Source organism: Pinus tabuliformis, chromosome 1_1, assembly GCF_031772625.1.
Source record: "Pinus tabuliformis cultivar Carrire ecotype Pingquan chromosome 1_1, CPIR1, whole genome shotgun sequence".
Taxonomy (NCBI): Eukaryota; Viridiplantae; Streptophyta; class Pinopsida; order Pinales; family Pinaceae; genus Pinus; species Pinus tabuliformis.
In genome coordinates, this window is record NC_142297.1 from 115,788,845 (window position 1) to 115,860,933 (window position 72,089).

Genomic DNA, 72,089 nt, shown 5'->3' on the forward strand with positions numbered 1-72,089 from the left:
GGAATCAAAAATGAACTTAGAGCCCATCAACTTGAAAATGAGTTGCTTACATTGGACCCCAATAATTTTTCTTGCATTGAAGATTTTTTGTCCAAGTTCAAGACCCTTAGATTTCTCTTGGAAGGTGTTAAGGTTAAGAAACAAGATAGTAACCTTATCTATTCCATCCTTACTAAGTTGGGACCAGCCTACTCTGTGTTTGTTTCCACCTTCCATTCTACAAGAGAAGCCTTCATTTCTCAAGGACAAGACTACAAGTCCCCTTCCTTTGATTCTTTTTGTGATTCTTTAATAAGAGAACAAGAAAAACTCTTACACCTTGGTCTTCTTAATCTTGGAAACTCTTCTAAGAAAGCGTTAACCGCCCAACAGCAACCAAATTCAAAGAATCCTAAGAAGTCGTATCCTAAAAGGAATGGTCCTAAACCAAACAAGGGTCCTAAGCAATTTCAGCCTCAAAATGAAAAATCATTTCAACAAAATGATAAGACAAATAAAAACAAAGGGAAGAAGACTGATAGACATTGCAACTTTTGTAATCGAGATGGCCACTTAGAATCCAAATGCTTTAAGAAGATGGAAGCCTTGGAAGCAGCAATGAAGAAGCATAACATCCATTTGGAGCACTCTTCAACTTCAACTTCATCTTCGGGAATGGCACTTTCTGCATGTGGTTGTCAATCATCTCGGTCTGGCTATGCACTAAATGTATCTTCTTCTTCTCATTCTCATGAGTGGCTCATTGATTCTGGAGCTTCTTATCACATGGCCAAAAACAAAGCCATGTTTTCTTCTTTAAATGATTGTAACACCAAAAACATATATGTTGGTGATGATAGATCTCTTAGTGTTGTACGGACTGGAACTGTTCATATAGACAATGGTCAATTTAATGATGTATTATGTGTTACAACCTTATCCTGCAACCTTCTATCTGTATATCAAATAACTCATTCAAGTGAAGGTAAAATCGTTGAATTTTCACCTCATGATGTTGTAATTAAGGACCTAAGAGATCCTAGACAGATTTTAGCTACTGGCATTGCTGATGATTCTACAAGGTTGTATAAGTTTCACAACTTTGGGTCATCAAATCTTCCCTCGGTATTTGTTGCTCATAACGATGAAGTGAGAAAACTTTGGCATGAGCGATTTGGTCACTTAAACTATCGCTCCCTTCAGAATCTATGTAAAGAAAATATGGTGGCAGGTCTTCCAATGGTATCTTGCAGAGATGGTGTTTGTTCCGGATGTGTACTCGGAAAACATCATCGGGATAGTTTTGAAAAACGTGCCTCTTGGCACGCCTCAGCCCCTTTACAGCTTGTGCATAGTGATTTATTTGGTCCACTTCCAGTTGTTTCATTCTCTGGCTACAAGTATTTCTTAACTTTCATTGATGATTTCTCCAGACGCATTTGGGTATACTTCTTAAAACTCAAGAGTGAAGTATTTAACATGTTCTTGGCCTTCAAGGCCTTTGTTGAAAAACAATCTGGACATCAAATTCTTAAGCTAAGATCTGATAATGGCGGAGAATATGTTAACAACAAATTCATCAACTTTTGCACTGAGAATGGAATTCAAATGCAACATACTGTTCCATATACTCCACAACAAAATGGTGTAGCTGAAAGGAAGAATCGCACCTTAAAGGAAATGGCTAATTGTATGCTTCAATCCAAAGGACTTGGTCTTAATTTTTGGGCAGAAGCAATTAACTGTGCAAATTACATAATAAATCGCACTCCTACTAAGGTTTTAAAGAATATCACTCCAGAAGAAGCATGGAGCTCAATTAAACCAAATGTAAGTCACTTTCGTGTTTTTGGAAGTGAAGCATGGGCCCATATTCCAGATGAGAAACATAAAGCTTTAGAAGCTAAGAGTGAAAAATGTATTTTTGTTGGATATTCTGAAGATGTCAAAGGATATAGACTTATTCCACATAAGCCCAAAAATGTTATCATTAGAAGAGATGTAAAGTTTGCTGAAAATATATCGGCCTACGAGCCTAGTTCGGCGGATGTGCCACCTCTCCCTATCTCTTCTACTTTTGAAAATATTTCTTCTTCAGATGATGAAAGTGAGGATGACAATCCTCCCCCACCTTCTCAGGATCCTCCTTCAGCTCCTTAGCTTCCAAAATGGGTCTGTGCTACTCGGGATGCAGCAGGTGATCTTGCCGGTGATCCTACAGATCAGCGACATACACATTCTCAGTTTGATAGAGCCTCTTCTTTACTGGCTCAAGCTCCAGTGAATTATGATCCTGACACCTTTGCAAAAGCTTTAGGCCATCCAGATTGGGAAGCAGCTATGAATGAAGAATATCATTCATTATTGGCAAATGATACATGGGATCTTGTTCCTCTACCAAAGGGACGAAAACTTGTTAGATGCAAATGGGTTTACAGAACCAGGTATGGACCAGATGGGAAAGTTGATAAACATAAAGCTCGTCTTGTTGCTAATGGTTTTTCACAAGTTGAAGGAATTGACTACACTGAAACCTTCTCCCCTGTTGCCAAAATGAACTCTATCCGCCTTGTTCTTTCCCTTGCTGCCTCTTTCAAATGGGAAGTCCATCAGATGGATGTTAAATCTGCCTTCTTGCATGGGGACTTGCATGAAGAAATCTATATGGAACAACCCATTGGCTTTATAAAAATAGACTCCAGCCTTGTATGTCAGCTTAAGAAATCCCTTTATGGTCTCAAGCAAGCTCCTTGGGCTTGGTATGCCAAAATGGATAGCTTTCTTTTAGAATCTGGCTTTTCTAGGTGTCATTCTAACAATACTGTCTACACCAAGAAAGTGGGCAAGTCTGTTATCATTCTTGTTCTTTATGTTGATGATCTTATCCTCACTGGCAGTGATCCCAACCTTATAAACCATGTGAAGTCCAGCCTTAAAAGGAAATTTGAAATGACAGACTTAGGACACTTACATTATTTTCTTGGTCTTCAAGTCTTGCAACCCAAGGAAGGTATTTCCCTTTCCCAGTCCAAGTATGCCTGTGATATTCTACGCCATTTTCACATGGAAGACTGTAAGCCAGCCCCTTCTCCCTTTCAGTCACTTGTACTTCTCCTGAAGTTGATGCTACCTTATACCGTCAACTTGTAGGAAAACGTTTGTATCTAACCCATACTCGTCCTGACCTTTCCTTTGTTGTTGGCCTTGTTGCTCAGTTTATGCAAAACCCACATGAAAGTCATTGGAAAGCAGCTAAAAGAACACTTCGTTATGTTCGAGGTACAGTTCAGTTTGGTGTTCATTACAGTGTCGAAGTAGCTCCTCTATTGGTTGGTTTCACTGATTCTAATTGGGCTGGTGACCCTGATGATCGAAAGTCTATTGCCGATTATGTGTTCACTCTTGGCTCAGGACCTATTACATGGGCTTGCAAGAAACAAGGTGCCATTTCTCTTTCTTCAGCAGAAGCAGAGTATCGTGGTGTCGTAGAAGCTAGTAAGGAAGCCTTGTGGCTTCATCAGATCCTGTCAGAGTTTGGCTTTCAGCAGCAGCATCCGACTACACTTTGGTGTGATAATCAAAGTTCCATTCAACTATGCAAAGATCCAGTCCAACATCAGTGCAACAAACACATTGAACTGCACATGCACTTCATCAGAAATCTCATTCACGACCATGTTCTTGAAGTGCAATATTGTTCAACAGATGATCAAGTTGTAGACATCTTTACAAAGGCTCTCACAGAGGCGAAGTTCACTAACCTTCGATTTATGGTTGGAGTTCAGGAAGTTGTCACTAAGGGGGGATAGGCTCTAGTGCCCCTTCCTTCTCCTATTGTGTCATATTTGTAAATCCTGCAATCCTATCCCAAGTTGTTCTTAAGGGGGGATGTTAGGATATTCCGACACATAGGAAATAGTTAAGTATAACTTGGTCTAGTATAGAGTTAGGTAAAGTGTGCTTCTTTACTATGTACATTTTGTAACTTACAATCCGACGGTCACGATATGTAGTGATCCAACGGTTCATTCTCTCCTCGGTATTACCGACACTTGATCGTGGCTTAACACCTGATTGGTCCATGATCTCTATTTAAAGAGCATGGAGGGTCATTTGTAGGTTAACCGTTCATGAGAGAAGCTTATGTAAATTTTCATTCTTTTTTAATATATTGCCTGAAGTGGTCGTGTTGGCTAAGGCCGTGGACTGTTTCCCTCTTTGAGGGTTTTAACCACGTCAAAATACTGGTGTATTGATTTGTGATCTATCTGTGAGTGGTGTCCTTTGGTGTTCTGTCTGAGGAACTTACCCTATAAATTCCTACAGGAAACAGTCAAATAGGATATCCTTGAGGTTATGGAAGACTCAAGAAAATACAAAAAGGTTCTAAAGGCTCTTAATGCTTCCTTCACAGATTTGATCCCAAAAAAGGAAAACTCCATGACTCCGGATGGTTTCAGACCCATAGCCTTATGTAATGTGGTGTACAAAAATATTTCAAAAGTGATATCCAATAGACTCATGCCCCTTCTACCATCTCTCATTTTGGAGGAGCAAACGGGCTATGTGGAAGGAAGACAAATCCTCAACAACATCATCCAAGCTCATGAGGTGGTACACTCTCTCAAAAGAAACAAACAAGTTGGTATGATCATTCAGTTGGACCTATCGAAAGCCTATGACAAGCTAAGTTGGTCTTATATAAGAGTAGTTCTAAAAGCCTATGGCTTCAATCAAAATTGGATAAGATGGGTTATGCAGTTGTTACCATGACTAGTTTTTCCATACTGCTTAATGGAGCTCCATCAAGAACCTTGACACCCTCCAGAGGTCTTACACAGGGACATCCACTCTCACCTTTCCTCTTCGTTCTCATGATGGAAGGGCTTGGCAGAGCGATCAAGATGGAAAATGTTGAAGGACGGGTCCCGGGTATCAAACTCACCTTGGATGGAGCGGCAAACACTCATCAACAATTTGTGGATGACACTATGCTGCAGGGCATGCCCACATTCAGGGAAGCCAAAGAGATCAAACACATATTAAATGACTTTTCTATGGCAGCAGGCATAGAGGTAAGCCTCAACAAATCAATTTTTTTTTTCTTTAACACTAACATTGATATTCATAGAAATATTACCAAAATTCTTGGGTTTCAAAGGGAATAGCTACCTTCCAAGTATCTAGGCATAAGCCTTACTGATAAACCTCTAAGCAAGAAATTGTGGGAGCCAATAATAAACAAACTTCAGGACAAGGTCAGAAAATGGACATGCAGGTCACTTAATTTGGCAGGGTGCCTTGTGCTCACACAGGCGGTCTTGTAGGCAATTCCCATTTTCATGTTCTCAGCTCTTCCTTCTCCTAAAGGAATTAAGCAACAGATCAGGAGCATACAAAGGGATTTTCTATGGGACAGAGGAGAAGAGAAAAAGAAATGGGATTTAGTTGCCTGGGATAAGATATGCAAGCCCAAAAGCCACGGTGGCTTGGGGCTGCATGACCCTGAAACCCTTAATAAAGTTTCTAGTATACATAATATAATGATAAGTAAGATTCTATTTAATTTATATTAATTAATACATAATTTTATCATATAGATATCCCCCCTTTTTAGACTAATAAGTGATATAAGATATAACTAATATTAGTTTAATCCTTACCTACGGGTATTACATAGATCTTTTAAATTTATTGGTTACACAAAGCATTAATAATAAGATTATACTATAACACTATTATAACAATATTATAATATTAAATATTATTTCTAGAAAATTGGAATATAAATATTAACTCAAACTTTGTTAAGTTTTCACTTAAATAACTTATGATAAGTAATAAAATAATAATTTAAAAAAAATTGAATAGTCAAATCTAGCCATTTTTTGGTCAATCTTAGCTGTTTATCTAGTCTGACCCAATATAGCCATTTTTTTTCAATATAGTCGTTTTTAGTCAATCTTAGCCATTGGACGATCTACTCTCCCTATTTAAATATGCAGCCATGATCTGGATCTTCAACTTGTTGTGATGATGAACCACACTCATTGGTTCAAAACGTGTCGACAAATGCTCTATCATGCGATTTACGCTGAAATACTTTTCTCATAAACTTCATATGGATCATAGAAGCCTAAATTCAAAAGTTGCAAGAGCCAAACTTTGGTGGAGATGGATTAAGGAGTCGACAACTCCCTGGGCTAAGATTTGGAAACAAAAATATGCCAAGTATTAGTAGGAGAAGGATCACATTAGAATGTCAGGGCAAATCAGGGGCTCCCATATTTGGAACCTTCCTTGGGAAAATAAAAGTATTGTTCAACAACATAGCTTTTAGGAAATTCGAGCAGGGAACCTTGCACGATTTTGGGAGGATAGCTGGCAATAAGAACCCAACCTTTATAAGGATGACTTAGCAGCTCTCAAGAGTGACATAGATAACAAAGGTCTTCTTATGGTGAAAGACTTCTGGGACCAGGAAAGGAATAATGGAAAATGGAGGAATTGGAAGGATCTAGGCCACAGTGATGAGAGTCCCCTGAAGGCCCAGGAAAGAGCTCTTACCTAGGCTCTAGACCACATAAGGATTCTAGTATCCTCCTTACCTGACCAATTAAGATGGGGAAGGAACACCGAAGGTAACTTTAACCTCAAAGAAGCTAAACAGGAAGTTACAAGATTTAATTATCTGAATCCTGATCAAGTCTGGAAGAAACTATGGTAGCTACCCCACTAGATGAAAATAAAGTTATTCAGCTGGCTTGTGCATCAAAGGAAAATCTTAACTTGGGAGAATCTCCTAAAAAAAGGCTTTATTGGCCCTTCCAAATTTTATCTCTGTGGCTCACAAGAGGAGACGATGAATCATCTTCTCAACCTCTGTCCTTTAACATCCAACTTGTGGGACTGGGTAGCCTCAATCTTTAAATAATCAGATAGGGATCGTCTCAACATATCCAATACTTTGAAGAATTGGAGGAACAACTTCTTAGGGAACGAAATTATTAATAAAGCCTGGATTTTGGTTCCAGGCTTTATTATCTGGAATTTTTGGAAAGAATGCAACAGTCGGATCTTCAAAAACAAGGCAAGCAAGCCACAACACATAATTGACCAAATTTTAAGGCAGCTCAAAGACACAGTAAGAAGCCTATTGAGGATACTTCCTAAGGATCCTCGCCTACCCCAAGAGGAAAGTATTATACTTTATTTGGGTCTCTAGTCCATAAGCCCACAGGGTATAATCAAGGAAATTAGCCAAATAAATGTGGATAGTGACATTTGGCAGCCTCCTCCTTCTGGTTTCCTAAAGGTTAATATAGATGGAGCATCTAAGGGAAATCCAGGTTTAGTTGGCTTTGGGGGTGCTATAAGAGATGAACAGGGTCAACTTAAGAAGATATTCCATGGCCACTTAGGTAAGGCCACTAATAACATAGTGGAGCTCATGGTACTGGAGCAATGCTTGGAAATCCTGTTGGACTCAAATTCACATAATGTTATCATTGAAGAAGATTCAGAATTGATTATTAGAGTGGCCAAGAAAATATGTAATGGCACTTCTCCAGATAAAGTATCGAAGCATTGGAGGCTTTTGCAGGTCTTTTACCGTATCCACTCCCACCTCCAAACCTTAAAAACTGTTAGCTTTGTCCATGTGAAAAGGAAAGGTAACATAATAATGGACTGTTTGGTGAACAAAGGAGTCACCAACATGGATAGGGATTCTCAGTATCCTTGGGATTTGTTACCACTAAGCAAACTGTTGGAGGATTGTCTCTATCAGGCGGACAAAGATATGGAGCTATGGTTTCACAGGAAGGATCGAAGTGGTTCAAGAGACAAGCGGGAGGACAGGGAACCCTAAACTATCTGCCCTTTTTGGGTATGGGCCGCAATCCAAAGCTCAGTATTCCATTGGATGTGTGGCGAGGGGATCGAATCTGGAAGTACCACAGGTCTGGTCGTCCATTGACCAAAACTTTATGTGGTAATTTTGATGGTGTTTGGGGTTTGGCAGAGAACTTGGGAGGAAGGAACAAGAACTAGCCGATGTTCTTGTTTAAAGGTTGCCGCTTGCCGAAAGAGCGTGCATTCTATTCCTCGAGGTGATCGATTCTAAAACCACAAGTAGTTTATTGGGCAGGGTCCAAGCGGTATTTGGTTTTTCTGAGGAAGGCCCCGATTCCACTCTTTGTGTGACACGTAGCAGCAAGAGGTGAGAGAATACCGCCTTCATCGGGTGGTTATCCCTTGTGCTACTTGTCCACCCAATATTCGTGTAGACCGTTGGATCCTCGTTGGGTAATCAATGGTGTTGGTTTGTTCGTGCATGTTGGTTTGGCGGTTCAGACCTGAAAGAGTTTAGAGAGCTGGCCTATAGCTTTCGTCGGGTCCATAAGATAGGTTTATGTGTGGGTTTGTAGTGGGCCCATTTTCAAAGCGCATACATTGATCCTAGTAGGTCAGATCGTACGGTCTGCAACTCTTCAAGCTTACTGTTGTTTCAAGCTGGTCTTTGGTGGCAGTCTTGTGGACCCTCGGCGGGTCACTTGTGGCATTTTTGTGGGCCCCAGTTCTGTGGACCCATCTTCCTAGGTGTTCAGGGTTTCTTTTGATGCTCGACAGTATGACCAGAGGGTCTACTGCATGCTTTTGTACAGAGTGTCTGGAGGTAATTCCTTGGTTTTCTTATTCAGACTTCTCATGGTTTTGAGTTCGTGGTTCAGAACTTTGCTTGCCCAGCTGCCTATTGAACTCTCACAGAGCTGGTGTGGCTCTTTGTAAATTATGTATTATTGGCTAGATTAATAGAAAGTCCTACTCTTACTTGATAAAAAAAAAACAATTATGTTATGTTATCAGGATGACATGAAAGAGCGGGCATATGGATTATTTTATTTGATACTATAATTATAAATAATGTATTGGTTGCATGTTGAGGTGTGATGACTCACAGGAACTCCACAAATGGGCCGAGAGGGCTGGTTTAATTGATGATCTCATGGAAGACCATACCTACAAGGGAGAATATGTAACACCATATGGGTTGGGGACAAACTCAATCAACACTACATATGCCAATGGTTCCTTTGTCTTTGATAACTCTTGGTGGATAGCTCTCAAGGGGCTATGGGACCATCTTGAGGAGGCCAATTGCTTGATATTGTAGGCCAAGTGCCTGATATTGGATTGGGATGTTGAAGTCTAGTGGGGGTGTCAGGACTTTGATTCCTGGGGCTATGCACCTTACTGAGTGTGAAGGAAACGGACCAGCGTTGCAAGATGCCCGAATTTATTGAGTATTGGGACCAGATTCTTGCCTTGGGGCAGATGAGGTCTGAGTTAGGCGCAAGTTGTGGGACCAATATTTGGCTACAATACATACCGATGACACTTATGCCTGGTTTCGAAAGTGCGAAAAAGGACAGAGGTTCCTTGGGATTTCCCAGGTGTTGTGGAAACTTTTGGTGCCTGCTGGTTATACTAGTTCAATGGAGGGTGTAGGGAAAATGTGGAGTAAAAAATAACTAAATAAATAAATTGTTAAATTATTCAACTTAACTTTGGGATGAAGCTCCTTAAAGAGGGGGAGTATGTAATGTCCCCTAATAATAATAAATAATATAATATAGTATTAAAATATAAATAAATAAATAATAAAGAAAATATAATAATAGTAAATAACTAATAAATAATGAAGAGAATATAATAAATAAAATGATAAATAATAAATTGGACTTCTAAATAAATACATATAAAAGTAAACTATAAAAATAGTAAAAATAATTAAAGTTAACAAAAAGTAAAAATGAATAAAATGAGAAAGAGTTAAATTAAGAGAAATATTAAATTAAGTAAACATTAAAATAAAGAAAAAAAGTTTCATGTTGACACATGTAATGTGTGCATGCAAATACCTTTCCAATTTTTGGTATATCTAATAGATGACGAGGAAGATGCGATTCATCATTCTTTAATTCATTCTCTTGGGAGAAAAGTGTTGTGAGACAAAGGAATCCCTAGCAATAGTACGTTGATTGAGGGCTTGGGGGTGGCCAACCATAGAAATATTATGTGCAGCTGAGCCTAAAATTGGGTGGACAGTTCTTCCCAAAATATTTGTTACATTTAGTCGAATTCAAAAAGCATTCAACTTCGAAAACACAAGTAAGGAATATCATCGCTACATGTAAGTTATCTCTACTCATATTTTTCGAAAATCTTATGTTACTTAGTTGGGTGTTGATTATTAATCATATAAATTGGTGTAATTATTTGTATGTCTTAAATCAGGGTTGTTACATGAGATCGTACTAGCAAACGAAAAAATGGTGCCCTTTTCCTATAAAAGGGTTTCTCCCTCCAACTCAAATGCATTTGTGCGTTGGACTGTTGGAGAATTCGGAGAGGAGGAGGCTGAAAAAGTTGATGAGCTCATAGTAGGAAAATCGACCCAATAAATTCAAATATGTGACTATCAAGTTGGTGGTTGTACCTTACTTATAAATTCTAGTGGATTATATTTCAATATTAGGGCATATTTTGGCCTTAGGGAAACCCTACCCAATCTTTTGATCGTAACAAAACTCTTTCTCATTTATCTTCATTGGAAAACAAATGTGGATCCAATAAGTATGTTAGGTAACTCAGGTGTAGGTGAAACATTTGCATTAGACACCTAATACTAAGGGTCTAGGAATTGGGGGGTTTTGTGGTGGCATAATGTAGCCATGTGTCTATAAATGATTATTACAAACATATGATACTAGAGTTCTGATAAAATGATGGTTTTGTGTAGATATTGTCGATTTTATAGCATTATGGTGAGAACAAGACTTTGAGGATCTATGGTCTTAGGTTCAAGCAAACTTGCAGTGAAAGGGGTTCTTGCTTGTTATGGGTTATTAAAGTTCTTTGAGAACCCTTTGATGAGGGCTAATGAGTTTTTATTGACTTTCATAGTGGGCTTCTAGGACCCAAATCTTGAATTCTTTGTGATAAAGAACTAGGAGATCATGATCACCATATAAGAAATATATGTTCAAACATGATTACCACCCTTGAGGGTGTTAGGAGATATACATCTAATGCTTCCTCCGGAGAGACATTTAGATGAGTTTGTAGATCAACACTGTGTGTTGGGTGCCCAAGGGAAGGACTCAGAAATCTAGCTACCTGATATAGATAGACTAGAGACACAAGTGATTGTAATAAATGTGATCCGCATTGTGGGTTGCCATGCTTTACAAAAGGTTTCTGGATTGTAGTTGATCTTCGTAAAGAGTGTACTCACAAGGAACTACTATGGGTGGGCCCAGATGTTACTGAAAAAAATAAAGTGCCAATCAAGATCATGCCAGAGGGCCATTGGAGGGTCTTTCTCATCGACAATGTAATCTAGATATTAGACATTTTCCATTCCAAAATACCATTTTTACTTGTTAAAACATAGCTTGTGCTACTACAAAGTGTTAAGTACCTGTCAAATATGTTGCAAGTGGTCTTCCCAATTCTTTCTAAAGATGAGGATATCATCCATATATACAAACATAAAATAATTGTCTAAAGTTTGCAAGATGTCATCCATCATCCTCATGAAAGTTGTTAGGGAATTCATCAAACCAAAGGGCATGACCAACCATTCAAAAGGACCCTAGCTTTGTCCTTTGTTGGTCGACCCTAGCTTTGTCCTTTGTTCTGCGATTTTGGGATGCCCTTACTGTGCTTCAGATTTACATATCCAACGTATTACTTTTTCTATTAAAAATTTCACTTTATTTTGATAGGATATTAGTATGTTGCACCAAATGAGGAGATATCCATGAAATAATTTTCTTCCATGATGTGTCTGTGAAAATAACCATTGTACTTGAGCACCATATTTTGCTTAGAGTCCTTGAAACCCAGCCTGGTGCACAAGGTATGGAAGATATTTGTGAACTTTAGCACTTCTTGCTCCCTTTAATATTGTAGTGTGATCCATATCATGTACTTTTCTTTGTAGCTTCCAACAGGGCGATATTGTTCCTTAACAACATCCCTAAAAGAGTTCTAAGTGGGTGCAAATAAAAATAGTTCAGATTCCCCTACAACCCTTTTCACACAATAATTTTCCTACCAATCCTTGATATAGGGAGGGTGGTGTTAAGGAGTGAAAAATTTGTCTTTTATTGGATTGAAAACTTCTTTGTAATAATCAAATATCATTATTTGGTGTCAATGTTTCAAACCCACTACTAGAGTTCATTGTCAGGACAAATATGTAGGAATTAATATAATAAGGAAAATAAATAATGTTGATATTCTCAAGAGAGTTCCAAAGTAATACGTTAGAGAGTTAATTGAATAAAAAACTCAAAAAAAATAGCTACCATAATGGTAAAAAATTGATCTAGACATTAAAAACAGAAAAATGAAAATAAAAAGAATAATGTTAGAAACTACTATAAAAGTAATTGACATTTTTAGAAAAATAAATGTAAAATTAATAAAAAAATACCCATTACTAAAAATACTAAACTATAGATAATCAACAAGTCAATAAAACAACAAATTCTTAATTCATATTAAAAGAATCAACAATAATAAAATTTATAAAATAGAAAAAGATATAATAAATATGTTTTTCTCTTTCATTCATTCTCTATCATGAAGATGTCTCCCCGTTGGGATTTGAATTGTCGACAAAATTCAAGCTACAATGTGGAGAATCCTAATCATCTTTTTATAAAAAAATACAACAAAAAATGGAAATATAACATTATTTCCTTGTACGAAGGGGATACATGGAATGAGATATGTTCTCTCAAAAAATAAAGGATCAAGATTCAAAGAAGAGCCTCTGACCTGCAATTTCTAAAGAATTGGTGATCATTTTTCCTTTTGGTCGTTGGACTCTTCTTTCATTCATTCTCTGTCTTGAAGATGGATCCATATTAGGATTTGAAACGTCGACAAAATTCAAACTACACTGTGTAGAATCTAAATCATATTTTTATAAACAAAGACCACAGAAATTTGAAATATAACATTCTCCCTCTATAGAGGGGATACATGGAATGGTATTTGTTCTCTCGAAAATTCAAGGATCAAGATTGAGATAAGAGTCTTTGACCTGCATTTTTTGAAAAACTGGTGATCATTTTTCCTTTTGGCCATTTGACTCTTCTTTCATTCATTCTCTGTCCTAAAGATGGACCCCCGTTGGGATTTGGAACGTTGACAAAATTCAAACTACACTATGAAGAATCTAAATCATCTATTTATAAACAAAGACCATAGAAATTTGAAATCTAACATATAATAAATAAATAAATAACCATTCCAACAAACTAACCTAAAACTATATATATATATGTGTGTGTGTGTGTGTGTGTGTGTGTGTGTGTGTGTGTATAGATAATAAAAATAAATTCAAAATAATAAATTTAAAATTAAATTATGTATAAGTTCTAAAAAATTGAATAATTGAGAAATACCAAAAACTTATAATAATAAAACAAACAAAATAATGTTATTATAATATAATTTCCAAAAAAGTATATATAACAAACAAAAAAGATAGAAACAAAAATTAAAAAATTAAAATTGCACAAAAGATCTAAGAATAAATAAATTAACCAAAGATTAAAAAGATCACAAGAATCAATTAAATCAATAAACTAATAATTAATCCAAAGTATATGAGAAAAAAATTATGGACCAAAAATATCTTTCTATTAGATTTATCCATTTGTCTAGAGTATTTCCATTTGTTCAGCCTTAAAATAACTTGCACCTTAAAGGGGGTAGCACCTCGGAAATGGCCATTTTATGATATGTCACTTATTGGTGTCTGGCAAAATATTTGGCATATCCACCTGTTATCACAAAACCAGTACTAGGGACTGCAACCGAGCAAGGTCTCATGTAACTGTTTCAGACCATACTTTAGATTAGGAATTAGCCTTCCTAATCAGAGAGGGCTCTCTCACGACTCTTGACAAAATCCTTCAAACACTAGAGGGCTAACTCTTCACACATTTATAAAAATATAGCTGGTTGGACATACATCAAATTGGTCTTCATTGGGCTATGGAGTCTCTCACAGTTAATAAACCAAATCACAGTCATCTCATGGAAGCCAAGGCTCTTTGCATCATCAGATGTTCAAACATAATTTACCTAAATCAAAGCCTACTGAACATACAGGAAGTCAGAGCATTAAAAAATGAATTCTGAGTGATGTTCTAACATGCTTCACCAAAACCCACAGCTTGTCAAGCACACAGGAAGTCAGAGCATATAATATGAATTCTGAGGGATTGTGCCATAACAAGGCTGTAAAAAGAACATTAAGAAACTAAACCACCATCACATTTGAACAAAAAGATGCATTGAGAATCTTGGGAAGAAAAAACCCTGTTTGCCATTACTGTAACAGTCTTTTCATAAGCTCTAAAAAACTCTGTTTTTGTATATAGAGTCCAACCCTTTCTACATCTAACCTTGGCCCATATATAGGCAAGCAAACTAAAACAACTCGAGCATCCTCCTCCAGCATGAGGGGAGCCTCGAAGGTGGCTATTAATTATTCCTACATGCTACTCACTAATGCATTAATTACAAATATGCTGAACTATAATTACACACTATCCTAATCAAAATAAAATACTAATTTCATTCTCCTCGTATGCTTGATGCTTTCTTGAATGCTTTAAAAGCTGTCCTCCTTCAATTAATCTGATATAGCTGAGCTACAGGTGCAATGGATGGTGATTTAGGATGTTTAAGAGCGCTGATAGCTCATTAAATGACCGGAAGGTGTGCTCCTATTATAATGGTTTCTGTCTCCCAACATTCTCCTAACATATAGCAGTTTGCTCCCAAATCCTTTAATAACCCCAAGTATGGAGTGATGCCAGGTTTCTGATGTGCTGTAGGTGGTCTTTGATAGACATCTGTTCCTTTTCCTCAAACCCCCGCTCACCGTGTCACACTAGCTGCTCTGCGCTTTTAAAATCATCACCTACAGCAGTTTCGTAGCGTGCTACGAAACTGCTGTAGATAACCTCTATTTGTTCCGTAGCAAATAAATCTTGAGTTGGTAAATGATCTGCTTGAGAATCTGTGTTTTCTCTGGTTACCTTGACTATGATTTGAGTCACTATGAGCTCCTTTATTGTTTTGATGCTGTGGTGCAACTTCAAATCGGATCTCTGCAACCTGAGAAGTTGACTGAACCAATAACACTGTATTAACATTATTGCAACCAGGGGCCATCTTCAAAATGTCAAATACTCCAGCTAATGCTGTTGGAATGATCACAAATAAATTAAGCATTCACAAGAAAATTATGAAGCATTCTGTTCTAAGCTATCAACCCTGGTGATCTTATAAGAACCATCCAATATCTAGTCAAATTATTTTAGCATAAATCTTTGGAGTCCGAGTGCACAAAATGATATTGAATGCTGCTCACAACCGTGCATCAAACATCCAAGTTGCATCTAGTTAGAAACTAGAGTGTTAAAACTGGAAGGGTGGTTCTGAAAAATCTCAGTTTCGTTTCACAGATATGAAACATGTATGAAGTTCAGCTACCCAATTTTACACTTTTTATCTAGCAGACTATCCCCTCTCTGGCTGGCAATTGGGATTCTGTTGAAACTAAAACCCATTGAGCTTCGATCCCTCCTATCCTTCAAAATGTTGTATCGTTCAGCAAATTTTCATCTTCCTCACAAACAATTCTTCTATCTCTGCCATAGTATAACGATACAGAAGACACTGCTGACCTGGGTTGCATTTCACAAAGTCATTCTTGTATGTTGTAGACAGACAAAAGCACCTGGTGTTAACTGCACACAACCACAGAAAGATGTAAAAATATCAACATATAATACATTCTGGATCCTCCTCAGTACCGCCAACATGTTCAGGATACTTTTAAATTCACATCTTCTGCGCAATTCAATCTACAATTGAAACCCTTGCTGTTGTAATTTGAACTCTGAGATATACTCTGAACCTTCTCCTTCCGGGCACTATTATGCAAATCTGACATTGATGCTCTCTGCGCGCCTCAGGCAACCCAAAAACACAATAACAGAAACCGAAACATGATAATGGAAACAGAAATCTTCATATCCCCCGTTGTTTTCGAATCACGCATAAATACTAGCCCTTGAATGTCTCCTTTCATTCCATCAGCTATTAAAATCTACTTTATAATCTCCCTTTCCAGTTGTCGTTGTGATTCTGGTGATTTTGCTAATGTATATGGCCATCTGAAGCGCCACATCTCAATCCGGGTGTCAATAATAGTGGCGACCTTGTGGCAATCAAACCCTCATAAAAGCCACTTGACATTTGGCGGTTAATCACTACATTTCGATAAAGAAAATTCTAAGACTGAAATTGTCAAACAGTTAATGCGCATTCCCCATGGTAATATAGAGCATCCAACAGCACCTCATGATCAAATGCGCCGCCTTCTAAGAGACCACGAATTCTATATTTCTGAATATCGACAATAATGCCAAACTGGATTTGATTCGGGCTCCAACTTCAATAACCTTCTTATGGTGCTCTCGACCTCCCTCATTCACCGGTACCATGATATGCTCCATTCCATCACCAGTGAAAAATAATCCACCAGGTCCAATCTGAAGTGCTCGCACTTCATTTCTTGAGAATACTCTACCTCGTTCATGAAACGATGGCAAGTCATAAAGGCGCACACTCTTATCATTGCATGAACAAAGAAAAATAGGTTTGGCTTGTTCATCATTCATCATGCACAGCGCAAGAACACCATGTTCTTCAATACGAGTGTAAATCTCTTCAAGAGCTATAGTTGATGTAGCAGCCCAAACCTTCACTGTGCCATCCAAAGAACACGACAAGAGAAATTGGTCCCAACAAAGAAGAGACATTACAACTGATGTGTGATTTCTCAAGGTTTGGATACATTGAAAAGTTTCCAGGTCCCAAACTTTTATTGTGTGGTCCATAGAGGCAGAGTAAAGTTTGTCTTTCTGTGAGACTAATGAGACAACAGGCAACATATGCCCTGTGAGGGAAGTTGCAGGGTCAAATGTATTGGTTGTAGGATTAAACTTCCATGCTAAAATGGTGCCATCATGTGTTCTAGCCAAAATCATTTGATCAGCGATCGCCAGAGCATGCACTTGTCCATTAGGGCTGTCTAATAATAGCTCTGTCAAGTTGACGGTATTCAAAGCCTTGACAGCATTACGAAGGCCGACAAAAAGCCACGGACCTTCACTTAGAAGGCATCCAACTCCACTGTCGTCGCCTAAGGGGATATTTGTTCCCTGTCCTGTATGGCAGTCCTAGGCTATAAGCTTATTATGTCGGCCAACAGAATAGAGTTTGGCAGAGCCTAAATGCGAAAGAAAAGCAATTCCTCGAATAGGCTTGTTATCGTGGCCAACCAGCTTAGTCATGAAAGTGACATCGGAACCTCCAATAAAATGGGAGTGCAGATATCTGCAGTCGTCTTTTGCATACTTGCAATTGCCTGCAAGCCAATAACGTCATGCTTTATCCTTTTTGTTACAGGTGCACAAAGAAATCAATAGTCCACTTCAAATATCAGTTCGAGCCACATAAAGACAAGACTATCATATAAAGAAAAACAGATTCACATTGCATCCTTGGAGTGTCTGGCATAGCATCAACCTGTGTGTGAATTGTGTCCTCCTCAGCTAACACACTTTAAAAGTTTGAACTAGTGTCATCCAGAAATATGTCTAACCATTCCTCAAATGGCGCACTATCTCCAGTTGTATCAATTAAAATCTTAGATGAAATTTTGATAGTAAATGTAAATTTGCATCAATCCCCTCCACTGGCTTTGACTGATCTTCTGATTGCACTTCAATGTCACCAGAGTAACCAGGGGAGGGATTCTTCTTTGTAGGAGATAAATCACCCATGAGCCAGAATTCAGAGATAACTCCATTAATGTACTTGATGCCAATCCCACAATAGCTGCATCATCATAGGGTGCCTCCTTGGACACACTGTCACTGCTCTCATCAACATTCCTGGAGGGAAACAAAACTCTATACAATAGGCATGCTAGGATTTGGACCTTCACTTAGAACTCGAACCAATTCCCAATTTCGTAGCACGCTACGAAACCACGCAAACAGGCAGCGCTGCGAAACTGCTAAAGTAATTCAGGCGCTGCGAAAACACCCAATCTTTAAGCTAATCTAGAAAAATTGTGACAACATCATTTTCAGTGATAACAGTGGCTCCACTAGGGATAGTGTGCCCTTGTGGTGCGCTAAGAACACGCAGCTCCAGTGCCTTACCCATTTGTGACAAACAGAAATTTGCTTGACAAGCATGACTGTAGGAGAAAGAAACTAATGCTACATCTACTGAAAAATAAATGCTCAGCCAACCTTGAGCTTATTTTCAATTTACCTACCTACCTACCCTAACCATTTAAACTTTCCTCAGCTCAATCAATATGAAACTTCCAATGCAGCCAGTCATTTGCTTTATCTGACATTTGACTTCTTTGCCTGTCCCGAAGTTCAGCACCAATGTGATAGTGAGATGACAGCTGCCACTGAAAATGTCTTTGACTGCATCGGATTTCAGAGCCAATGTGATAATGTAATGACCGCTGCCACTGAAACTGTCTCTGATCTTCATAGGTAAGCTGAAACACTGGAGAATAAAACTCTTCCATGTAATCAGCTACAGGATCCCAGAACACATGATCAGCTTGTCCTTCCACGACACTTTCCAACTGTGCAAACTGATCTTCAACCACAGTGTTCAGTTCCTCAAACGTAAAAGAGAGGGGAACTAGCATAGTCTCCTTGCGCTCAGCGATAAAATATTTCTGAGAATAATGATCATGATCATGAAAATTATATTCCTGAATTTGTCCTTCTAAACCTTCAATTTCTTTCTCAATGTCTTTGGAAAATTCATCAAAAAATTTCATCTTATCCTCTGACTTGCAGTCAAAATATTCTAGATATGAGGACAGGGACAAAGAAAAAGATTCATTTGTTTCTTCTTTATTATGATCATCATTCCACTGTTTAAAACCTTCAACTGAAGGAGATTTTACTTCCACCTCTGGCCTATCTATCCATTCCTCCAAGAACAAAAGCCAAAAGTCTGGCAATGACTTAATGGACTTGGCAGGCAAGCATTCAACCCACTGTTTGCATTTCCCTTGGAAAGAATCATAAAATAACCTTATGCAAATATCTTCATGTTTAATTCTAAGAACCTCAGCAAAATGACAAAAATCTGAGATATGATCCAAGGTTAAACTCAAATCTTCTCCGTTGTATTTTGGACCATTCTTTAGAAAATAAACATCCTTGGGAAAATGGTTTGGGAAACCATGAAGTCCTGAGAAATCTATGCATGCATACCTTGAACAAATAATGGCAGCTTCTGGGTCTTTCATAGCTCCAGTGGAATCACCATGAATGTATAAACCTTGAATTCTTCAACAATGGAGTCGCCAAGGTAGTTTTGCAGCCTTGAAAATCATTTGAACTCCTGCTACCTTCAGAAATTCAATCTTAAGCTCCCGGCAGACGCACCAAAATGTTATCACAAAACCAGTACTAGGGACTGCCACCGAGCAAGGTCTCATGTAACTGTTTCAGACCATACTTTAGATTAGGAATTAGCCTTCCTAATCAGAGAGGGCTCTCTCACGACTCTTGACAAAATCCTTCAAACACTAGAGGGCTAACTCTTCACACATTTATAAAAATATAGCTGGTTGGACATACATCAAATTGGTCTTCATTGGGCTATGGAGTCTCTCACAGTTAATAAACCAAATCACAGTCATCTCATGGAAGCCAAGGCTCTTTGCATCATCAGATGTTCAAACATAATTTACCTAAATCAAAGCCTGCTGAACATACAGGAAGTCAGAGCATTAAAAAATGAATTCTGAGTGATGTTCTAACATGCTTCACCAAAACCCACAGCTTGTCAAGCACACAGGAAGTCAGAGCATATAATATGAATTCTGAGGGATTGTGCCATAACAAGGCTGTAAAAAGAACATTAAGAAACTAAACCACCATCACATTTGAACAAAAAGATGCATTGAGAATCTTGGGAAGAAAAAACCCTGTTTGCCATTACTGTAACAGTCTTTTCATAAGCTCTAAAAAACTCTGTTTTTGTATATACAGTCCAACCCTTTCTACATCTAACCTTGGCCCATATATAGGCAAGCAAACTAAAACACCTCGAGCATCCTCCTCCAGCATGAGGGGAGCCTCGAAGGTGGCTATTAATTATTCCTACATGCTACTCACTAATGCATTAATTACAAATATGCTGAACTATAATTACACACTATCCTAATCAAAATAAAATACTAATTTCATTCTCCTCGTATGCTTGATGCTTTCTTGAATGCTTTAACAGCTGTCCTCCTTCAATTAATCTGATATAGCTGAGCTACAGGTGCAATGGATGGTGATTTAGGATGTTTAAGAGCGCTGATAGCTCATTAAATGACCGGAAGGTGTGCTCCTATTATAATGGTTTCTGTCTCCCAACATTCTCCTAACATATAGCAGTCTGCTCCCAAATCCTTTAATAACCCCAAGTATGGAGTGATGCCAGGTTTCTGATGTGCTGTAGGTGGTCTTTGATAGACATCTGTTCCTTTTCCTCAAACCCCCGCTCACCGTGTCACACTAGCTGCTCTGCGCTTTTAAAATCATCACCTACAGCAGTTTCGTAGCGTGCTACGAAACTGCTGTAGATAACCTCTATTTGTTCCGTAGCAAATAAATCTTGAGTTGGTAAATGATCTGCTTGAGAATCTGTGTTTTCTCTGGTTACTTTGACTATGATTTGAGTCACTATGAGCTCCTTTATTGTTTTGATGCTGTGGTGCAACTTCAAATCGGATCTCTGCAACCTGAGAAGTTGACTGAACCAATAACACTGTATTAACATTATTGCAACTAGGGGCCATCTTCAAAATGTCAAATACTCCAGCTAATGCTGTTGGAATGATCACAAATAAATTAAGCATTCACAAGAAAATTATGAAGCATTCTGTTCTAAGCTATCAACCCTGGTGATCTTATAAGAACCATCCAATATCTAGTCAAATTATTTTAGCATAAATCTTTGGAGTCCGAGTGCACAAAATGATATTGAATGCTGCTCACAACCGTGCATCAAACATCCAAGTTGCATCTAGTTAGAAACTAGAGTGTTAAAACTGGAAGGGTGGTTCTGAAAAATCTCAGTTTCGTTTCACAGATATGAAACATGTATGAAGTTCAGCTACCCAATTTTACACTTTTTATCTAGCAGACTATCCCCTCTCTGGCTGGCAATTGGGATTCTATTGAAACTGAAACCCATTGAGCTTCGATCCCTCCTATCCTTCAAAATGTTGTATCGTTCAGCAAATTTTCATCTTCCTCACAAACAATTCTTCTATCTCTGCCATAGTATAACGATACAGAAGACACTGCTGACCTGGGTTGCATTTCACAAAGTCATTCTTGTATGTTGTAGACAGACAAAAGCACCTGGTGTTAACTGCACACAACCACAGAAAGATGTAAAAATATCAACATATAATACATTCTGGATCCTCCTCAGTACCGCCAACATGTTCAGGATACTTTTAAATTCACATCTTCTGCGCAATTCAATCTACAATTGAAACCCTTGCTGTTGTAATTTGAACTCTGAGATATACTCTGAACCTTCTCCTTCCGGGCACTATTATGCAAATCTGACATTGATGCTCTCTGCGCGCCTCAGGCAACCCAAAAACACAATAACAGAAACCGAAACATGATAATGGAAACAGAAATCTTCATATCCCCCGTTGTTTTCGAATCACACATAAATACTAGCCCTTGAATGTCTCCTTTCACTCCATCAGCTATTCAAATCTACTTTATAATCTCCCTTTCCAGTTGTCGTTGTGATTCTGGTGATTTTGCTAATGTATATGGCCATCTGAAGCGCCACATCTCAATCCGAGTGTCAATAATAGTGGCGACCTTGTGGCAATCAAACCCTCATAAAAGCCACTTGACATTTGACGGTTAATCACTACATTTCGATAAAGAAAATTCTAAGACTGAAATTGTCAAACAGTTAATGTGCATTCCCCATGGCAATATAGAGCATCCAACAGCACCTCATGATCAAATGCGCCGCCTTCTAAGAGACCACGAATTCTGTATTTCTGAATATCGACAATAATGCCAAACTGGATTTGATTCGGGCTCCAACTTCAATAACCTTCTTATGGTGCTCTCGACCTCCCTCATTCACCGGTACCATGATATGCTCCATTCCATCACCAGTGAAAAATAATCCACCAGGTCCAATCTGAAGTGCTCGCACTTCATTTCTTGAGAATACTCTACCTCGTTCATGAAACGATGGCAAGTCATAAAGGCGCACACTCTTATCATTGCATGAACAAAGCAAAATAGGTTTGGCTTGTTCATCATTCATCATGCACAGCGCAAGAACACCATGTTCTTCAATACGAGTGTAAATCTCTTCAAGAGCTATAGTTGATGTAGCAGCCCAAACCTTCACTGTGCCATCCAAAGAACACGACAAGAGAAATTGGTCCCAACAAAGAAGAGACATTACAACTGATGTGTGATTTCTCAAGGTTTGGATACATTGAAAAGTTTCCAGGTCCCAAACTTTTATTGTGTGGTCCATAGAGGCAGAGTAAAGTTTGTCTTTCTGTGAGACTAATGAGACAACAGGCAACATATGCCCTGTGAGGGAAGTTGCAGGGTCAAATGTATTGGTTGTAGGATTAAACTTCCATGCTAAAATGGTGCCATCATGTGTTCCAGCCAAAATCATTTGATCAGCGATCGCCAGAGCATGCACTTGTCCATTAGGGTTGTCTAATAATAGCTCTGTCAAGTTGACGGTATTCAAAGCCTTGACAGCATTACGAAGGCCGACAAAAAGCCACGGACCTTCACTTAGAAGGCATCCAACTCCACTGTCGTTGCCTAAGGGGATATTTGTTCCCTGTCCTGTATGGCAGTCCCAGGCTATAAGCTTATTATGTCGGCCAACAGAATAGAGTTTGGCATAGCCTAAATGCGAAAGAAAAGCAATTCCTCGAATAGGCTTGTTATCGTGGCCAACCAGCTTAGTCATGAAAGTGACATCGGAACCTCCAATAAAATGGGAGTGCAGATATCTGCAGTCGTCTTTTGCATACTTGCAATTGCCTGCAAGCCAATAATGGCATGCTTTATCCTTTTTGTTACAGGTGCACAAAGAAATCAATAGTCCACTTCAAATATCAGTTCGAGCCACATAAAGACAAGACTATCATATAAAGAAAAACAGATTCACATTTCATCCTTGGAGTGTCTGGCATAGCATCAACCTGTGTGTGAATTGTGTCCTCCTCAGCTAACACACTTTAAAAGTTTGAACTAGTGTCATCCAGAAATATGTCTAACCATTCCTCAAATGGCGCACTATCTCCAGTTGTATCAATTAAAATCTTAGATGAAATTTTGATAGTAAATGTAAATTTGCATCAATCCCCTCCACTGGCTTTGACTGATCTTCTGATTGCACTTCAATGTCACCAGAGTAACCAGGGGAGGGATTCTTCTTTGTAGGAGATAAATCACCCATGAGCCAGAATTCAGAGATAACTCCATTAATGTACTTGATGCCAATCCCACAATAGCTGCATCATCATAGGGTGCCTCCTTGGACACACTGTCACTGCTCTCATCAACATTCCTGGAGGGAAACAAAACTCTATACAATAGGCATGCTAGGATTTGGACCTTCACTTAGAACTCGAACCAATTCCCAATTTCGTAGCACGCTACGAAACCACGCAAACAGGCAGCGCTGCGAAACTGCTAAAGTAATTCAGGCGCTGCGAAAACACCCAATCTTTAAGCTAATCTAGAAAAATTGTGACAACATCATTTTCAGTGATAACACCACCATCCTTCTCCTTTATCGCTTGAGGGTTTCTTCGAGTAACAATTTGATAGGATCTCCTGCTCCCTCGTCTTTATTTTCTTCCACCATGGGAGGTTGTTGGGATCGACTTGGGCGGTATTGTAAGTGATCAAGTAGTTTGAGCCCCAATTTCTTATACCCTGACCTTGTTGTGGACATGCATGTAGAAATTCCTATGTATTTTTAAAACTTCTCATGTAGTTTACTAAAACATAAGACTCAAATCTACTCTACTCATCTACAAAAAGCAATTCACAATCGAGAAACTAAATCATAAACATGCATCAAGATTCAACACACATACAAAGATATTTATCTAGGGGAAAGAAATTACTCAAAACCCCTTCCTATGTGTATTTCATTAATCAAAGAATTTGGATGAATACAATATGCTTTCTCAAGCTTGAGCACAACCTGCACTTGTATCTTCTATCATGTTGTTTCACTAACTGACTCAGGAAAATACTTAGCCAATTTCTAAGCTTGCTAAGCTCCTATTTCCTTTTGTTTTTCCTTGAGGAATTATCCCCTATTAATTAAGGAAATCTACTCAATCTAGATTATTCAATTCCTTTAGGCCAATCTCTGACTATATTCACCACCTATACAACTAGGAATAGTTTACAACTAATGGTACATTTCCCTTGAACTCCAATCTCAACTGGGTAACTCAAATTCTATGCATGCATCAGTTATTTTGGGTTGATTGATTAGTTAACAGGTTTATCACTATAGTGAGTTGAAGTTACACTTCCACTCTTTGATCTTTCACTAGTTCCTCTTGCATTTAGAACTACTTAAACTAACAATAACTCATTTTAACTAAAATATATTGCTTGAAATTAGCAATCAATAATACTAAATTGAATTCAAGTGGCTCAGCAAGAAAAGTATTATCTGATACCCCAGTCCTACCTTTATGGAACTCAATTTTTCCTCTTGACGAAGCCTTTGTCAAAATATCTGCATCTTTTCCTCTGTTCGAACGTATTCTGACAACATGATCCTCATATGCACACAATCTTGTAGATGGTGATACTGGATTTTGATATGCTTGGATCGATCAAGAAATACTGGATTCTCATAGAGTTTGATACAACTCTGATTGTCATAGTAAATCACAATAGGATCCGTCTTCTGACTAAATAACCCAACAAGAACCTTTCTCATCCAGATAACCTAACATTTTTCTTGTCTTACAACCATGTACTCTACTTCTGTTGAGTTGAGTGCTAGAGATCCTTGCTTCTTGCTATACGAAGAAACTATCACTAACTCAACACTGAAAATTCCTCTTGATGTGCTCTTCCTGTCTGATGGACTCCCCACCCAATTTGCATATGTGAAGCCTTGTAGCTTCACTCCCTCTGTCAATCTATACCAAAGACCAAAATGAGTAGTGCCTCTAAGGTATCTCAACACATGATTTGTTTCCTTCCAATATAGTTTGGCTGGCTTAACCATTGCTTGACTAAGATTGTTAACTACATAAACTTGTATGGTCGTGTGTTCACCAAATACATAGGTGAACCCATAAGTTTTTTGTAAATGGTAGCCTCCACTACCTCACCTGAAGTAGCATCCTCTTTCCTCAAATTCCCTGCTAGAGGAGTCTTCGTGGCTTTGCTACTCTCCATGCGGAACTTATTTAGTATCTCATTGGTATACTTGCCTTGAGAGACAAACAATTCCCCATCTCCTTTCCATACTTGCAAACCAAGGAAATATTGCATGAGTCCCATGTCCTTCATCTCAAATTCTCTTACAATCTCCTCTTTACAAGATTTGGTAAACTTCTCATCACCAGTTAAAATTAAATCATCAACATGTAATACTATAATAAAAAATTTACCTTTAGCAAAAATGTGGTAAAGGTTTGCATCTTATTCACTTTTGGTGCAGCCCAACCTAGTGAGATAGTTGTTGATACTCGTGATACCGAGCATGAGGTTCTCGCTTCTATCCATACAATTCTCATTTGAGTATGCACACATGTGACTCTCTGTCGAAGGTCTCAAATCCTTCAGGTTGTTCAATGTACACCTCTTCCTCAATAACTCCACTAAGGAATGTTGTCTTCACATCCATCTGATGGATCTTCCATCCCATCTACATTGCAGTTGCTAGATTGATATGGTTGAATATTACTTTTCTATTAGAGCAAAGGTGTCCTCGTAGCCAATTCCCTATGCTTGAGACAATCGCTTGACCACAAGTTTGGCCTTGTGTTTCTCAATGCTTCTGTCTGTTGCTTGATTCACCCTATAGATCCATCTCGAACCCACCATTGATTTGTCCTCTGGTCTTGGGACCACTTCCCAAACAGTTTTTATACTAATGGATCATATTCCTTTGCATCAATCCATACTAGTTGTTGCACTACTTCCTCAAATGAGGATGGCTCAGTCTATACAAGCTCAAGCATCAAAGCCATGTAGCCAGTGTACCAATCCGGTGACATCCTTTTCATGTGTTGTGATGTGGGTGCTCCCACATTCTCTATAGCATCATGCAATAATATGTTGGCTTCCCCGGTTCGCTTCCTTCCTTCTTTGGATGTCCTTGCTTGAGTGGATTTCTCCACTGTCTGCTCTTCTGCTTGCGGCTACTCCACGACTTCCTAAGGTTCTTCCTTTGGAGCCAAAATCTCCTGATCTGAATGCAACTCAAGATCCCTTTCTAGAGAACACTTCGTTAGCTTCTCCTCATCAAACTTTACATCTCTCCTAAAAATTGTCATCCTCATAGATGGAAAGTACACATGATAGTTGTGAGGTGTTTTTGTGTACCCCAAAAATATGCCCAACTCAGTTGTAGGCTCTAGATTTTTCCTTGCATCCTTGGAAACACGACATTAAATTGATGATCCAAATATCTTGAAGTGTGACACATCTGGTTTCTTCCCTAAAAAATCTTCCTCTAGTGTAAACAATGTAAACTTTGAAAGGGGAACTGTAAACTCAAAATAAGAGCTCTAGCAAAAAAACCCTATAAAACATGAAAAACAACCCAAAAACAAAAAGTATGTATTATGGAATGATGTTTTTTTTTAGGGTTAATATTCAACATTTTTAAAAAATGGCAGTAAAACCAATTTTTTTGCACAAAATAAATGAAAAAAACACATTGATGCTTTTGGTAGAATAACATTTTTCTTTTACGGGTATAATTTCAACATTTTTTAGTAATGGCATTAAAGATAAAATAATGGGATCCAAAACACATTAAAATTCCAGCAATTTTCATCCATGTCGTTAAACATATAATAACATGACAATAAAGATCGCTAACATTCTAATTCATTTCAACCATAACATTAAAGATAATAAAGAAAAAATGACAATTTTTCAACCATAGAATTAAAAAATGTATTTCAACATATTTCAACCATGACATTATGAACAAATTATATTAATAAATTAATCAAAATATCAATACTTGTAGATTGAATGAAACATAAATTATTTCTCTAAGTTATTGTTGCATTGTGAATATTCTAAATAAATAAATTCACAATAATTAAAAAATATAATCCAACAAACATAAAAGTGACTCATAGCTTCATGTAACATCATATGAAAAATAAATTTTTATTTCAAGATACCATGCAAACATCAGTTATATAAATTGTCTTAGACAATTATTCAGAATCACTCATATTTTCTTACACACGATCAAAATTCACATCTTCAAATGAATGACTAGATGCAGATAAATATGTTCCATAGTTTTCTCTTTCATCAACTAGTTCCCCATCTGAGTCAGCATGCATTCCCACCATTTCAGGTTTCAAGAATATTCTAAATCTATGACTGGGTTCAGTAGACTCCCATTTCAACATTATTTCTTCTGGTAGCAACCTCTTTAGAATCTTATCCTGAAGCGAAGGTATCCTCTCTTTGTTAAATTGAAGTCATAAACAAGTATGCCAAAATCCTCCAATTTTAAGAGGTTTGTGTTGTGAAAATTATATTTCTACCCTTTCTCTTTATCTTTCCACCAATTTTTTTATCAACTACCATCTCTAGCTTGTACACACCATTGAATGGTTGTGTATTTGTGGCATACCAATGTACTTCAACACCTGCAACATCTTCATTTTCTGTAATGACCTTTATAATATTGGTAACCTAGAATGGATAGTCATGTGCATCTCCATTTGCTAACACTGCAATCATTTAACCCTCCTTAATATCCTTTACTAAACCCTGTAAAGGTCTTCCATGGCTTCACATTGTGCACAAGATATTAGGGAACCAATATATATTTCTCTTTCCTCTACCTGTCAAGAATTAATAATACCTTGAGGTTGTTGTTGTTCAACAATGTTTCTTTCCTCATGTTCATTTGACACATTTTGTGGCCAAGTCTTGAAAAGTATATCTTCATTTGTTGATCTTGAAATGATATCGCTCTGATTATTGAAAAAATACTACCACCAAACTGAATCAATAACATTGAAGTACTCATATTTATATCTAATACATTTTTCAATTACTTGCAAGTAATCATAATAATTTATATCTCTCTTCTTCCTTCATGCAATATGAACTTCAACAACTTCTTGTACTAACAATATATTTGATGTAAATATTAGATCATCTGGAAAGAACTTCAAAAATTTCAGACATGATGATGATGCCCATTTTGCATTAGTTGAATACATCTTGCCCCATATTAGTGTTTTCCCATCAAATTTTTGATATGAAATTGATGTTGGCAGGTAATGTCATTAAATTGTTCAATGCATTTCTCCTCACCATGTGATCCCAGAATAAACCTTCGCATGTCAGTTGTTTCTTCTAACACATGAAAAATAGGCTTTTGCATGTATGATTTCTTAATATGTTCAATTAATGATGGCAAGCTCCCAACATCCTTCCTCCTCAATGTGATTGAAAAATGACTGAACATCTAATCAATATGGTCATGAGGATGCCCAACAAGAAGGAAACCAACATTTACCTTCTAAGAAAATTCTAAATTCAACAATCATGTTAGATATCCAAAAACAATCTGATTTTTGTTTTCATGACAAGTGTTGTCCAATTGTAGATACAAAACTTCAAGAAGATTACCAGACCAATGAGGAAGCACATCATAAATTATGGTTATTGTTAGCTTTGCATCATTGTGTATATTTGGAGCTATGACATAAACCCTTGGCAACATTGTCCCATTAAATACCATACAATCGGCCAAGTGAAACTAAATAAAATTTTCCTCGTGTAAATTTTTGGGTGTGAGAACAAAATGTGGTAGAAGTGTTTTCTTTTGGCCCATACCATCAACTACCAAACCCAAATATTTATTTGGATTATCATAACACTTCCTTCAATTCTTTTACAACCTTTTCTTTGCCCTTTTTTGTTGTTCATGATTCTCTTGAAGCTATTTGACTATGGAATGTACACATAACATATAATAAAGCTATTAATAAATATGTTTTCATAGTTCACGACTATACAATTTTTAAAAATAATGTTATGAACGCTTACCTCTTTCTGCCCCTTAACATTTATCCCTTTTTATTTAAGAGAAGCACAAGTACTCCAAAACCCCATCCTTGCCTTCTTAGGAATATAGACATTTTTGAATTGTATCTTCCATATCTTCACAAATTATTGATATGCAATAAAACAACCATTTCCTTCAACACCTTTTGCATATTCTTTGTATAAGTTGTAGAATTCTCATCTTGAGAAATTATCTAGAATATGTATTATGTCTGTATTTGGCATATACTCCCCATGCTTTGAAAAGAAGTATTTGATCCATGACATTGCAGTATTTGACAATGGCCCAAACTATCATTTATGACATACTTCTAAATAAAATGTGGGATATTTTTCAAAATTTTCTTGAATTCTTGACAAACAAAAATTACCAATTGAATGAAACATTTTGAAAACCTTTCTACAGATAAATAAAGAGCCAATATGATAATCATAACCTCATAATGTATATTACATGCACCCCACTAAATAAGAATTTTACATGTTTTTATTCATTAACAAATATATCTTCCTTTTCTCCAATGCAAACCTGAAATCCATTTGTTTCAAGCAATCCTTTTGACAACATTCACTTGAAATGAGATCACTAATAGAACTTCTTCTCGTGAGATATTCTTTTCTACCCCTTGTATAACTAGAACATCTTGGATTGATACAAAAATTTCTACTCCTACTCCTCAATACAATGTTTGCTGATAACATCTCCATTTCATCATCATATGTATAAGAATTTGTTGGAATAAAGAATTGATGAGAGGGGGCGGGGGTGAATCACTAATTTAAGAAACTCTTAATTTTATTTTTCTTACTAGGTGTATAGTCCCTTCTTATGTTCTTTCACTTGTGAGAGTGTTCATTCATGAAACAGTGAATCAACAAGATTTCAGACGTACATATTCAAATAACAATCTCATGAGCAACACACATTTGACACAGTGTTTTCACGTGGAAACCCAGAGGGAAAAAGCCACCAATTTGTTGTTTGTTTTATGATGTAAATTAAGCACCCACTTAATCACATATGTATGTTTGTGAGCACGCACTCACAGGAGGCACATACCCCCTTTGTTTAGAAAGCACCAACTTTCCAAGAGGCACCAACCTGCCCTTGCCACTATTCTTCTATTTCATACAATTTTACAAGTAAAATACCAGTAAATGGCTATCTGTACATTCAACTTGTACACTCTGGTTTCTCTGTTCACTTATAGTAGATCTCCTCTTCCTTCTCACAACAACACTTCCTATGCACTCTTCATTCACTGCCAAGGGCTCTTCACTAATTGCGTGACAGTACTACCCTCATCATGCTTCACGATTCCCACTCACTACTTCTGCTACACTCTCAGTCCAAGTAAACTCAGGTGCTTCACTCTACTTTCACAACAAACTCAATACATTCACACATTTGCTCAACTGCCCCAACATCTTAATGGAATTTTGACGTTTTGTTTCTCTGCTACACTGAGCTCGATGTAGCCTCTACTGCCATCAACACTGCCCAAGAATGTACCCCTGGAATGGCCCTCCATTCTTCTACTACTTCACGCTTTACTAGTTCTGTCACAGCATTAATTCATTAGCATGGGCTTTTATCACTTTTTTGTCTCACTATGTGACTCTCCATTTTGTGAATTTAATTTTAGTCCCCTTGTACATTTAACAAAAACTCCCCATGCTTATTCATGGCTCACATAGATTAGTTGTACCTCCGCATGGCATCTTTGATATTCATTTACATCTACTAAGCGTGCACGAGAGGTCTTCGACCACCAACATTACTACTCTGCATTCAAAACTACAATTGTTGATCCATACACCTTTAATGCCTCATCATACCATTATATCAACTTTCTTCCATCGTAGTGTTGTGTAGTGGTGCAACACTATGAAACTATCAATTGTCAACATATGATTACGCCTATCCCCTTTTGTATTAGCTCTGTGCTATAATTCCATGATAGGACCAGGGGTCATGACCTGAGGCTTAGTCTTGATGCGTTAAGCCCTTTAATGTTGTCTCGGGGCCTTTTCTCCTTTGTATTGTGCTTTATAGAATTTTTTCAATTGCAATTATTTATCAAAACTTTTCCATAAACACACGTAAGAAAACATCAACCTTTTTCATTTCTAACCAAGTGCCAACAACCACAAGCCTCCAATCGTCGGCCTCTAATATAATGTCACACTGCCACATGGAACTTTTTGAGTGGTGACACATGTCACTTAGATATGGCCCATTACGTCACCCAATATGGTTGGATCTTCCTACCACGTGTCTTCATCAGATCTCACTTGAAGTTGCCATGTGTCTGCCAAAGGAGAGAGAAAAGGGACCCCATCAACCTCTCTTTCAACGAATTCCTTTGTTAATTTTATTTTGGCCTTCCCAACAACTTTCATCATAATCAATGTCTTATTCGAATCACAACATTTAAATGGTCCACCCTTGGGAAGATCCAATTCGTGATTGCCAATTAGCCTACAACCATGTGTCGATCACCTCTGATAGCTGATATCTTAGTTCGCCAACCTCTGATTGCCAATTACGATCGTTGATACACCAATGTCCTCATGTACCGACCTCTGATTGCAATCGTCGATATGGCTTGATCACTGACCTCCAATTGTGATTGCCAATATCGTAGTCAAACTGACCTCAAATCATCGATATTCTTGCCTTCTCAAGGTCTCAACATCTTGAACTTCAGCGGGTTATAATTTTCGAACCAGGAATCAATTTTTGGACTTCCTAATATCGATGGAAATATTATTCAAAGGACTTTCCAATGGGGAGGATTCGATATAGGGTCTGAGTCCTTCTGCTACAAGTAAAGTAACTGCAAAAATTCTCTACCTATAGTCCAAACACCCAATCATATTGCTGACCCTTGTTTGACATCAATGCCAATACTTACACAACCACCTATACACAACCAGCCATCAAATTTCCAACAATATCCCCTTTGGCATTGATGGCAACACCATAAGCTCCCCCTCACGCTTGGCATAGTCTACTCTGATGCCAATCTTCTCCCCCATTGACATTAGTGGCAAAGAATACTTCACAAGCACTCCCCCTAAACCATTGCAATCTACTCTCCCATGAATTCCACCTGCTGAGTAGCTACCACTACCTATCAAAATGAAGTTATTTAGAGGGAGGAGTCATAACTCCTATGTGCTGCTTGAGATACTCAAATGGTTCCCTTGCCAGTGGCTTGGTAAAGGGATCTGCCAGTTTCTCTTCAGTGGGTATATAAACAAGTTTTACAATGTTGGCTGCAACTTGTTCCCTCAAGAAATTATACTTGATAGGAATACGCTTGGTCTTTGAATGCATGAATGGATTTTTTGAGATATTGATTGCACTTTTGTTGTCACAAATTATTAGAATGGGGTTAGATAGATCTACTCATATATCCTTCAATGTTTTCTTCATCCACAGAATCTACGTAAAGCATGTAGCAACATCAATATTCTCTGCTTCAGCAGTTGATAGAGAGACAGAGCCCTATTTCTTACTAACCCATGACACCAAGTATTCACTTAGAAAGAAGGTTGCACTAGAAGTACTCTTCCTGTCATCGAGGCTTCCAGCCTAGTCTGCATCTGTGTAGGCCTTCAAATTGAAATTTTCACTCTTAGCACACCACAGTCCATACTCTATTGTACCTTGAAGATATCTGAAGATCCTCTTGACAACAAAAACATGGAATTCTCATAGAAAAGCCTGAAATATGGCCACAATCCCTATTGTTTGAATGATGTTTGGCCTTGAAGCTATCAGATATAATAAACTTCCTATTATTGACGTGTATTTAGTCTGATTTACTAGTGGTGTTCCATCTTCTTTGCACAATTTGCAGCCTGTAGTCATAGGTGTGCTATCAGGTTTTCAAACTTCCATTCCAAATTTCTTCAGAGTTTCCTTTAGATGTTTGGTTTGGGATTGTTATAGACATATTTGGGCACTGCAACCCCAATCATATATGTCCATAAACCAAGGGCTTCTGAGTCCCTAAAAGTGTTGTTTCATACCCTAAAGGAACAATGTCAGTTGATTACATCATCTCCCAGAAGTTCTCCATGTAAAAATGCTCAGAACTGGTCAAAACTGGACCATACAGACTGCTCAGTGCTAAGGGTGTGATGCATCTCACCTGCTCAGTGAAAAAAGTGTGATGCATACTGGAAAGCCCTTCTGTAGGGTGCGATGGGCGAGAGTAGACAAATGGCAGAGACAGTTTGCAAGGTGGATGATAATGGAATCTTCAAGAAACTTCTCCTTTGACACTTGCCTCTCTGAATTCACCCAGGGATGAGTAAGAGATCATGAATCTCCAAGTGGAACCAAGAACTATCAGAGAGAGGACACTAATCAAAATCCTAGAAGCTGACTCACCGCCTGCAAACATCTATATATGGATTCCTCATCCCAGAGATCCAGAGGCTGGAATCTTGTATTTTGTAAGGAAGTGTTGTTGGTTTCTTTGTGGAATATCATAGTGTTGGGTGATATAAGCTTTTCATGAGGTGAAGAAGGGCTTTCACTCTAGGAGGATGACGCTGGGTCAGATCAATGGGTTGTAATCCTCTCTTCTACTCTTTCTATTAATAAAGCTATTCGAGTTTTTCTCCACATTCTTGTATGTTTGATGATATATGCATTTGTGTGGTCAATATATATCTGGTCCTATATTGTTTATGATTGTAGATCCCTATACTTCGATAGTATTATGCTACTTTTACTTTACAGGTACTCTTTGAATTGGGGTAAGCAAGGAAGGAGCAGCAAAGATCTATTAGAGGGGAGAGGAAACAAGCAAGGAACCAAGCGAAAGACAGAGGTTGGTACTCTTGCTCTCTTCTCATCTACTTCTCATAAAGGAAAACGAAAGTAACTTTAGTTTGTTTGTTTCTAAGATAGCTACCCATCTTAGTGGGACTAGCAGCTCCGAGTGGACACTAGATTTCCCGATAACAAAATGGCGACTCGGCTGGGGAGCGAATAGCTTGTTTGCTTGTCTATATTTTTTTGCTTTATAAACTACAGACGGAGCCTGAAGTCAAGCCAACTAGCCTACAAACTGCATTTGCTATGCAAGTGCAAAGTAGATCAATGCTGCTTTAGTCTATCTCTAGGTTTTGTTTATGAACTGAACAATTGATTTGCAAACATCCTAATTGCCTTGGTGGTGGCTCAAGTAACCCCATTAGATCAGCCCCTGTGATTTATATTTACTGACTATCATTTGCTCAGCCTAAATCCCCGAACTGAGCTGCAAATTGTGACCAAAGTCCAAGTAAAGTCTCGTCCCTATACCATCGCACCTCTCTTCTAGGAAATCTAGATGCATTGCACCTCCCGTGTGCAGTAGGTGAGATGCATCCCTATTTCCTTGTGTTACAGGTGCGATGATCAAAAAAGGCTAATTTTGCCTCCAAATTTTGGTTTTTCTTCACTCTCTTCAGCTTTATTCAGGAGTTTTGCCATCTATGATCAGTATACCATTGTGGAAACTCCCTTCCTTTACATGATTCGGCCTTCATTGTACAAAGAATTGTGAATGTTTTTATGTATTGTGCGCCATTTACAGTTCTCTTTTACAAAGAACTAGCTTAATCGAACTGTCGTCTTTTGATTTGAAAGTTTTGCAAGTGTCGTTTTCAGTCAAAGAAAATAATCCTATTGTTCTTTATGGTCGATTATACTATTACTCTTGTATTTGATTTGAATTAGTAGTTTTTCAAGTGTTAAAAGCAGTTTTCAATTCAAAATTGCAAAGTGTCGACATTATCTTCCTTTCATTTTTTGAAGAGAAAATTGTTAGTACTGTCACTTTGAAAAGATAATTTAGATTTGTACTTAGCATTCTTTTTGTCATTCACACATTAAGAAGGCAGAAAACAAATACATGCATGTGCATTTGCATTTAGACTGCTCGTTGATTTTGATTTAGGACAGTGCATCTAGTGTGCGCTCTCTGCTCTATGTTGAAAGGACCTCATTTCCCTTTCTTTAGTAGCTAGGATTTTCATTGCAAAAAGAAGATTAAATGATTGTTTATCATCTTAGATTGCATTTTAGGAATTGTATATCTACATCACGCAGTGAACCTGAAAGGCAAACTTCTTGAGAAATATCAACTATAAAATAAATTCAATGAACATAAAAATGCTTTGGAACCTAACGCACAACATTTAGAAGCCTAGGCTAGAGATATATTCCGGCGTCGTAAAGCCTGGTAACTATTGATTTCATCGTAGGTTGGGTGATTCCTCCTCTTTGAGATGACAAGTGCCAGTATAGACTTGTGCTCCTACGTACCGTCGAGTATATATTGGGAGACCATAATAGGCTATATCCTTTATCCTTAGGAAGCCGTGTATGTTTCCCTATCGATCGCAATGCACTGAACACAACATTCGGGAAGATTGACTACTGTACCGTAAAAAGTATTCTACAGTTTTTTGATTGGTTTGGTAATCCCTCTATCTAGATTTCTAGAGTAGTCTCTTTCATTCCTTTTCAGACTCTTTAAAGGAAAAGGTCCATCTGAGCACTTGTCACTTAAGGCTCATTAAAAATCGAAGGTGACTAGAGTCATCTTTTTCTTTTTCTTGACTCTTAAAAATTGAAAAAGCAAGTTGTGTCAAAGTGTCTAAAATCTATTTTAATCGGAATAACATCACTGTTCCCTTATTGGTCTTAGGTTGAGAAAAATGGAGTCCACCAACCAAGGATTTCCCCTTGGGGGAAATCGTAGTCCTTTCTCCTCTTGGGGAGATGTTGGTGCACCTCATATGGCCACATTGCCCCTCCCAGGACTGACAATTGGTTTGCCAATATGGCTCTTCTCAACCTCTGTCATTCAAACCACCACGATTCCTGAGCAATCAAGTTAGCAACTAAATGATACTAGAGTTACCCCCCAACCTTCTACTTCTCTTGTTTCTCCCTCCCCTCCTTCCTCTTCGCTTGGTGAAGTTGGTAAAGCTAAAAACCAAGTAACTGAAAAGAAGAAGAAATGGAAGGAGAAGGAGAAGAAGAAGAAGGAGCCAAAGGCAAAAAGGGGCAACTGTGCATCATCTAGCGAAAATCCACACACTGCACCGTCCAAACCCAAATCTCCATGTGTCATTTGCAAAGGAGACCACTATCATCGAGATTGTCCTTGCATCCCTCGGATCTTAAGGGACTAGTCTCCTCATTTGCACAATCCGGTGTCGTCAACCTCTGACGATCATGTTGAGAGTACACCATCAACTAGTGAAAATGAAGTCTCTAGACAGAAAGGAAAATGTAAATTTCCTTGCAAACTGTGTGAAGGAAATCATGTCGTCCACCGTTGTCCCTTCCTGGACGAAGCTAAAAGAGTCTTGGATAACCATCCTGCTTCACCGCTACGGCTTCCTCCTGGGTACAAGAAACTCTTGCCGAGTCCATCGCTAGTTGAAAATCCAACTGACACAAATTTGTGGTCGGTCGAAGCATCTATCATTGAGGATAAGCCCTCTAAGTCCATACCAGACGAAAGTCAAAAGGTGGAGGCGGCAGTCGACCCAGTCTTGTCTTCGGAAGGTCCATCTTCAGATGATACCGTCACCGAAGAGAATGAGAATGACACCATTCAAATTATTTTCGTAAACAAAAAATCAGATGAACATGGGGGCAATCTACCCGTTCCTTTACCACAGGAAGGAAGTTCATCAGAGTCATATCCGGCCGTTTATTCGGTCCCACCTCCAAGCAACCTAGTCATTTCCTTCGATTCGAATCTACTAGGTAGACCCTGTCTACTGTCTAATGTACCATTCTGAATCATTGTACAAGCTTACAGAATGGTCATGGTCAGTGCTATTATAGATGAAGGGGCTTTTGTGAGTGTCCTTTCATCAACTACTTGGAAAGCACTTAGTTCGCCATCCCTTTTGCCTGAGATATGAAATTTGACAGGCTTCGACAAAGGAACCAGTCGACTGTTAGGGATCCTTCCAAGTTTGCCTATAACTTTGAGAGGGAAAACTGTTTATCTGAATGTAATGGTAGTCCAAGGACCTTTAGATTATAATCTGCTCCTTGGGCGTGACTATATTTATAGCATGGGATCCATTGTCTCCTCACTCTTTCGCGTAATGTGTTTTCCGCATGAAGGCAGAGTGGTCCAGCTTGTAGACCAGCTTTCATTCCCCAGCTCACACATAGCTAACAGTCAAATGCCATCCCTAACTAGTCTTATCACACAAGAAATGTCTCATCAATCTCTAGTCCACCCACCTGAAGAGCGCGAGTTATTCGGTGGTCATGACTGAAACCCAGGGGGCATGCACCCTAGTTTGCTTCGGTAGGAAAACCTTGGGTATAGGGTAGGTTTTCACGAAGGATATATGACTAGTCTCACACCTGTCCGTATAGGAAAATGGGATTAGACTGGAATAAGATACCTCCGTCAGAAGGTAGGCCTTTCCCGACAGAGAAAATGTTTTTCCTGCAAATTAAAGGGTAACCTGGAAACTCTACTTCGCTATACCTGGGGGCATGCAAACCTTTTTTCGTGCAAGTGAAAAGCGGCTAGCATAACGCTAACCCCATAAATTCACTAACTTCAACTGCTTAAGTTAGGTGAGTGGTTAGATCAACCGTTCACCTTTGTAGGGGCCAAATGGCACCGGAAAAGTAAAGGAAGAATTTTCCTACCTAACCTTAGTAGTTAACTAACCCCTAGGACAGTAGTTGATCGTTCCTAGCTTGCATGCGAGAGGCAACGGAGCACAGTTTCAAATGGTGCAAGCTCCTTAAAAATTGAACCTATCGATGAGACATCCTTATTATATGACTGGCACGAGCAGTTTTACGCAAAGTTCAAGCTCGTTAAAAATTAAACCTAAGCAATGAGAAAATGTTCCCCCAGAGTTCAAGCTTATTAAAAAATGAACCAACCTCCAGTAAATAGCCATTGCGAATGCATTATCATCAGCTTCTGAGCCTTGGTTGTGTTCTCATCATCACCTCCACTCTGTTTTGGCTGATCATACGCCTCCATTTGATTGTTTACCCTTTTGAGGAACAGCTGCGACGAGTGATTCTGTTAGCCATCCTTGTGACACTATCATGATTGGAAAATTCCAAACCTTACCTGGAATCAGCTGCTACCCGAAAATATCACTCATTCCTCAAAAAACGAGTCTCCTTTAAGCTCTTTTCATCTGACTCATAAAATATGAAAAGATTGCCGAGCAATTGGCCTCTCCAACTCGTTAAAGCTATCGGAAGTGCTATCCCTCCTCTAGATTTTAATCTTTTTGGACCTGAGGGATTATTACACAAAAAGATCGAGCGCTTGTCTTGTTCGGCTCGTTAAAACTATCGAAAATTCATCCCTTTCGTATTATTTTATACTTTTTCGGACTTAAGGGATCATATGACGAAAAATGATTAATGGAGTTTCCTTTTCATCCCTTTTCAGACTCTCTAAAATTGAAAAAGTACCGAGTTGTCTTTGTCGTTAAACTCGTTAAAACCAACAATGAAAAACTTGTTCATATAGACAAGAACGAGTTTCACTGTCGATAGGCTCGTTAAAACATAGCGACAGGTTTTCCTGAAGGACAAATTATAGAAAAAGCATATGTTATCCTCCTCAAGCTTGATAAAAATAAAGATGTACTGGTCAGAAATGACTGGGGAAAAATTGGGAAGAAAACTTGAAGAAACTTTATTGGTAGCAAGTCGCTCTTGAACATGACACTTTCACTCCATCACCATGATTGAGTCGGGTTGGGTTATTCCATTCACCGGTCATATTACCATTGGTCCATTGTACCATCCATATTTTGGGTTAACGCTACCAATCCATTTCAGTGTCGCCGATATGTTCAAGAGAAGTCGCTCAGAGAATTCACCAACCCATCTTGTGTCTCATCCGCCGCAATACATTCACACTCCATTCTTTCATGACCGCCACCCTAAACCTTGTATCATTAGATCGTTTTCACCTCCACAAAGTAATTTTCTCCATTTCGTGTCGTAGATGTGGGATTCATTAAGGCCCTCCTATGACGGGTCACTTCTTATCGACATCAGCTCATTATCCAAGAAGTCGACCTAGGAACAACCCTTTCAGTAGTTTGAAGCTTGCATGCCTCAATGGCAAGTTTCTCACTTTCGGCACCAAGTTTACATCAATGGCCTTCGACCGAAAGATTTTACGTGGTGTTCGATGCCAAGTCCCATTCTCACACCACGTGAATTGTATTGTCGTACCTTGAGGGTCATCATCATTATTGGTGATTCCTATCGCGCCTGTTAACAGCTTATATCATTGGCTGGTAATCAGGCGATGTCTCTCCATGTTTGACTCCAGAACATCTTTCACGTGGATCGACTTGTACTTTGGGCGAATATTAAACGATTTTGAAGACCCCGGATCTAGTTTCATCCATCCGGGCTGCGATATATTTAGGAAAATAAAGACATCAAATGTACATCATTGCTGCACAGATGATCATCCGAATCAAAGGATGATGGCTCTATCAGAACCATCAATCTGCCACACAGACGGTTGTCTGTCCTATGTACATGAAAATGAATTTATAAAGCTGAGCATGGGAATGCCCGCCTCAACTAGATCATGAAAATATTATGAAGATAATGTATTGTATTGTATCTTATTGCAGGTCGCCTTCCAATTCGAAAAACCTCGGATCCTCATGATAAAGCATTTCACCCGACATCAAAAGATTTTCGACCTCATGCTTTAGGGGGCAACTGTTATAGACATATTTGGGCACTGCAACCCCAATCACATATGTCCATAAACCAAGGGATTCTAAGTCCCTAAATGTGTTCTTTCATACCCTAAAGGAACAAGGTTAGTTGATTACATCATCTCCCAGAAGTTCTCCATGGAAAACTGCTCAAAACTGGTCAGAACTAGACCATACAAACTGCTCAGTGCTAAGCGTGCGATGCATCTCACCTGCTCAGTGAAAAAAGTGCGATGCATACTAGAAATCCCTTTTGTAAGGTGTGATGGGCAAGAGTAGACAAATGGCAGAGACAGTTTGCAAGTTGGATGATCATGGAATCTTCTAGAAACTTCTCCGGTTACACTTGCCTCTCTGAATTCGCCCAGGGATGAGTAAGAGATCATGAATCTCCAAGTGGAACCAAGAACTATCAGAGAGAGGACACTAATCAAAATCCCAGAAGCTGACTCACCCACCTGCAAACATCTATATATGGATCCCTCATCCTAGAGATCCAAAGGCTGGAATCTTGTATTTTGTAAGGAAATGTTGTTGGTTTCTTTGTGGAACATCATAGTGTTGGGTGATCTAAGCTTTTCATGAGGTGAAGAAGGGCTTTCATGCTGGGAGGATGATGCTGGGTCAGATCAATGGGTTGTAATCCTCTCTTCTACTCTTTCTATTAATAAAGCTATTCGAGTTTTCCTCCACATTCTTGTATGTTTGATGATATATGCATTTGTGTGGTCAATATATATCTGGTCCTATATTGTTTATGATTGTAGATCCCTTTACTTTGATAGTATTATGCTGCCTTGACTTTACAAGTACTCTTTGAATCAGGGTAAGCAAGGAAGGAGCTGAAAAGATCTATCAGAGGGCAGAGGAAACAAGCAAGGAACCAAGCAAAAGTCAGAGGTTGGTACTCTTGCTCTCTTCTCATCTACTTCTCATAAAGGAAAATGAAAGTAACTTTAGTTTGTTTGTTTCTAAGATAGCTACCCGTCTTAGTGAGACTAGCAGCTCCGAGTGGACACTAGATTTCTCGATAACAAGGATATAAACACTCCTTATGGACACTGAGTAATATGCAAACCAAAAAATAAGGACAATTCTCCAATCATGCAAATTTCAAACTTTGTTTGCATACAATTTGCAAATCGATGCGCCAATTGTTCCACATCGCTGCCAAATATCATGTCATCCACATACACAACTACTATCAGTAGGTGATCACCTTCAGATTTTACATGAAGATTGTTGTCAATTGAGCCTTTATTAAACTCATGTTGCTGAAGATACTTATACAGATTTTCATACCAAGCTTTGGGGTCCTATTTCAAACCATAAAGGGCCTTCTTCAGTTTGTGTATGAGCCCTTCATCAGAGGGGAGCATAAATCCTTCAGGCTGCTCAATGTCAACCTCCTCTTCTAAATATCCATTGAGAAACACAAACTTAAAATCCATCTGATATACCTTCATATTCTTATGGACAGCAAGAAAAAGAAACATTCTTATAGCTTCTAGTCGAGCTATCGGTGCAAAATTTTCTTTGAAATCTACCCCTTCTATTTGGGCATACCCTTTGCAAACCAATCAATATTTGTTCCATATCATTTGACATTGATCATTCATTTTTTTCTTGAAACCCCACCTGGTTCCAATAACATTTTTCTCTCTCGGCTTTGGAACAAGATCCCATATGTCATTTTTTTCAATATGGTCTGATTCTTCATTCATGGCTTTCACCTAGAACTTATCTTCACTTGCTTAGCATAGGTTATTGGGTTCTATCTGTGATAGTAGAGCCAAATTTGCATGACTTGTACTGCCCACAAGTTTCCTTCTAGTCTACACACCCTGTCTTTGATTTCCAAGAATAAGACTCTCAGGATGTTCCTTCTGTACATACTTGGAAGGTGTCTCTGTCCTTGAAGGCATGCCTTCTTCTTCACCTTCATTTTCTGAATCTGTTTCATTCATATTGACAGACCTCAAATTTGATCTTTCTTCATCATCTGAATTCATTTTTTTTCTGGAGGATTTAGGTTGTCATCCCACTCCATCCAATATTACATTGACGCAATCCTTTCACTTGTTGTGACACTAATATCCTTTGCTTGGAATACAATACATGAGCAATATTCCTTCGTCAGCATGTGAGTCAAAGTTCCCAAGGTTCATTTCATTCCTTTTTAATAAGCACTTGCTCCCAAACACCTTGAGATGTTTAACTCATGCATGTCTTCCCTTCCATAACTCATAGTGAGTTTTATCACTGTTAGGCCTTAGTTGAGCTCTATCAAACAGATATATTGCTCCTTGGGCTTCTTCTCCCTAGAAATTGTGAGACATTCCCGCTTCATCTAACATTGCTTTGGCCATTTCCTAGATTTTTCTATTTTTCCTCTCTAATACTCCATTTTGTTGAGGAGTTCTAGCCACTGAATATTGCCTCCTAATGTTATGCTCTTCATATAAATCCTCAAACTCTCTTGATGTGAACTCTCCCCCTCTGTCTGATCTTAAGCTTTTTATTTTCAAATCTTTCTCATTTTATACCTGAGCTTTAAGCTTCTTGAAATGAGAAAATGCCTCTAATTGTTCTTTTAAGAGAACAATCCAAGTAACCCTAGTGAAATAATCAATGATAAGAATGAAATACCTTTCTCCTTTTGAGTTATTTTCTCTATTTGGGCCACAAATATCTGTGTGAATGAGTTCCAGAGGTATGTATGACGCGAACTCTTTTGATTTGAAATGAGTTATAGTCTACTTTCAAAACTGACATGACTTACAGATTGTGTTATCGGGCTTCGACAGTCTTGGTAATCCTTTCACTTATCCCAGCTTGCTGACTTTTATTAAATTGCTAAAATTTGTACGCCCAAGCCTCTTGTGAAACAAGCATGCCTCACTTGTTTTTCTTAAGTACCAGTTAACACTGGAATCATCAAATACATACATTATTGTGGGTTCTGATTGCTTTTCCCACCAATTTTCCATTCTTTATGTTGTGGATCTCACAGTCTTTGGATCAAAAGGTCACATCATAGCCATTATCACACATTTGGCTAACGCTGAGTAGATTCTGCTTGAGACCTTCTACATACAACACATTATGTGCTTCTATTTTTTTATCAAGACTTGCCACACCTTTACCCTTAATTCTTGTTGGGGCATTGTTTCCAAAGGTGACATTGCTTCCTTTGTATTTTTCCTTAAGTGTCAAAAATTTGGTTTTGTCTCTAGTCATATGTTTTGAACATCCACTATACACATACCATTTGTTTCCATGGTTATGAGCTGATATGGAAAGACCACACCACATGCTTTCTTTAGTTTTTTGTTTCCAGCCCCCATTATATTTTCGGATAGTTGATTGTGTATCATAATGGGACTTAGACAAGTGCATTCAAACTTGCATCTGCACTCACTTTATTTGTGCCCAAAATTGTTACATTTGAAGCATTCTACTTCACTTAGTAAGGGAGAGAAGACATTCTGATTTCTAAGAAAGGAAAATTGAGACTCAGAAATCAGGTGTATATTATATCTGATATTTTCATTTCTTTCAACTTTAATTCTTCTACAATCAATGGCTTTATATCCAAAGATATGACACATATAACAATGACCATAAAACAAATATGCATGCTTTTTGTTAAGAGCATTATGAGATTGAGTAGGAAAGTACCTTGGTCGTCTGAATGATTGGTTTGTTCTCCATTAATGATCTCCCCTTTGTCCAGCTCCTTTTTTGTCTTCATTAATTATTTCATGATGCTTCTTCCCATGACTTTGTGGTTCTTTGAATCCTATGGACTTGAAGTTTATGTTCCTAACTGAAGATTCTTGTGTCTTAGACTATCCCAGACTGGTTTTGATTCCTGAAGGCCTTTGAATACTCAAGGTTTGATCTAGTTTCCTTCACCCTTCATCAAATTTTTCATTCAAAACCTTCTCGGTCTTTGTTTTCTCAAGATTGATTCTTAGAGAGACAACCTTTGCTTCAAGACTCTAACAATTTTATTCCCATTCTTGAATCGAGTCTTGAAGAACTTATTCCTTTCATTTGGCCTCCTCCTACTCTAATTTTAAAGACAGAATGTCATCTTTTCATATCTGTGAGCTCGTCTCCTTTTTTAACTGGAGTACCTCCCATTTAAATTGCTTGTTCTTATTTTCCAGTCTCTCACAGTTCCCTTGATTTTCTTTCTTTAAAAGGACTAGATTGTCCTTGCTCTTGATAGCTTCTTCAAGATTTTATTTTTGATAAGTATACTCCTCATTAGAAAAGTTATACATATAGTCTGTAATTGTTCTTTCAGTTGCTTATTCTTCTTCCTTTCCTTTTTTAATTCATCGAGGGCACTGATAAGTTCCCCTTCAAGGTATACTACTCTTTCTTCTTCTTCCTCTTCAGAATCCATAATACCTTGTTTCTTGGAGTCTGTTTCAATGGCCATAAGAAGATACTTACTTGACTCATTTTCTGATGAGTCTTCACACTCTAGCTCTGATTCTAACTTGTCTTCTTTGGAATAGAACCCCTTCTTCTTATAGGGATTTTTCTTCTAATGTATCTGAGACTTGTTGCCAAATTTTAGAACCTCTTCCATTTTAGCCTTCTCTTTATAAGGGAAATTGGAAGAGAAATGTCCAACTTTACCATAATCAAAACACTTAAAGGGAAACTTCCCTTTATGTTTTCCTAATCGATGCTTCATTTTTCTAGCTACTTGAGCCAACTCCTGATCAGATTCACAGCTAGAGCAATCTGGATGGTCATTGTGCTCCTTTCCCTTTATATATACTTTGAATGTTGCTTCCTTTGGTTCAGAATTATCTATTCCGACTCTCATCTCATAAGCTATGAGAGTACCATGCAACTTATCCATCTTAATATCCTTTGAATTATCCATTTCCTTAACAGCTGAGATTTTGGCATTAAATCTCGTGGGTAGAGATTTCAATATTTTCTGAACGATAATCTCTTCCTTGACTTCTTCACCAATTCCTCTAATCATAATAACCACTTCATCAACATTGAGGAATTATCCTGCTATGCTTTCATTCTCATTCATCTTCAAGCTTTCAAACCTCATTTTGAAAGTCTGAAGTTTCACTTTCTTGACTTTGTTATCTCTTTCATGACGTTGGTTAATATTTTCCCACATTTCAAAAGAATACTTACAATGCATAAATTTTACAAGTTCTGATTGACAAAGACCAACAAGAATGGCATGCTTGGAGTGCTCAGATATATTTTTTCTCCATCTCCATGAGTGGGGAGAATATGAGGGACATTGTAGTTTACTAGTACTAATGTCAAAACATCTACTCCCAATGAAAAAATATATGCTCCCATTCTCACTTTCCAAAAAGCATAATTGGCCCCATCAAAGATCGGTACTCTACTTGAGTAAACTTCCTAGCTCTCTTGCCTAGACATAATTCCTTATATATCTACCTTCCAGTGTTTAAATTGTTGTTGAAGGAACCTTGCCTCTAATACCAATTTTTGAAATAAGGAACTTTTGAGGGGGGGGGGGGGGGGGGGGGGGTGAATCAATAATTTAAGAAACTCTTAATTTTCTTTTTCTTACTATGCTTAAAATCCCTTCTTATGTTATTTCACTTGTGAGAGAATTCATTCATGAAATAGTGAATCAACAATATTTTAGACATACATATTCAAATAACAATCTCATCAGCAGCACACATTTGACATGGTCTTTTCATGTGGAAACCCAGAGAGAAAAAACCACCAATTTGTTGTTTTTTATATGATGTAAATTAAGCATCCACTTAATTATATCTATTGGTTTTTTAGAACCCACTCAAAGGAGGCATTGACCCCCTTTGTTTAGAAGGAACCAACTTGGCAAGAGGCACCAACCTACCCTTGCCATTGTTATACTATTTGCTACACTTTTCAAAGTAAAAACAGAGGCATAAAATTTTAAACTAAAATACCACTAAATGGTTGTCTCCATATTCATCTTCTTCACTCTGGTTTCTATGTTCTCCTAGAGCAGGTCTCGTCTTCTTTCTCACAAAAACACTTTCTCTACACTCTACCTTCACTGCCAAGGGCTCTTCACTAATTTCACACCAGAAATACCCTCACCATGCTTCACACTACACGCTCACTACTTCTGGTGCACTCTCAGGCCAAGTCAAGTCAACTGCTTCACTCTTCTTTCACATCAAACTCAATACATTCACACATCTTCTCAACTCCCCCAACAACTCAATGGAAGTTTGGTGTTTTTTTCCTTTACTACACTAAGCTCGATGTAGCCTCTATCAACGTCAACACTGCCCAAGCATGTACCCCTAACATGGACCTCCATGTTGTACACTTAATTTTAGTCCCCCTACACATTTCACAAAAACTCCCCATGCTTATTTATCACTCACAGAGATTAGTTGTACCTCCACATGTCATCTCTATTCTTCATATACATCTACCAAGTGTGCACGGGAAGTCTTCGACCACCAACATTACTCCTCTGCATTCAAAACTACAGTTTCTGACACATACGCCTTTAGTGGATACCTGTACCATTATATCGACATTCTTCCACCGCAGTGTTGTGTAGTGGTGCAACACTGTGAAAATGTCGATTTCCAACTTTCGATTATGTCTAGCCCCTTTTGTATTAGCTCCCTACTATAATTCCATCATAGGACCGAGGGCCATGACTTGAGGCTTAGGCTTAAGGCATTAAGCCCTTTAACATTGTGTTGGGGCCTTGTCTCCTTTGTATTTTTCTTTATCAAAATTTTTCAGTCAAAATGATTTATCGAAACTTTTATATAAACACACATACAAAAACTGCAAACTGCGAATTCCGATTGACCTTGGCCCTTTTTGTTTAACCCCCTTTTTGCATTTTTCTCCACAGGACCGAGGGCTTAGCCTTAAGGCATTAAGTCTTTCAGTGCTCTATCGGGGGCACTTTTCTTATGTTAAAGCTTTGTGCCCTTAGTTCCATGACCACGTGCTTAAACACTCGTGACCATGCTTTTAACACATTGTATCCCCACACAGTGCCGTTGTTCATTTGTAAACAAGTGCCAAGAGCCACAAACCTCCAATTGTCGATCTCCAATATGATGGCACACTACCACATGGTGCTTTCTGAGTGGTGACCTATCATGACCCATTAGTCCACCCATTATGTTCGGAATGGCCTGCCATGTGTCTGCGTCAGAGCTCACTTGAAGTTTCCATGTGTCTTCCAGAGGAGAGAAAAAAGGGACCCCATCAACCTTTTTTTCTACGAATTATTTTGTTAATTTTATTTTTCCCTTCTTGAAGGCTTTCATCACAATCAACGTGTTCTTCAAATCACAACATTTAAATGGTCCACCCTTGTAAAGATCTGATGTGTGATTTCCTATTAGCCTTCAACCATGTGTCGATCACCTCCAATTGCTGATATGGAAATCTGCCTGACCTCCAATCGCCAATTGCGATCATCGATACGCCGATGTGCTGACCTCTGATTATGATCAATGACATGGATTGATCGTTCACCTCTAATTTTGATCACCAATATGGAAGTTTTCTCTACCTCTGATTGCTGATATTCTTACCTTCTCAAGGCCTTAACATCCTGACCTTCAGCAGGTAATAACGTTCAAACCAGGAGTCCATTTTTGGACTTCCTCATATTGATGGAAATTTTATTCAGAGTAATTTCCAATGTAGAGAGTCCGATATAAGCTTTGAGTCCTTCTACTACAAGGAAAATCACTAGAAGATTTCTCTTCATATAATCCAAACACCCAATCATACCGCTGACCCTTGTTTGACATCAATGCCAATACTTACACAACAACCTATACATAACCAACCATCAAATGTCCAACAACATTTTCACCACCATTAGGAGGAATATTATCCTCACTATGATCATTTTTAACATAGTTAGGAAATTCATAACCATCATTGTTTGAAAAATATCCATTACCATTCTTAGTTGCTAGAAATTTTTCACTACCATCATCTGTGCTTTTGAAATATTGGCTTGGAGGATATTCATCATCGTCTTCATATTGCCCTTCGTTAGTGCTACCCTCATAGTCCTTAGAATTAGGACTAATTGGAAAATTTAACTCTCTATTTACATGATATTCTTCATCCTGTGCTTTGTCAGTTTTTCTCTCATAGTCATTAGATTAGGGCTACGTGGAAAATGTGAATCTTTATTTACTATAAATTCTTCATCATGCCCTTCGTCAATACTTCTCTCATAGTCCTTAGGATTAGAACTAAGTGGAAAATGTGACTCTCTATTCACTGAAAATTCTTCATTCTTCCCTTTGTCACTACCACTCTCATAGTCCTTAGGATTAGGACTAAGTGGAAAATGTGACTCTCTATTTACTGGAAATTATTCATCATGCCCTTTGTCACTACTACTCTCATAGTCCTTAGGATTAGGACTAGGTGGAAAATGTGACTCTCGATTTATCTAAAATTATTCATCCTGTCCTTCATCACTGCTGCTCTCATAGTCCATAGGATTAGGACTAAGTGGAAAATGTGACTGTCTATTTATTTGAAATTCTTCATTTGACCTTCGCTAGTGTTGCTCTCATAGTCCTTAGGATTAGGACTAAGTGAAAGATTTGACTCTCTATTCGTAGTTAGATATTTTTTGTTATATTCGTCAATATGAATAGAGTTGTTATGTGACGAAGATGTTGATGGTTCACAAAGCGAAGCTTCACTATCAAAAGAATCCATGACTTTCAAACAGAATAGTTTGAATGATCCAAATGCACTCGCTTCTAATGATAATATATAGCTTAAAGAATGAAAATTTCCCTCCAAAAATTATGTTCGAAGTATTTCCCTCCAAATATTTCTTCTATAATTTATTGAAAATTTTCTACTAAAATTTTCTCTTGAATATTTTGAATCTAATTTCCATTCAAAGTTTCCAAAAAAAAATAAAATTGTTTAATACATTCCTTCAAAATTAAACTAAATCTTTTACTTAAATTATATAGCATCTACTACACAATTGATCTTTTTTATGACATGTTTTATCCCACATGTAACATAAATTACTGTATTGTCATAATATTAACTATATATTAATTTTTTGTAATTTTTTTAATACCACATTCAAGAAGTGATAAAACAATTCCATAATTTCACTATATAATAAATTTCCGTTATCACTATTATGCAAATCACTAATCTGATGTATCAAAAATAGTGCTCAAAATTTAAAGTGTGTGACAGAGGTCGAAACTTGAATGATTGGATAGAGCTTGGCGACCTGAAATCAAACGCAACTTGTTTCACTCAAATTTGACATCGGATGCTCCAAGAATCACGTTTTGTTCATTTTGGGAAACAACTAAAACATTGAAATTTGGGTTGCATGGATGCCCATTCAGCAGTCCGTACACTGACTAGGCCATGACTTGGTAGGTTGATTGGTCCTCCATCATCCAATTTATGGTGGACACCTAGCGTAGCATGGTTGGTTGCATTTGGTGAATTTCTATTGGTTGAGGGTTTGTGAAGTGTCCCAATGAGGGAGAGCCATGTGGGCCAATCAGTGGCTGCCACATGGCCTCCTCTTCGCCATGAAAAATTTTGTCTGTCCAAGCTGAGCCTCTATGGTGTTCAAAGCTGAGACCTCACACATAATAACCAAGGCCAACACCACCATGCCACCGTGTTCCTTATTTCAATAACGTTGAATGGTTCTATTTGAAGTTGCATCAATGCACATATGGGGGAGGGGTTGGGCGAATTCCTAGCCTCTAGCCACCCCTGCGCCATAGGGCCACAAGCAGGGGGACAAGGGCTAAGGCCTAGCCTAGTCCTGATGGCCCTTTGCAAAGTTGTATGCCCACAGTCATAATCGAGATCGCGAAAGAGATGGGGACCGACCCCAAGTACTATGGGGACTCAATGTGACCAATAACATGGGTGGAGGAGGGGCTAACCCCTAGGGTCAATCCCACGGTCATCACATGCACCACAAGACTAAGGGTGATAGGAATCTTGATTAGGGGAAAAATTTGCTCAAAAAATCAAAGTGTTGAGAATCACTCAAAACCTGAATAATTGCGTCCGTCTCGGTGATACGCTCCTAATGCAACTCGTTTCACTCAAAACGGAGCTCGTGTGAGGAAGATATCGCATTTTGTCTAATTTGCCAAACTGAGGAATTTTGAAAGAAAAAAAGTATAGTCGCCACCCAATTAGCAGTCTGTATTGTTGACGTGGTAGGTGACTGTGCAGGTCAAAGTTTGGTGAACAGCTAGTGATGTCACGCCAAATGGCGCTTTCTAATTGGTTGACAGGTTGGTCAGTTGGCTTTATTTTACTGGACAGGGGAGGACCAATGAGAAGGAGACATGTGGCAAGCCCAGAGGTCACCACATGTCCCTCCCCAAATGCCTGGCAGAATCGGCGCGTAGTGCAAAATTTTGTTTGCAGGTTGGTGGAGTTGAACCCGCGACCTCGCCCGAATAAGTGCAATGATCTATCATTATACCACCACCATAGGTCTTAACCAACTATGGGCACAATATGTATTTAATGTGGTAGCCATTGGCAATTGGGGGAGGAGAGGACTCGCCTTGCAGGTCAACCCCCTCCACATGTGACCACCACTACAAAACCAGAGGCCAGCGGTTAGCACTAACTGCGCGCTTAATGCGCTAACTATATATTATGCTAATTAAACTGTGTTTATATGTTAATTAAGCGAGATTAACATGGCGAAAGTTTGGCAGGACCAATAAATTCGATGATAACTCCAAATTTCATGGGGTTAAATTGAGCTTCTCCAGATTTGGTGGAGTTTTCCTAGGGAAAATTGAAGAGTCCATAACTTTAGCATTTTTTGACCAAGTTTGGCTCAGAAGGAGTCATTCCTAGATGATTTGGATGCTCTGAACACAATGGAACATGCTGCAGAGGTAGAAAGGCACTTATGTATGTGATTTTACTACGCTGAATTTTAAGTAATATTAGGGCCACCAAGAGAGGAGGTCAAGCCTAGATCAGCTGAAGTCCAATTGTAGAGCTTGGACAGTAATTTTTGTGGTTTTTGGATCTTTTGATTCCAATGGAACAGGTTGAAAATCCTTTGGAGTACTGCAGTCACATGTAATCAAAGAATTGACCATTAATCAAAAGAGGACCTAGCCATGGAAGAAGGTCCAAGGAGATGTAGCCCAGGAGGTGCGAACTCCTTTGTCAACTTTGTGTTATGAGTTTGTTGTGTTTTATTTCTCTGCAATTTACTTGTTGTATATGTGTTTTAAACAACTAATTAAATTCATAAATTTCTCATAAAAGGCACATAACACTTGACACATAATTCCTTACATTTTGGTTAATTTGAGACGATCCTAAACACATTTTTAATACAGATGAGAGAGCTTGCATAGCATTAACAAGTTTTCCCAACATTTCAGATCAAGTTCGTACCAAAGCAATGTTAGCTCATTTTAACCGTAAGATGGTTTGCCAAGGTTAGCTAGAAAATTAGCTATTGGTTTTGTATTTGTGAAAGGAAAAATTAAATGTGTGCAAGTTTATGTGTATAATACTTTTTCAAGCTTTGTGAAGCTTTTTGATGCGTTACAAGTGTGATGGAAGCTTCAACAAGTGATGTTTCTAATCCATCTTCCTTAGCAAAACTCTTTGATTTAGAGATGTTGCAAGAGCTTATCATCATGAGAGATATAGTGCAAGTGTTGTATGAAGATATGAAGGAGAACACTATACTTCAAGAGAAGTTGACGGCCATGAAGGAGGAGAAGAAAGAGCTTCTTGAAAATATCCATGATATTGAAATTCAACTCCATGATGCCAAGGAAACCCTAGCCATGTATGTGCATGAAAATGAGGTATGCAATTCAAGTTTATCTTTAATTTCCTCTCAAAATGAATGTTTTGGTGCTTTTGAAAGACACACTAGAGGAATAGGGTCCAAATTATTGATGAATATGGGCTATGAAGGTAAAGGGTTAGGCAAACATGCACAAGGCATAGTTGAGCCAATTTTTGTTGAGGAAAGGCCTAGGTATTTGGGTCTTGGTTATGGACAACATGATGGAGAATGCTCCAAAGCCAAGGAGGCACATGAAGGCATTCCAAGAAGGACTTTCATTACATGTTCATTACCTCAAGCTTGTGAAGTTTGTGTTCATGAGGAATGCAAAAGTTTTATACCCACTTTGCAAGAAGATTCTCACAAGCATGCAACTAGTGGAAATGTCAAACAAGAGGATGTTGAAAGCTCTAAGGTCATTGAAGCCATTGTTGGTATTCTGAAGAGAGCCACTACCTCATCAAATTCACCTCCTCAAGAAGAAGAAAAAGGTGAATGTGCAATGTATAAATCTGCGTTTAATCAAGTTTCTTTTGATTATGATAAACATGGTAAATCTTCACATAAGATTTGGAGAAAATTTACATGTTCTTTTGTGGTTTTAATAACCATATTTTTTCTAGGTGTTGGAAGAGGATAGCCATACACAAGAAACTTTCAAAACAAAAGAGACAGAAAGCCAAAGGTCCATTGGATAATATTGAAAATAAGATGCAATAATTTTGCACTCATTGCCATAAGCAGGGTCATCTTGTAGACAAGTGTTGGACCTTGCATCCAACAAATCATCCACCACATTTAAAGAAGGTGGAGAGAAAATTTGGCAAGAATGGAAAAGATGATTCCATAATTGATGTGGGTCAGGATGATACACATGATGAAGTTCAGTTGAAAGAAGCGCCATTGAAATGGTTTGTAAAGAGATGGTTAGATTTCTTAACCAATTAAGGCCTTCAATTTCTTTGGATAATTGATGAAAATCTTGCCTTATTGATGTGTTTCCTTGTTATTTGGATGCATTTCATTTCTCCTGAAAGTATGATGCATATTGCATGAAGCAATATGTTGTAAAAGTAGAGTTATGTTGACTCACTTAGATGCAACAAAGATGGCAATTTTCAACTACAAATTGGCATGCATGTTGCATTCTTGAACTTGCATGTTTATGCCAGGAAGGTGTTTGAAAGTGGAGTATGTTGACTCGCTTTATTACAGCAAATTTGGTGATTTTAGCTCTTTAAGCACTCGTACATACCAATGGGATTCTTGTGTTGGCATTATGACACAAATTTGGCACTATGAAACAGGTGTTGTCCTTGATGGCAACTCACTCAGATGAAAGATCATAGTTCAGACTCACAGATTGAAGAAAGAGAGGTATATGCAGGTTCACCATTGACCAAGCCGAGTGTACACGCGGGTTAGAAAACCAAAAGGAGCGTATGTCATACACACGCACTTTCACAAAAGGAAAGGCGTGTACATGTTGGAAAAATAAGTTTTAGTCCATGGTATTTTGATCCATGGTATTGGTCCAAGGTATCTAATCCCAAGTGTTGACCCCAGGTATTTGGTCCAAGGTGTTGGTCCTAAGTGGTTTTGGTCCATCGTATTGAGTAAGGCCTAATACTATAAAAGGAGGAGAAGATCATTAGGCAAAGATACTCAAGTATTGAATATCTAATGATGAGCAAGATCTAGAATACATGTTATTGGTTTATGGTGCATAGCTAGATCTGAATCAAGGATGAACCTCAGTGCTTGATGAAGGATAAGATCTAATGATGGGTCAAGATCTTAAGGCTTGAAGAGAAGTATCTTTGTTTTGTTTTGATATTTTATCTGAATAACTGGTGCATGTTGTAGTCTGTAAATATGATGATCTGGGTATAACTGAAGTCTAGAATTTTTGTAAAGATTGAATCATCATTTATAGATCTGTACGTAGGTTCACTTTAGAAAAGGCATGTATACACGCTAGTTCTGCATATCAAAACAGCGTATATATCTTAAGTTTGATTTGAATATCTGTATGCAGGTTCACCTTGAGAAAAGTGTGTATGCACACAGGTTTGACACATTGAAGTAGTGTATACCTCATAAAATATGCTTTAGCTACTTCTGTTTGTTGTTGCAGTGTTCTAGGTTCTGGTTACTATATTTTGGTTACAACATTCTGAAAAGTGATTGATTGATTCAGTTGTGGTTGGTGCAAAGGAGATTGGTTGATGCACACATATTTGATGTTTGAATGATGTTATTGATGGATCCAATCTGAAAATTTATTAAACGTGATCCCTGGAAGAAAAGAGAAGGTTGTAGCCTTCTATAGGCTAGCACCTACGTACTAATAAACATATCCGCTAGTACAAGAGCTAGGGGGTTTTAGCTCCCTTCCAGGAGAAGCTGGAGAACGAGAGAAGGTTTTAGCCTTCTGCAGGTAGAAGCCTGCGTATTGGTATAAGACTGCACCAGTACAAAAATGTAAAAAGAAGTTTCTTATTAAAAAGAAGATAGAGACGATTGCAGTAGGTGGTTTTCACCCACATTGGGTTTCCACCTTATATCTTGTTTTCATGTGTGTCATTGTTTGTTCTGTTTCACTGCACCTGGTTACTATTTATATGGTTCTGATGCACTGATTAAAGATCAACATATGATGAATTAACTGAATCATAAGTTTTGCAGGATATACGCTAGTTGCCTTAAATACAGTTGCGTATAAAAAAAGTTCCATTAACTGAAGTAGCGTATATGAATCTTATTATGGAAATTAAATATTATTGACTTGCTAATACTGATTCACCCCCACCCCCCAGTATTATTTCCAACAATTGGTATCGGCAATTCCTACAGATACGGCAAGTAAAAATAAATATGAAACCAATGCCAAGGCTATCAATACATTATTGGGGAGTCTGTCACAATCAGAATTTGTCAAAGTTATGCAGCTCAAAACTGCCAATGAAATATGGGACAAGATCGTTCTAAGCAATGAAGGAGACAATCAGGTAAAATGTGCAAAACTACAAACACTCAGAATTCAATATGAAACTCTCAAAATGCACAATGATGAAAGTATAGCTATTTACTTCTTACGTATAGATGAGATTGTTGATTGCATGAAGAAATTGGGTGAAGAGATAAAGGAAGTTACTTTAGTTGAAAAGGTTTTAAGATCCTTATCTACTAAGTTTGAATCAAAAGTATCTGCCATAGAAGAAAAGCAGGATCTTCAGACTATTACTATGACACAACTGCATGGAATCTTAACTGCTTTCGAAATGAGAAAAGGAGGTCCATCAAATATGAGAGAAGCTGCATTCAAAGCTTCAGGAAAAGAAGAACTCAATGAATTAGGACATATTTTAGAAGGAGAGGAATAATCAAACTTTGTCAAGAACCTTCAACAGGGTTCCGGAAGATTCAGAGGTAAACTACCTTTCGAATGTTTTGCTTGTGGAAGATTCGGTCATTATGCTACCAAATTTCCTCATAAAGATAAGCTTGATAAAGGTAAGGAATCAGAAAAATGGAATAGAAAACAAAGTGTAAGTAAGAAGAGCTACTATATGCATGAAGATAGCGATGGTTTATCAAATAGTGATGAAGATGAAAATAGTAATGACTATAGACTTCTGATGGCTTTTGAAGATGATGATTTCTTGGGTGCTCTAGATGAAGATGACCTTTATGAAGAAATATCTAAACTAAAAATCTATTTCGAAGAAAAGAATATGATTATAGATACTCTGACATTCCAACTCGCTGAAAGAGAAAAACACAATGAAAAACTATAATGTGAAATTGTGGGTCTAAGAGAGGATATTGAGAAAACAAAAGCTCTCAATCTTAGATTTGCTAAAGGATCAGAAACCTTAAATGAAATTATCAAAGTGCAACGTTCTCCTCTGATAAAGACAGGTCTTGGATATACTGAAGAAGCATCCCAAGCACAGAAGCTGTCAACCTCCACTAAAAGCTATCTTGATGTAGCAAAGAGCAGTGAACAATTTGACAATCAACAACAAAGGCATAAAGCATATCACCAGGTAAATCAGGCTCAATTTACTTCAAGGATGAATAGAAGCTACAACCAACCTCAGGTAAATCATACTCAATCTGTTTCAAGAATGAATATCAATAGAAACTACAATCACCAGGTCAGTAGATTCGATAATCGCAGGAACTTCTTTAATGGCCAATGTTTTTCATGTCATAACTTTGGACACAAAGCTGCTCAATGTGTTGCTTACAAGACCATCATGACTAGAGAAGCACAAAATCAAAGGAATGTGATGGGGATCATGAAACGGACCTATAATAACTTTTCTCTTCTTGAAAATGAAATAGAATGCTCTATCTGCAACAACTTTGGTCATCAAGAATCTGAATGCAGGAGCAAATTTCGGCAAACATCTCAGAAGGAGCAAACTTCATTAAATCCCAAAATATGGAGAAAGAAAGAGTTGCAAATAGAAAGATGTGGTATAGCCTTGAATACAGAAGGATAAGAAAATCAGTGGTACATCGACAGTGGATGCTCGAAACACATGACAAGTGATAAAGAAAAACTTCAGTCATATAATGCCTTAGAAAAAGAAAAGAAGGTCTCATTTGGAAATGACATTCCTGTTTTCATAAAAGGTAAAGCTTTTGTTCTCTTAAAAGAAAAATTTAAAGCTAGGCATGTTATGTATGTTGATGGTCTAAAGCATAACCTGTTGAGTGTCAGTCAAATGTGTGATCAAGGAAATGAAGTAGTATTTCGATCAAATGGATGTGTTGTTCATGAGCTTGATACAAGAGAAACCATGATCAAAGGTATAAGAACTCCAAACAACTTATACATACTCAAGGGAGGACAACAACAATGCTATATAAGAAAAAATGATGAACACTGGCTATGGCACAGAAGATTGGGGCATCTAAGCTTCTCTCAAATAAGAAAAGCATGCAAATTCCAGGTTGTTCATGATCTTCCTAATATCAGCATCCCAGAAAATACAATATGAAAATCATGTCAATTTGGTAAGAAACCAGAGCGCACTTCCCTGAAAAGGAAGGATCAGCTAGTAAGCCTGTTGAACTTGTTCATACTAATTTATGTGGACCATCAAGGAAAAAGTCACCTCGTGGAGCAGAATACTTTATATTGTTCATTGATGATTTTTCCATAATTTGTTGGATAGGGCTTCTAAAGCATAAAGATGAAGCATTTGAAAAATTCAAAGATTTCAAAGCCTTGGTTGAAAATGAATCAGACCGCAAAATCAAAGGCCTCAGATTTGATCGAGGAGGGGAATTTTCCTTGGATGAATTCTTTGACTTTTGTGAAGAACATGGAATAAAAAGGCAATTCTCCACTACAACGACTCCTCGGCAAAATGGAGTGGTAGAAAGGATGAATAGAACTATTCAACAAATGGCTCTTGCTATGCTAGATGAGTCTGGAACTCCTGCAACCTTCTAGGGTGAAGCTGCATTCGCTGCTATCACTATTCTCAACCAAGCAAATGTTCGGGTAAACATCACTCACACTCCTCATGAACTTTGGTATGGTAAGACTCCTACTGTAAAATACTTCAAAGTTTTTGGAAGAAAATGTTACATCAAAAGGACTGATGAAAAACTTGGCAAGTTTGAACCCAAAGCAGAAGAAGGCATTCTCCTTGGTTACTCTTCCCAAAGTAAAGGATATAAGTGTTATAATAAAAGACTTGGGAAAATTATTGAAAGTATTGATGTTGTGGTTGATGAAGCATGCAAAAATCCAAAGCAGGTAAAAACCGAAGATTGTGGAGAAGATGAGGATTATCCTCCCACATCAAATTAGACTAATTCTGAAGAAGAAACTAATGAAGCACCAGAAAAATAGATAATGGCAGAAGAAAAGACTCCATATAGGTATGTTTAGGAAAATCATCCAGAGACTCAAATTTTGGGACAGAAAGAGGCAGGTGTGCAGACAAGAAGAACTATTATAGAAGCTTCAAGCTATCTAGCGTTTCTTTCCTCCATCGAACCTCAAAATGTAAATTAAGCATGCAAAGATGAATGTTGGGTCAAGGCCATGAATGAAGAACTTGAGCAAATTGAAAAGAATAATACTTGGGAATTAGTTCCTAGACCTCATGATAAGAATATCATAGGAACCAAATGGATATTCAAAAACAAGCTGAATGAAAATGGAGAAGTTATTAGAAACAAGGCCAGACTTGTTTGTAAAAGATATGCTCAACAAGAAGGTATAGATTTTGAAGAAACTTTTGCACCTATTGCTAGACTTGAAGCCATAAGAATGTTCCTTGCTCTTTCTAGTTTTCAGAAATTCAAAGTATACCAAATGGATGTAAAATCTGCCTTTCTTAATGGAGACTTAGAAGAAGAAGTATATATTGAGCAACCAGATGGATTCATCCTTGGAAATGATGCAAAACTTGTATGCAGACTCAGAAAGGCTCTTTATGGTCTAAAACAAGCTCCAAGGGCCTGGTATTACTGTCTTGACAAATACCTCCATCAACAAGGTTTTTCAAAAGGATCAGTTGATAGCAATCTATATACAAAGATTGACAATAATAAATTGCTAATACTTGTTGTGTATGTTGATGATATAATTTTTGGTAGTAATGAAGAAGCCATGAGTCGGAATTTTTCTTCAATAATGTAGAAATAATTTGAAATGTCCTTGCTTGGTGAGCTTACATATTTTCTTGGTCTACAAGTTCAACAAAATAAAGATGGTATTTTTATATCACAAACCAAATATCTCGAGGTGATCTTGAAAAAATACGGCATGGAAGATTCTAAACCAGTATGTACCCCAATGGTAACAAGATGCAGTCTCAGCTCAAATGATGAATCAGTAGCAGTACATCAACCAACCCACAAATCCATGATTGGCAGTCTGCTTTATCTAACAGGTACCAGACATCATGCATGCAGTAGGAATAGTTGGAAGATTCCAAGCAAATCCAAAGGAATCACACCTCCAGGTAGTCAAAAGGATTTTCAAATATCTTCAAGGAACACAGAATTTTGGTTTATGGTATCCTAGAGATACAGATCTTACACTTCATGCATATACAGATGCAGATTGGGTAGGAAGTGTTGATGACAAAAAAATCACTAGTGGTGGTGCATTCTATATGGGTTCCAGATTAGTGTCTTGGTTCAGCAAGAAACAAAGTTCAATTTCATTATCTACAGCTGAAGCAGAATATGTGGCTACTGCATCTTGCTGCACACAACTCCTTTGGATGATGCAAACATTGCAAGACATTCAGATCACATGTACTCCACCCATATCCATTCTATGTGATAATACAAGTGCGATCAATATTTCAAAGAATCTAGTCATGCATTCCAAGACCAAGCACATAGCCATCAAATGTCATTTTCTACGTGAACAAGTGCTTGAAAAAAAGGTCAAATTGGAGTATGTCCCCTCCAAAGAACAGGTTGCTGATATATTCACCAAACCATTGCCCAGAGAGACATGAATATCTCAGACAGAAGCTGGGAGTAGTTGATGCATCATTCTGTTGTTAAAACTTATTTGTTTCAGAGAAAAGCAGTTATACGTGAGTTTCATGAAGCGTATCCGCGTACATACACCAGTTTCTGTGGATATAGTCGCCTATATGTTGGTTTGAAGAAAAGAAGTGGGCCAGACTCAGGATAAAAGGATTTTTATATGGGTCTGACAGTGATCATCTGGCACAGGTTCAGGGGGAGCATATACTTCTCATAATGCATTATTGGCATTATCTTAGAATATCTTGGTACAAATTCATAGTTGTTTTTTATTTAGGTGGAACAAATTCAGGGGGAGATCATGGTTGCTGGTCTGGATGTTGATAGTTGCTGATGACTATCATGGTCTTGTTTCAGATATTTGGTCTCTATGTCATGTATATCTTTTAATGTCAAGGTCATGAAACGACCTATTTTGTTACCCCACTATGCATGGGATGGATGATGTAATGTTCTTGTTTTAACATGTATAAACAATTGATATATCCCCACTTGGTTGGGAGATGGATGTATGTATGAGTCATTGGTGATAGGAAGGTCATTTATGATGTATGTATAGAGTCATGTTCTTCTTTTAGAACATATTTTTGTAGATCTTGCTTATATTCAAGAGGAGCATGGAGCTCAATCAACACACTTCAACATATCATAGAAATCCACATGAACTCAGGGGGAGCATAACCCTTTGCCCTTGATGATAAAGGAGGAGAGTGACTTGGGGTTGCCATCAAGTCCAAAGGGGGAGATTGTTGCCATTATGACACAGATTTGGCACTATGACACAAGTGTTGTCCTTGATGGCAACTCACTCAGATGATAGATCACAGTTCAGACTCACAGATTGAAGAAAGAGAGGTATTCGTAGGTTCCCCATTGACCAAGCCGCGTGTACACGTGGGTTAGCAGGCCAAAAGGAGCGTATGGCGTACACACGCACTTTCACAGAAGGAAAGGTTCTTACGTGTTAGAAAACTAAGTTTTGGTCCATGGTATTTTGATCCATGGTATTGGTCCAAGGTATCTGATCCGAAGTGTTGACCCCAGGTATTTGGTCCAAGGTATTGGTCCTAAGTGGTTTTGGTCCATGGTATTGAGTAAGGCCTAAGATTATAAAAGGAGGAGAAGATCATTAGCAAAAGGCACTCAATTATTGAATATCTAATGAAGAGTAAGATCTAGAATATAGGTTATTGGGTTATGGTGCATAGCTGGATCTGAATCAAGGATGAACCTTAGCGCTTGATGAAGGATAAGATCTAATGATGGGTCAAGATCTTAAGGCTTCAAGTGAAGTATCTTTGTTTGGTTTTGATCTTTTATATGAATAATTGGCACATGTTGTAGTCTGTAAATATGATGATCTGGGTATAACTAAAGTCTAGAATTGTTGTAAAGATTAAATCATCATTTACAGATCTATACGTAGGTTCACTTTAGAAAAGGCACGTATACACACTGGTTCTGCATATCAAAACAGTGTACACATCTTAAATTTGATTTGCAGATCTGTACGTAGGTTCACCTTGAGAAAAGTGCATATGCACATAGGTTCTACACGTTGAAGTAGCATATACCTCATAAAATATGCGTTGGGTACTTCTGTTTGCTGTTGCAGTGTTCTAGGTTTTGGTTACTGTTTTCTGGTTACTGTATTCTAGTTACAGCATTCTGAAAAGTGATTGATTGATTTAGTTGTGGTTGATGCAGATATATTTGACGTTTGAATGATGTTATTGATGGATCCAATCTGAAAATTTATGAAACTTGGTCCCTAGAAGAAAAGAGAAGGTTGTAGCCTTCTGTAGGCCGGAACCTACAAACTAGTAAACATATCAACTAGTACAAGAGCTAGGGGGTTTTAGCTCCCTTCCAGGAGAAGCTGGAGAATGAGAGAAGGTTGTAGCCTTCTGCAGGTATAAGCCTGCATATTGGTATAAGACTGCACCAGTACAAAAATTGTAAAAAGAAGTTTCTTATTAAAAAGAATATAGAGACGATTGCAGCAGGTGGTTTTCACCCACATTGGGTTTCCACCTTATATCTTGTGTTCATGTGTGTGATTGTATGTTATGTTTTACTGCACCTAGTTACTATTTATATGGTTCTGATGCATTGATTAAAGATCAACATATGATGAATTAATTGAATCATAAGTTTGCAAGATATACACTAGTTACCTTAAATACAGTTGCGTATACACACAAGTTCTATTAACTGAAGAAGCGTATATGAATCTAATTATGGAAATGAAATATTATTGACTTGCTAATATTGATTCACCCCCCCCTCTCAGTATTATTTCCAACATCTTGTAATTGTGATTTTACTTGTGAGAGAGTTGAGAATTGTTATACATGCATGAGGGCTTGTGTGTGTGAATAGTGGAATTTTTAATAGTTTCATTATGCTTGAAGATGCACTAGTGATTGACTTGTGTCGGTTGATTGCTTTGTTAACATGTATGTTTTCAACTTGAGAATGTTGATCATTTTCACATGCATGAGTGTCAGCTTGTGTGGTCTATTGATTGTTACATGTATGTTATATCGACTTGGAAGAGTTGATTTTGTCTCTAAAGAGGAAAGGGAGATGTGAAAAATTGTTTCACGAGAATGTGGAATTCTTGTTGTAAATCGTCAAGTTGTTGTATATGCTTTTGCTTGACTTGAAAGTCAGTTGTTTGAAGAAGCATGTTTTGTTGACTTCTATTTAGCCGATGGTTTATACACCAAGATGTAAGAGTGCATGGCGATGTTAACATGATGTGATGTTTCTTTCTTTGAAGAAGCAAAAGGAAGAGGTCATCATGTTATATTCTTGCATGAGTTTTTTTCAAGGTTAATGGTGTTTCTTGTGACAAGATGTCGCAGGATTTTGGAAGGTCCACGCTTGAGCAAGAGACTCATGATTAGCCTTCATTCTCAAATCATGACATGAGTAGTATGTTAATACTGGAGGATGATGGAATCAAGAAGCGAGAGTGGAAAAAAATGCCAAAAAAAATTGCAGCCCTTGTAAAATATCAAATGGTTTACAATGTGATTTGATGTGTTGACGCCAAGAAGTGAAAGAGATGGCAAATGCATTCTTCCAGATGTGGAATTTGGAACTGTAGAGGTAAAAGAATGGTCATTTCTTTTCTTGTTATTACTGATATTGGAACTCATTTCTGTAGTTCACTCAGATGGGCTTAACTTGGAAAATTGGTTTCGAAGGAGAAGATTGCATCGAATGCATGTGTTGCAAAAGAGGAACATGATTCTCAGTTGGAAGGCTATCAATTAGATTTCCAAGCACTGAGTGATCGCTTTGGTAAAACAGGGTGTTTAATTAGCAAGAAGCTAGCAAGTGTTGGATTGGGTCAGCAACAAAAGGAGAACATTGGTGTTCCAAGCCATTTCCAAGGCAAGGCATGTCAGTGAACCCAAGTGGTTGTCATGGAGATTTTTCCAGGTAGAATCAATTAATATAACTTGGGAAGGAGAAGAGTATTCAACTCTCATCAGATAACCAGCTTTTTTGGGTCCAAAATCTTGTCAGTGGGAAGGAGTGATCGAAATCTAGATTAGGGGAAAAAATTTGCTCAAAAAATCAAAATTCTCAGAATCACTCAAAGCCTAAACAAATGTGTTCGTCTTTGTGATAGAATCCCAATGAAACTCGTTTCACTCAAAACAGAGCTCTTGTGAGGAAGATAGCGTGTTCTGTCTGCTTTTCCGAATAGAAGGATTTTGAAAGAAAAAAATACAGTCACTGCCATTCAGCAGTCTGTACTGCTGACATGGCAGGTGACTGTGTAGGTCAAATTTTGGTCAAAGACAGTGAGTTCATGCCAAGTGGCACTTTCTGATTGGTTGACAGTTTGGTGAGTTGGCTTTATTTTACTAGACATGGGAGCACCAATGAGAAGGAGACATGTGGCAAGACTAGAGGTCGCCACATGTCCATCCCCAATGGATGGACCAATGAGAAGGAGACATGTGGCAATCCCAGAGGTCACCATGTGTTCGTCCCCAAAGGCCTGGAAAAATCAGCGCACAATGAAAAATTTTGTTTGAAGGTCGGTGGAGTTGAAACCGCGACCTCTCCCAAACAAGCGCAATGATCTACTACCGTACCACCACCATAGGTCTTAACCAACTATGAGCGCAATATGTATTTAATTTGGTAGCCATTTTTGGTTGGGGGAGGAGAGGACCTGCCCTTTGGGCTAGCCACCTCCGTATGTGACCACCACCACAAAACCAGAGACCAACGGTTAGCACTAATCATGCGCTTAATGCACTAACTATAGATTATACTAATTAAACTGTGTTTATCCGTTAATTAAGTAGGATTAACTTGGTGGAAGTTTTGCAAGACCGATAAATTCGGCTCTAACTCCAAATTTGGTGGGGTTAACTAGAGTTTCTCAAGATTTGGTGGTGTTTTCCTAGGGAAAACTGAAGAGGCCATCCCTTTGGCATTTTTCGACCAATTTTGGCTCAGAAAGAGTCATTCCTAGATGGTTTGGATGCTTTGAACATAATGGAATAGGTTGCAGAGGTAGAAAGGCACTTGTGTATGTGATCTTTCTACATTGAAGCTTAAGGAAGCCTAGGGCCACCAGGAGAGGAGATCAAGGCTAGATCAACTAAAGTCCAATTGTAGACCTTGGATAGTCATTTTTGGGGTTTTTGGGTCTTCTGAATTTAATGGAGTAGGTTGAAAAGCCATTGGAGCACTGCAAATGCATGTAATTAGATAATTGAACATTAATCCAAAGAGGGCCTAGCCATTGAAGCAGGTCCAATGAGATGTAGCCCAAGAGGGGTGAACTCCTTTATGATATTTTTGTTATGAGTTTGTCGTGTTTTATTTCTCTAAAATTTACTTGTTCTATATGTGTTTTAAACAGCTAATTAACCTCATAAATTTCTCATAAAAGCAACATAACACTTGAGACATAATTCTTCACATTTTGGTTAATCTAAGACGATCCTAAACACATTTTTAATACTGATGAGGGAGCTTTCATATCATTAACAAGTTTTCCCAACATTTCAAATCAAGGGGCGCGCGTGGAGACAGAGGCTAGACAAAGCCTCCAAATTTTCGTACTTTTAGCAGTCATATGGCCGCCATGTGACCAATAATTTTGGGATTGGAAGTTTAATTGCACATTTGACAGTCCTAAAAAATCACCCAATGAGTGGGAATGTTGGTCAATTTCTCACACCATTTCCACGTTTAGGGAACTTAAGCCAGGTTGGTGCCGAATTGGACGATGGCTAGATGGAGAATTTCGGAAAATGAAGAAAGAAGCATAAATTTCTTAGTTTTTCACCAAATGAGGTCCAGAAAGAACCAAAATGGGGTATTTTACTATTCTGGAGCCATTGGAGATATTTTTTTATAATTCTAAGCATTGTAACTTGAAGTAAACAAATATGTTTTAGCATAGTGGAAGAGGCCCAAGATTGAAAGCTGGACTAGGAGATGCAACGCAAGAGGGGTGAACTCCTTTATCATTTGTTGTTTTGTGTATATTGTTATGGTACTGATGTATTCTTTATTTTCTGCAAAACTGAGATAAAAATCATATGTATGTCTTTAGTAAATTGATTCTTTACCCAAAACACATATAATTTACACTTGCAAAATTGTCTAAAAAATATTCTAGTTTATACATTCAAATCATTTTTCATATCACAACCCAGGTTTTTGTGAAGATTTGATTTATTTGGAAGTGTTTTTATTATGATTATAAGGTTAAAGCTCAAAAGAGGAGAAGGAAAACTTGTGGAGCCAAGATCCCAAATTGTTTCAACAAGAACAAACACACCTCAGATTTCAATAGTCATGGCACATGAAGAAGGTCCTAAAGAGATGTTTGAATATGAGAAAATTTTTAGAAAAGAATTCTTTGAGATGCCAGAGATCGTTAAGGTTATATATGAGGAGAGGAATTATAGATTGTATGGAGAGAGATCAAAATCTCACGGAGGAAAAGGATACAAACCCCCAAAATGGAATGGATGAAATGGTGACAAACCACTACCCTCACCTCCATCCTCATATTCATCTTCATCCTCATCTTGAACTTCTTCCACCCTTTCACAAACACATCCAAATTCCCCAGTGGGTCATGGTAAAACTCCTTTGCTTAAGCTTGACATTAAGTTTGAATTGCCTATGCACAACGGAGAGGTAAATGCAGAAATATTAAATAATTGTATTCATCATATTGAAGTGTATTACAGGATACAAACAATCAAAGATGATGAAACCAAGATTCATCTTTCTTCTATTAGATTGGAAGGTGCAACACTAATTTGGTGAGAAGCCAAATCTCAAGAGGACATGACGAAAAATGGTAAGGTTTTATCCTCTTGGAGTTATTTTGTTGTTGCAATAAGAAGAAAATTTTATCCATTAGCATAAATGAAAAAAACTATTATGGAATGGCATAAATTTAGGCAAGCTAAAGGGAAAAATATGCAATCTTATACTCAAGAATGTAGGAAAATAACTTTGATATTGGGTATAGATTTTTCCTCACAAGATACTTTTCTCAAATACATTGGAGGATTTCATAGTTATTTGATACATACCATTCTAATGTTTAACCCTACAAAACTAGGTGAAGTTTGTGTTTAGTAAACTCATTTAGAGGCAAGAGGGAAAAATGTTTCTGAAGAAACTAGTGAGACTTCCTTTGAGTCTGGAGAAAAAGGAAATGGTAAGTTAAAAGGAGAAGGAAAGAATAATTCTACCATCAATATGGAGAAAAAAAATATCACATGTAAACATCGTTCCAAAGAGGGCCGTGATGAAGATCATTGCTAGAAACTTCATCCAGAAATGAGACCCAAGAAGTTTAAGAACAAGGAGAAAGAGAAGACAACTACAACTACACAACAAGATTTAGGTTCAAATTCTAGAGATGAAACAGAGATCATAGCCATGGGTTTGAAAGTTGAGGAAATTGCAAGTAATATTTCTTCAAATTGTCTCAATGAAACTCAAGATGAAAAAATAATCATAGAGCTTTTTCATATTAGAGTTATTTCAAAACATACCAAGACAGATACATTGTTGGATAGTGGTTCACAAGAAAATCTTATCTCACAAGACATTGTCAAGAAGTTGAATTTAGAAATCATTCCTCATCCTAATCCTTATCCCTTAGGTTGGATATGTGACAGTGCAAAATTGCATGTGACCAAATGATGTAAACTGAAATTTACAATCACTACAAACTCTTTAGATGAGGTAGAGCTTGATGTAATTCCAATTGATATATGTGGTATTGTTTTGGAAAGCATATATCTATATGATAGGAGAGATATTTTTCATCGCCATGAGAAAAAATATCATTTGTTCAATAATGGGATTGAGTAAATTGTTAGAGCACACAACAAGAAGTCGAATGCATCTCTTGTAAATGCAAGACAAATGAAGAGGCTTGTTAATCCTAGTCAGAACTTTGCACTTTTAATGATCAAACATGAAGGTGTTGAGGAATCTAAAGCCTTTAAAGGATATGAATCAAGTTCGAAATCTGATTTCATTGATGTTTCTAATTCATGTGATAAGATGTTTCAAGGGTCTAACATGTTGCCTCCTAACATAGGTAAACAAAATGAAGTAAATTTGCAACAGTAGGCATCATTGTTGAACATTGGTGTGAACAAGATGCCAGTGTTAGAGAGTGCAGAGGTCAAAGAGAAAATACAAAAGAAAATTGACAAAGATGAAACTGGTTCCAAAACTTATTCTTATGGGTTTCATAATGTGTAGGCTTTGAAAAGGGATGGTACATGGCCATGGCGATCACATTTGGTCAAGAGTCAAGCCAAGTACAAGGCTAGGCATGGGAAGCATCATCATGACAACAATGTTCAAGGTGAGAAGAATTTGAGACTGGTTAAGTTTACTTTGATTAGAGACCAAGAAGGGAAGGGGTCTATTCCTTCAAAGGCAGTTTTTGTTCTGCATATTCTGAAAAATTGCAGCAAGATGTCATCTATGATAGCAAGACAAGGACTCCAAAATCAAGGAAAATGATGTATTTACATGAAAATCTCAAAATCACAAATTCAAGCGAATTTCAGTGGATTGAGATTGGAAGGTTGAGGGAACTTACCCTCATCTATTTGTTGATTGATAAAGAGCTTTTGGAGGTCCAAAATCTTCCAATGGGGATGAGTGATCCAGTGGATCAAAATAGTGCTCAAAATTCAAAGTGTGTGGTAGAGCTCAAAACCTAAACGATTGGATAGATCTTAACTACTTGAATCCAATGCAACGTGTTTCACTCAAATTCGACATCGGATGCTCCCAGAGTCGTGTTTTGTTCGTTTTGGGAAGCAAATAAAAAATTGAAATTCAGGTTGCAGGTGTTAGTGTCAGTCAGTTCAACCTGTCACTAGTGATCAAATATGCTCTTACAAGTTCTTTTTATGATTTCAAGTCGAAATTTTGTCATTTCAGTGAGTCTTCAAATAAAAATTTGATCATTGGCTAGTGTGTCTAGGGTTATTTCCACTCTCTCAAGAATCTCATATGCTGGTCACTTTCATCACTCAGTTGAGTCTACCATCATGAAAACATCATTAACATCACTTCATTCACATCATCATGGTCTCCATTTAGCTCAGTCTCACCATTAGGTCATTAGGGTTAAGGTCATAAAATTAGTCATTTCATGTGTAAATCTGACAAATGAGGAGTGGAAATAGGTAAATTTGTTCAATAGCACTTGATTTCAAATGAAATTTATATTTTTATATGTAATAATGTTCCTAAGGTTATAAAGTTACAAGAAGAGTTCAAAAGGCTACAAAGCTCAAAAAGAAAGTGAATTGGTGAGGTGGGCCATCCTACCTCATTAATCACTTAGACAACAAAAGAAAGTTATAAAAGCACATGGAGGAGCTCATTCACACTCATTTTCACTTGTCCACCATCCTAGCATCGAGCTCTCCCCTCTCCTTTGCAAAAAAATGTGATTCCATAGCCCTCATTGGCAAAAATTGGCCCTCGTTGTGCACAAAGATCCCATGCTACGCACTTAAACAACACACTGTGCACAGAAGGCCTTCACTGCACACAAGGCATAGCTGTCCAAAATTGGTGTTTAACCACCAAAATCTATTTTTCAAAGCTCCTCTTCAATCATTTCATCCTCCAGGCTCTATAACAAGTAATTTTAATCATTTTCATGCCCTCCTTTACCTCATATGTCAAGAAATTGATCAAATACTTCTTCTCCCAGGCTTTACATTATTTTCATGGTTTTGATCTTCAAACAATGAATTGCTTCCCTAAACCCCAGATTACTTGTCCCTACACCTCTATTTGCAGCTAATACACCATATCCATACGTCACAAAGCCTTACCCCCTCATTTTCTATCATTTTCCTCTAAACCTTAGTCTACCATATCTATTTCTAGGGTTGGCCTATGTTATGGTATTTTCCACTCCCTCCTTTCACTCATTTCCCAAAATTCCTTCTTCCCCTACTCACTGAAATCATCTGCTACCCTCCTCATTTTTCTTAAAAATTTAGGCAACTCCTAAGTCTATCATACCACCTCATTCCCTCACAGCAGCAAATTTCTCACCTAGGGTTCGAAGTATGGAGCCCGAATCATCACCATTAGAGGAGAGAAATATGTAGCTTGTACTTGGATATTTTCTGGAAATCAAAGGATATAGTTTGCAGCTATTATCTAGGAATTCATGTGCAGTAAGTTTTTGATGTTGTTTTTTCTTTGTTACAGATTTATATGAAAGATATTCATCTTCTCTTTCCATTCATCAATTCTTCAATGTTTTTCCTTACAGTTTATAAACAGAATTGTTTTCATCAAGATCTATTTTGATGGAAAACTCATTATGTGTTACTTTCTTTCTTGCTTAATGAATTCATTTTTCATGCTCATTAAGACCTTTAGCTTCTTCTGAACACTACACTACACAGACAAACCCTAAGATCCATCACAAAAGTATAGTTACCTAGCTCCTTTATATATTTATTGTTGTAACCCTTTGATCCTCTAACCTAGCTACCTAGTTTTTCTCCCTTATCCAGCAACAAAACCCTAAATTCTCCAAAACCTACCTGAGCCTAGCTATCTAGCCTAAAATCCTTTACATTAAAGTCATCTCTTGACTGTGATTTCATAGAGAGATCCCTCTCTGGTTTGGTAGGGCTAGCTACCAAACTAAAAGCTTGGTCTATTGTTACCTCTGTCGACCTCCTCTCAACTTGGGACATTGTGTAGGATAACATTTTGGGGTCGTTGTCGAGGAAAAAAGAGATCATATCTTCCCTGGGAAAGAATGGCAAAGATCAGATCTGATTTACTAATGGTGGACAGTGATCAGACACATATGAAGGTTGAAATCATTCACTTGGCCACTCCAAATCAGTTTCAAATTTAATTCGAAGACTCCACTGGAGGATGAACCTTACCAACATAAACATGAAAGGACAATATGGGAAGATCAGGTATTCAAGTTGGACTTTCATCCAACACTTCATGTTCTTTATTGTAAATTATTTATTTTCTTTCCATGAGAATGTTGAGAAAGTTTTCCAGAGTATATTGTATTTGAGAAAAGATCCCAGACTTGCATTTGATTCCTTTCCTTTGAAGATTGTGAATAAAAATTTTGATTTTGATCAAGACCCTTCTTCTGAATCTTATGATGACCATCTTCAACTTGATGAGCCTGAAGACATCAAGGTTAATCCTATATATTTTGTACATACTCCTATACCTTGTAAAATTCTAGATAGATACAAGCCACTCCTCTTATCTCCTATACTCCATGATTTCCCTGAAAATTATTACAAATATCTTTCCAGGTTTGATGGAAAATATGGTAACATCACTACTGAAAAACACATTCAAAGTTTTGAAAATTTTCTTGAACTTTTTGAGGTTGAATAAGATGATGTCAGTATTAGGATTTTTTTCTTTATCTTTGCAAGGTGAAGCCAAGAAATGGTTCAAAAACATACCAGCTGCAAGAATTTTCGATTTTCACCAAATTGTGAAAGTCTTCCTTGATAAATGGGTGATCAAGAGAAACCCTTTTCTGATTTTCGAAGAATATAATCATGTGGAAAGACATCCAGGAGAAACAGTGCAACACTTTTGAGCTAGATTCAATCAAGTATACCATTCAATGCCCGTTGATATAAAACCGCCTCCCAGTTTAGCTCTCTTACACTACCTAGATGACTTTGATCCAGAAATGGCATTTCAATTGAGAGAAAGGAACACTGCAACACTTGAAGAAATGAAAGATAGTGCAATAGCCGTGGAAGCTAATTTGGTGGTCAAAAGGTCAAAGTTGAAAGAAGAAGCGAGGGAGAACATAGAGAAGTAACGCCTCACATCTTCAGAAGTGAAGCTCAACATTTTGGTAAGCATAATGGAATAAATGATGAAAAAGATCATCACGAGAGATGAATTTGTTTTTCAAAAACACCATGTCCCACTTATTGCAGAAGAAGAAGAGGTCGTCGACCCTAAACATTATCCTACTCATTCCAGTTACCATAGATCAAAAGGTGATTGTTTTATGTATTCATTTATGGATAGTCATGAAGATGGATTTCTAGATCAACCCATGGAGGATCAATCTGATGATCTAATATCTATTTTTGATGTCATTCCTTATAATGATGAGCTACCCAAGTATGATCAGTATGATGATGATCATGTTGTTGAAATAGAGGCTGACTCTACAAGGCAATCAACAACATGTTTTTGGGAGGAAGAAGCTTCATTACAGCAGCTTAGATGTAGCACTCAGCCTATGCATATCAATCATGACAGCAATGAAGAGAATTTAGAAAATTTCAAAGTAGGTGAAAGGTCTTTTCCTTTATGTTTTACTTCATTTCAATTACTAAGAGAAAAATTTCCTAAGATTAGAAATCAGAAGTCTTTCAGTTGTGATATTGAGCACGAAGAAGACAATGAAATTCTTGATCAGGACTCCTTACCTTTTTGTTTCTCTTCTTTCGAAATAATAAGAAAAAAATATAAGGTTACAAAGGAAGCAAATAAGAAAGTTAACAACAATTAGAAGCCTTCTCCTGAAGTTGTTGAGAATGTTGTTTGTAATATAGAATCTTTTTTCAGTCCACAATCACCTTTACCAAGCAACATTCAGTTTGAAAATGTAGCTGAAAGTGTGGAACATGGAGAGCTTGTAGAACATCATGTAGCCTCATTGGAACTAATAGCAGTCCTCTCAAGTTCTCCTTGATCCAATAGTTTATGTTGTTGATGATATCTGTAGTCAAAGTTCCTCCCCATTAGTTATCTATGAGCTTCAAAACAAATATTACAGGAATTTGATCAGCCAACTTGCTTCATTGTCTTGT

The 72,089-nt window shown here is 37.7% G+C and overlaps 1 pseudogene; it reads right to left on the reverse strand.

Moving 5' to 3' along the window:
- Positions 1-22,194: 22,194 nt before the first annotated feature.
- On the reverse strand, positions 22,195-42,301 carry LOC149211921 (zinc finger CCCH domain-containing protein 17 pseudogene; annotated as a pseudogene).
- Between the last annotated feature and the right edge of the window lie 29,788 nt (positions 42,302-72,089).